This window comes from Coregonus lavaretus (assembly GCF_964263955.1).
Source record: "Coregonus lavaretus genome assembly, chromosome: 13".
Taxonomy (NCBI): domain Eukaryota; kingdom Metazoa; phylum Chordata; class Actinopteri; order Salmoniformes; family Salmonidae; genus Coregonus; species Coregonus lavaretus.
The window spans coordinates 2,092,178-2,156,890 of NC_140000.1; the positions used below are offsets into that span (position 1 = coordinate 2,092,178).

General features: G+C 45.4%; 3 protein-coding genes and 1 pseudogene across 4 annotated transcripts in view; 1 reads left to right on the forward strand and 3 right to left on the reverse strand.

Annotated features, from left to right (window-relative positions):
* LOC311139716 (kinesin-like protein KIFC3) overlaps nucleotides 1-19,849 on the reverse strand; it is a 23,926-nt gene extending 4,077 nt beyond the window's left edge. The window contains exons 1-14 of the mRNA XM_084174638.1: nucleotides 19,663-19,849; nucleotides 18,995-19,187; nucleotides 17,603-17,708; nucleotides 17,116-17,288; nucleotides 16,551-16,812; nucleotides 8,989-9,194; nucleotides 4,939-5,004; nucleotides 4,498-4,635; nucleotides 2,123-2,320; nucleotides 1,790-1,963; nucleotides 1,152-1,299; nucleotides 824-954; nucleotides 428-539; nucleotides 116-300 (exon numbers count right to left, since the gene is read on the reverse strand). Coding sequence (XP_084030764.1) covers nucleotides 116-300; nucleotides 428-539; nucleotides 824-954; nucleotides 1,152-1,299; nucleotides 1,790-1,963; nucleotides 2,123-2,320; nucleotides 4,498-4,635; nucleotides 4,939-5,004; nucleotides 8,989-9,194; nucleotides 16,551-16,812; nucleotides 17,116-17,288; nucleotides 17,603-17,708; nucleotides 18,995-19,093 — 1,998 coding nt within the window. The 5' untranslated portion in view covers nucleotides 19,094-19,187; nucleotides 19,663-19,849. The remainder of the gene's footprint in view (nucleotides 1-115; nucleotides 301-427; nucleotides 540-823; nucleotides 955-1,151; nucleotides 1,300-1,789; nucleotides 1,964-2,122; nucleotides 2,321-4,497; nucleotides 4,636-4,938; nucleotides 5,005-8,988; nucleotides 9,195-16,550; nucleotides 16,813-17,115; nucleotides 17,289-17,602; nucleotides 17,709-18,994; nucleotides 19,188-19,662) is intronic.
* Nucleotides 19,850-28,184: 8,335 nt separating this feature from the next.
* On the reverse strand, nucleotides 28,185-31,880 carry LOC311139719 (transmembrane protein 276-like). The gene is made up of 3 exons (XM_084174641.1): nucleotides 31,825-31,880; nucleotides 31,417-31,549; nucleotides 28,185-31,274 (listed from the first exon to the last, which is right to left on the reverse strand). The coding sequence occupies exons 2-3, from the start codon at nucleotides 31,504-31,506 to the stop codon at nucleotides 30,735-30,737; spliced, it is 630 nt and encodes a 209-aa protein (XP_084030767.1). The 5' UTR covers nucleotides 31,507-31,549; nucleotides 31,825-31,880; the 3' UTR covers nucleotides 28,185-30,734.
* LOC311139720 (centrosomal protein of 72 kDa-like) lies at nucleotides 31,868-39,685 on the forward strand (annotated as a pseudogene). The gene is made up of 12 exons (XR_014615485.1): nucleotides 31,868-32,014; nucleotides 32,299-32,426; nucleotides 33,063-33,255; nucleotides 33,380-33,494; nucleotides 33,831-34,015; nucleotides 34,897-35,106; nucleotides 35,380-35,561; nucleotides 36,167-36,260; nucleotides 36,347-36,525; nucleotides 36,645-36,771; nucleotides 38,202-38,313; nucleotides 39,086-39,685. The product of XR_014615485.1 is annotated as a centrosomal protein of 72 kDa-like (transcript).
* Nucleotides 39,686-44,172: 4,487 nt separating this feature from the next.
* LOC311140729 (tubulin polymerization-promoting protein-like) lies at nucleotides 44,173-58,369 on the reverse strand. The gene is made up of 4 exons (XM_084175936.1): nucleotides 58,257-58,369; nucleotides 54,294-54,638; nucleotides 45,749-45,902; nucleotides 44,173-45,364 (listed from the first exon to the last, which is right to left on the reverse strand). Exons 1-4 carry the CDS (start codon nucleotides 58,313-58,315, stop codon nucleotides 44,987-44,989), a joined length of 936 nt encoding a protein of 311 aa, XP_084032062.1. The 5' UTR covers nucleotides 58,316-58,369; the 3' UTR covers nucleotides 44,173-44,986.
* Nucleotides 58,370-64,713: the final 6,344 nt, after the last annotated feature.

Genomic DNA, 64,713 nt, shown 5'->3' on the forward strand with positions numbered 1-64,713 from the left:
AGTCACACCACAGAAACTGGAATACCACCCCTGAGCCATAATGGCGTCCACTCATTTAAATAGATAGAGAAGTGACAGCACTGTGTCTCGTAATGGAGGCTGAGTTTCTCAGTACCTCTTCCTGAGTGGCCTGAGGGTGGAAGACACGGTCCAGTTCAAAGTTGTGGCTGCGGCCCTGCCCTTTCAGCACGGAGAGAGCTGATTCGTTGTTGGGGTCCGTGGTTACCACCACCGATTGGCCCTCCTCATGCTGGTCCTCCTTCAGAACCGGCTTCACACGGCACAGCACACGGATGTTGCCTAGCAACAATGACAGTTTATTTAATAATGATACAACCTCATATATAATGTTTTTTTTCCCCCAATAGAATAAATAGGCTTCCTCCTCCAGTCTTCTTTCCTTCATCCGGACTTTGTTTCACCGTACCTTTGAGCTCGACCAGCTGCTCGTGGTACTTCCTCCGCAGTGCCACCTCCTTCCTGTACTTCTCCAGGAGGTCCTTGTTGGCCTCCGACATCTCACTCATAGCGGCTGATATCTACACAGACAGACCATAGAACGGTAAATACATACCACACCTTTTGAGCTTGGCCTTTAATCAGTGTTCTGTCTTTACTGTTACTTTAAACATCATTTTTTCTTCCATGTTCTTTTCTTTTATTTATCTCTTTTATTCATCTCTTTTATTGCCTTCTGTTTTTTATATCTCCTTCGTTTTATTAAATTTACTGTTTTGTGGTTTTAAATGCACTTTAAATAAAGTTTGATTTGATTTGACTTGAAACAATGCTTGTTATTCCAGCAGCGGTGTTTTTGTGGGACCTGTTTCTTGGCGTCTGTGATGGCTGCTCCGTAGAAGTCTGAGAAGTTGCGGACCTGGCTCCTCAGGCTGGCGTAGTCTGTCTTCATGGTGCGCAGGGTCGGAGGGAGCGCTGTCAGGCGCTTCTGCAGGTCTGCCATAGGACACACACACAGACAGAGAGAGGGACTGTCACAGCTTGCTCAATGGTGATGTGATGACCACGAAACACAATATTATTCTCCTATATTCTACGAATCATCAGCACCCAGATTCGACAAGCCCCATCACAGCATACATGTGTAGCACAACCTGTAGAAGCTTCTGAAGGTTGTATTAGATGGGACTCACTAAAGAACTGGTCCTGCAGGCTCTGGAAGTGTTCTACGGAGCAGGTCGCTGCTGCCTTCACAGCCTCCTCCTTCTTCTCCTCCAGGTGACCTATCTCCTTCAGCAGCTCCTCCTGCAGCACGCTGATCTCGCGCTCGTACGCTGCAATCTGGGAGAGGCAGTCACATTCACATTCAGCATATGATGATGATGATGAGGTTCATGAATTGGATGCGTCCCAAATGGCACCCTATTCCCCTATATAGTGTACTACTATAGACCAGGACCCATTGGGGCTAAAGTAGTACGTGATATATGGAATAGGGTGCCATATGGAATGCAGACAATAGCTTGGTAGGAATGGAAGTTAGTATAATACACTTTTTAGTTTCTTCATTTTGTTAATAATTTCACTGTTAAATCTCATCATCGTGAACTTTGAAGTAGAATACAGTTTTCTCAGAAATGTAATAATTCTTCATGAATATTTCACACAACATATTCACCTTTTTCTGAGGACATTCAAACCAATACAGTGACTTTTCATCGGTTCTCACCTGGTGTCGCAGGTGACCTTTCATTGGTTCTCACCTTGTGTTGCAGGTGACTTTTCATTGGTTCTCACCTTGTGTTGCAGGTTACTTTTAATTGGTTCTCACCTTGTGTTGCAGGTTACAGCTGAATTCATCTGACTTCCTGATGTGCTCCTCAAGTTGTCTGCACTTCTCATTCTGATTGGTCAGTTTCTCTGACAGCTGCTCGTTCCTCTCTGTGGCCTCAGCCAATTGCCTCAGCGTCGCCGGTGACTCCACCTCCACAGTTTGAGTAACAATCTGGCAGGGAAAATACCAATGAAACTTCATTTAATATTAATCAATTTATTCAACAAGACCGGTTTCTGATTCCAAACAATCAAGAAACCTGTTATCAGCTTCATTTGAATGAAAACGTATTGTATAGACAGTAAGGTGTCTCTTACAGACTATCCCTACCTTGACCTGTGGCTCTTTGGCCCTCTCTTTATCCAGCTCTAGTTGCAGCGCCCTCACTCTCTCCTCTCTTCTCCTCTGCTCCTCTCCTCTCCTCCACTCGCTTTGTTCGCTCTGTCTCTCCAGGCAAGACAGCTGATCAGCCCGCTGCTGCAGGGAACTCTCCAGCTGCTGCACCCGGCTGCGCAGGTTCTCATTCTCCTACAGGGGGAGATACAGAGCACCATTAGAGAGAACATTCTCCTACAGGGGGAGACACAGAGCACCATTAGAGAGAACATTCTCCTACAGGGGGAGACACACAGCACCATTAGAGTGAACATTCTCCTACAGGGGGAGACACAGAGCACCATTAGAGAGAACATTCTCCTACAGGGGGAGATACAGAGCACCATTAGAGAGAACATTCTACTACAGGGGGAGACACAGCACCATTAGAGAGAACATTCTCCTACAGGGGGAGACACAGAGCACCGTTAGAGAGAACATTCTCCTACAGGGGGAGACACAGAGCACCATTAGAGAGAACATTCTCCTACAGGGGGAGACACAGAGCACCGTTAGAGAGAACATTCTCCTACAGGGGGAGACACAGAGCACCATTAGAGAGAACATTCTCCTACAGGGGGAGACACAGAGCACCATTAGAGAGAACATTCTCCTACAGGAGGAGACACAGAGCACCCTATGGGTCCTGGTGAAAAGTATATACAGTGAGGGGAAAAAAGAATTTTATCCGCTGCTGATTTTGTACGTTTGCCCACTGACAAAGACATGATCAGTCTATAATTTTAATGGTAGGTTTATTTGAACAGTGAGAGACAGAATAACAACAAAAAAATCCATGAAAATGCATGTAAAAAATGTTATAAAATGATTTGCATTTTAATGAGGGAAATAATTATTTGACCCCCTCTCAATAAGAAAGATTTCTGGCTCCCAGGTGTCTTTTATACAGGTAACGAGCTGCGATTAGGAGCACACTCTTAAACGGAGTGCTCCTAATCTCAGCTTGTTACCTGTATAAAAGACACCTGTCCACAGAAGCAATCAATCAATCAGATTCCAAACTCTCCACCATGGCCAAGACCAAAGAGCTCTCCAAGGATGTCAGGGACAAGATTGTAGACCTACACAAGGCTGGAATGGGCTACAAGACCATCGCCAAGCAGCTTGGTGAGAAGGTGACAACTGTTGGTGCGATAATTCGCAAATGGAAGAAACACAAAATAACTGTCAATCTCCCTTGGCCTGGGGCTCCATGCAAGATCTCACCTCGTGGAGTTGCAATGATCATGAGAACGGTGAGGAATCAGCCCAGAACTACACGGGAGGATCTTGTCAATGATCTCAAGGCTGCTGGGACCATAGTCACCAAGAAAACAATTGGTAACACACTACGCCGTGAAGGACTGAAATCCTGCAGCACCCGCAAGGTCCCCCTGCTCAAGAAAGCACATATACAGGGCCATCTGAAGTTTGCCAATGAACATCTGAATAATTCAGAGGAGAACTGGGTGAAAGTGTTGTGGTCAGATGAGACCAAAATCGAGCTCTTTGCCATCAACTCAACTCGCCGTGTTTGGAGGAGGAGGAATGCTGCCTATGACCCCAAGAACACCATCCCCACCGTCAAACATGGAGGTGGAAACATTATGCTTTGGGGGTGTTTTTCTGCTAAGGGGACAGGACAACTTAACCGCATCAAAGGGACGATGGACGGGGCCATGTACCGTCAAATCTTGGGTGAGAACCTCCATCCCTCAGCCAGGGCATTGAAAATGGATCGTGGATGGGTATTCCAGCATGACAATGACCCAAAACACACGGCCAAGGCAACAAAGGAGTGGCTCAAGAAGAAGCACATTAAGGTCCTGGAGTGGCCTAGCCAGTCTCCAGACCTTAATCCCATAGAAAATCTGTGGAGGGAGCTGAAGGTTTGAGTTGCCAAACGTCAGCCTCGAAACCTTAATGACTTGGAGAAGATCTGCAAAGACGAGTGGGACAAAATCCCTCCTGAGATGTGTGCAAACCTGGTGGCCAACTACAAGAAACGTCTGACCTCTGTGATTTCCAACAAGGGTTTTGCTACCAAGTACTAAGTCATGTTTTGCAGAGGGATCAAATACTTATTTCCCTCATTAAAATGCAAATCATTTTATAACATTTTTTACATGCATTTTTCTGGATTTTGTTGTTGTTATTCTGTCTCTCACTGTTCAAATAAACCTACCATTAAAATTATAGACTGATCATGTCTTTGTCAGTGGGCAAACGTACAAAATCAGCAGGGGATCAAATACTTTTTTCCCTCACTGTATATATATATATACTGTATAGGGAATAGGGTGTGGTTTGGGACTCAGCCTGACTCTCACCTTGATGAGTACAGAGCTGGACTGGGAGGGGATGACAGAGAGTTGCTGCAGGAGGCCCTGGGTGACAGTCAGACTCTGTTTCAGACTCTCGTTCTCTGCTGACAGACACACAACCCGCTTCTCCGAGTCTGTGGCTCCCTGAAGAGGAACAAAATGGATTACAGTAAGCACTAAAGCATGATGAAAAAGTTACATCATACTTAAAGCATGATGGATATGTTCTACCTGTCAACACTGGTTCCACAATATTGCCTGCTTGTTGCCTTACCAGTATGATTTCCCTATAGGTTTAAAACCAAGCCATTGAAAGATACCACAATGCTGACACACCATAACGATTTTCACACTACACCATTTCGTCTCAGACTACAGCAGCAGTGTTAAAATGCCTTGTGGCAGCTTTACTGATAACAAATGGAGCAGATTCTCTTGAATGCTTACAGAGTCAGTTCTTAATCTGGACAGCTCCTCCTCCCGCTCCTCGATGCAGCTCTTCAGCTCGTCAATCTGGGGAGGAAACAGGGAAAGTCTGTAGTCTGTAGTCTTGTACAAGAAGCTTAAAGGGAAGAAGACGGGGAGAAAAAGGACTGAAAAAGTGACCACAATAACAGGAGAGTAGGTTTCTGTTCATCGATTGCAAATGTGTGCATTTGACAGTGTGCAGGTATTGTCATGATATTTTAAAAAGAATATTACTTATAAGTTACTCATGGCACGCTAACTTCAATAATCTCCAAACTGCACGCAGAAACATAAAAATGGTATTCATGAGTTCATCTGACTGGAGGAGTAGAAAAATGACCTAATTCTCTAAATCTCTCAGCGTCCCTTTAAACATGAATACCCCATAACAGGGTTGGGGCCAATTTCAATTCAATTAATTAAAGATGTTAAAGGGATAGTTAACTTGTTTACACCTTATAGTCAGATGGCTAGCAAAAAAACTATGGGGGTGATGGGGGCAATTAGACAAAGTTCAGTGTTTATGGTCGAATCCCCTCAAGTTAATAGTGGCTATTTAAACCACTCTGAACCATGGAATACAGTTTATATTGGCCCATAGACTACTTTCAGGGTAAGAAACCATCTGAATGATTATAAGGTGTAAAAAAGTTAACTATCCCTTAAATTAATTTACAAATCAATCATTGCAAATAGGGCATTAATGGTCAAGGATTTCTTATTAAACTGAATCTGATTGTATTTATGAGCCAAACTCAACCCCTAACTGTTCAATGTGTTCGTTATCTTCTAGTCGTTGCTCTCCCTCCAAAGACACTGTCATGAAGCGCTTCCCAAGGTGCAACAAAGACACTGTCATGAAGCGCTTCCCAAGGTGCAACAAAGACACTGTCATGAAGCGCTTCCCAAGGTGCAACAAAGAGACTGTCATGAAGCGCTTCCCAAGGTGCAACAAAGACACTGTCATGAAGCGCTTCCCAAGGTGCAACAAAGACACTGTCATGAAGCGCTTCCCAAGGTGCAACAAAGACACTGTCATGAAGCGCTTCCCAAGGTGCAACAAAGACACTGTCATGAAGCGCCTCCCAAGGTGCAACAAAGACACTGTCATGAAGCGCTTCCCAAGGTGCAACAAAGACACTGTCATGAAGCGCTTCCCAAGGTGCAACAAAGACACTGTCATGAAGCGCTTCCCAAGGTGCAACAAAGACACTGTCATGAAGCGCCTCCCAAGGTGCAACAAAGACACTGTCATGAAGCGCTTCCCAAGGTGCAACAAAGACACTGTCATGAAGCGCTTCCCAAGGTGCAACAAATACACTGTCAAAAGCGCTTCCAAAGGTGCAACAAAGACACTGTCATGAAGCGCTTCCCAAGGTGCAACAAATACACTGTCATGAAGAGCTTCCCAAGGTGCAACAAATACACTGTCAAAAGCGCTTCCAAAGGTGCAACAAAGACATTGTCATGAAGCGCTTTCCAAGGTCCAACAAAGACACTGTCATGAAGCGCTTCCCAAGGTGCAACAAAGACACTGTCATGAAGCGCTTCCCAAGGTGCAGCAAAGACACTGTCATGAAGCACTTCCCAAGGTGCAACAAAGACACTGTCATGAAGTGCTTCCCAAGGTGCAACAAAGACACTGTCATGAAGCACTTCCCAAGGTGCAACAAAGACACTGTCATGAAGCACTTCCTAAGGTGCAACAAAGACACTGTCATGAAGCACTTCCCAGGGTGCAACAAAGACACTGTCATGAAGCGCTTCCCAGGGTGCAACAAAGGGACTGTCATGAAGCGCTTCCCAAGGTGCAACAAAGGGACCGTCTTAAAACAGTCAAATGGCTGAATTGAGAAGAAGAAAAAAGAACAGGAATTAAAATTACGTTTTTTTTGTGTGTTTTCTGCCATTTGTTTTATTACCATGACTACAAGTATCACTGAAATAATGCTCCCGTAACATATATACATTAACACATATTGTTAAGATGTATTGTTAAGATGTAGTCCTCTGTAGCTCAGCTGGTAGAGCACGGCGCTTGTAACGCCAAGGTAGTGGGTTCGATCCCCGGGACCACCCATACACAAAAAAAAAATGTATGCACGCATGACTGTAAGTCGCTTTGGATAAAAAGCGTCTGCTAAATGGCATATTATTATTATTATTATATTATTACATATAAAGGGACATATATGTAATAAACATTTGAATACTAAATGTGTCACACATGAGCACATACGGTACCAGTCAAAAGTTTGGATACACCTACTCATTCAAGGGTTTTTCTTTATTTGTACTATTTTCTAAATTGTTAAATAATAGTGAAGACATCAAAACTATGAAATAACTCATATGGAATCAGGTAGTAACCAAAAAAGTGTTAAACAAATCAAATATATTTTAGATTTTAGATTCTTCAATGTAGTCACCCTTTGCCTTGATGTAACCTGTGCACACTCTTGGCATTCTCTCAACCAGCTTCACCTGGAATGCTTTTTCAACAGTCTTGAAGGAGTTCCCACATATGCTGAGCACTTGTTGGCTGCTTTTCCTTCACTCTGCGGTCCAACTCATCCCAAAACATCTCAATTGGGTTGAGGTTGGGTGATTGTGGAGGCCAGGTTATCTGATGCAGCACTCCATCACTCTCCTTCTTGGTCAAATAGCCCTTACACAGCCTGGAGGTGTGTTGGGTCATTGTCCTGTTGAAAAACAAATGATAGTCCCACTAAGCCCAAACCAGATGGGATGGCGTATCGCTGCAGAATGCTGTGGTAGCCATGCTGGTTAAGTGTGCCGTGAATTCTAAATAATCACAGACAGTGTCACCAGCAAAGCACCATCACACCTCCTCCTCCATGCTTCCCGGTGGGAACCACACATGCAGAGATCATCCGTTCACCTACTCTGCGTCTCACAAAGACACGGCGGTTGGAACCGAAAATTTCAAATTTGGACTCATCAGACCAAAGGACAGATTTCCACCAGTCTAATGTCCATTGCTCGTGTTTCTTGGCCCAAGCAAGTCTCTTCTTCTTATTGGTGTCCTTTAGTAGTGGTTTCTTTTCAGCTATTCGACCATGAAGGCCTGATTCACACAGTCCCCTCTGAACAGTTGATGTTGAGATGTGTCTGTTACTTGAACTCTGTGAAGCATTTATTTCGGCTACAATTTCTGAGGTGCAGTTAACTCTAATGAACTTATCCTCTGCAGCAGAGGTAACTTTGGGTCTTCCTTTCCTGTGGCAGTCCTCATGAGAGCCAGTTTCATCATAGCGCTTGATGGTTTTTGCGACACACTTGAAGAAACTTTAAAAGTAATGATGGACTCTCGTTTCTCTTTGCTTATTTGAGCTGTTCTTGCCATAATATGGACTTGGTCTTTTACCAAATAGGGATATCTTCTGTATACTCCCCTACCTTGTCACAACACAACTGATTGGCTCAAAGGCATTTAGAAGGAAATAAATTCCACAAATTAACTTTTAACAAGGCACACCTGTCAATTCAAATACATTCCAGGTGACTACATCATGAAGCTGGTTGAGAGAATGCCAAGAGTGTGCAAAGCTGTCATCAAGACAAAGGGTGGCAAAATATATTTGGATTTGTTTGATTTTGTTTTTTGGTTACTACATGATGTGTTATTTCATAGTTTTGATGTCTTCACTATTATTCTACAAATGTAGAAAATAGTAAAAATAAAGAAAAACCCTTGAATAAGTAGGTGTGTCCAAACCTTTGACTAGTACTGTATATTGCCATATATTCGTTTTTTGTATGGGGTGCTGGGTGTTTGTCTGTAAGTATGCATCCATGTAGCTTTCTCTCTCTCTCTTTTTCTCTCTGTCTCGTTCTCTCTCCCTCTGTCTCTCTCTCGTGCTCTCTCTTTCTCTCTCTGTGTGATGTGTGTGCATGTGTACGTGCATGTGTGTGTGTGAGTCCGAGCTTGCATGCATATATGTGTGTGTGTGTGTGTGTGTGTGTGCTTACATTCGTGTGTGCGTATGCATGTGTGATGTACTGTACCTGCTGTTGGAAGACCTGTACTCGTGAGTGTCGGTCCTGTTCTCTCTGCTCCAGTTGGGAGTGCAGCAGCCGTAGTTCTCCCCTCAGCTGGCTCTTCTCTCCCTGTAGTCCATACAGAGACTCTACCAGCCTGTGGAGCCCTGCCCCAGCCCTGGCCCCAGCCCCGGCCCCAGCCCCGGCCCCAGGGACATCAGCACCACACTCACCTAAAGGCAGACAATACTCTAGGATTAGGATAGACATCTTCATCATTATACTCATTATCATCAGCAGCAGTATTATTATCATCATGATCATTATACTCATTATCATCAGCAGCAGTATTATTATCATCATGAAAATCTTCATCATTATACTCATTATCATCAGCAGCAGTATTATTATCATCATGATCATCTTCATCATTATACTCATTATCATCAGCAGCAGTATTATGATCATCTTCATCATCTTCATCATAATACTCATTATCATCAGCAGCAGTATTATTATCATCATGATCATCTTCATCATCTTCATCATTATACTCATTATCATCAGCAGCAGTATTATTACAGGCTGGCCTCCTGTAGCTCAGTTGGTAGAGAATGGCGCTTGCAACGTCAGGGTTGTGGGTTCGATTCCCACGGGGGGCCAGTATGAAAAATGTATGCACTCACTAACTGTAAGTCACTCTGGATAAGAGCGTCTGCTAAATGACTAAAATATAACATGTAAATGTATTATCATCATGATCATCTTCATCATCTTTATCACCAGCATCATCATCACCACCATCATCCTCATCAACATCACCATCATCATCATCATCATCACTATCACCACTAGCATCATCATCACTACTATCACCACTATCATCATCAACACAATCATCATCATCAACGTCACCACTATCATCATCACCACTATCATCATCACCACTATCACCACCATCACCACTACCACTATCACTGCTATCACTGCTATCACTGCTATCATCATCACCACTATCAGCACTATCATCATCACCACTATCACCACCTTCATCATCACCACTATCATCATCACCACTATCACCATCACCACTACCACTATCACCATCACCACTACCACTATCACCACTACCACTATCACCACTATCATCATCACCACTATCACCACTATCACTGCTATCATCATCACCACTATCATCATCAAGATCACCACTATCACCACTACCACTATCACCACTATCACTATCACCATCACCACTACCACTATCACCACTATCATCATCGCCACTATCACCACTATCATCATCACCACTATCATCACTGTCATCATCACCACTATCACTGCTATCATCATCACCACTATCATCATCAAGATCACCACTATCACCACTACCACTATCACCACTATCATCACCACCACTATCACTGCTATCATCATCACCACTATCATTACTATCACCACACTTCACTATCACCACCACTATCACCACTATCATCATCACCACTATCATCATCACCACTATCACCACTATCATCATCAAGTAGAAATTAAATATATCAACATTACTATTACCTGACCTCTTTCTAAATATATCCAGGAAAGATTGGATACATACTCTCTACCACGGTATGTGTAAGTGTTGCAATATTAATGAAACTCATTGTGTATAGTAATCACACACACGATGTACACATACATGGTAGTCACACAGTAGTTTACACAGTAGTCATAGTAGTCTAGTAGTACTCATACAGTAGTCATACCATACAGTAGTCACATAGCAGTCACATAGCAGTCACACAGGAGTCACACAGCAGTCACATAGTGGTCACATAGCAGTCACATAGTGGTCACATAGCAGTCACATAGTAGTCACACAGTAGTCACATAGCAGTCACATAGTGGTCACATAGCAGTCAAATAGTAGTCACACAGGAGTCACATATCAGTCACACAGTAGTAGACTTACAGTCATGTGTGCATACATTTTTATGTATGGGTGGTCCCGGGGATCGAACCCACTACCCTGGCGTTACAAGCGCCATGCTCTACCAATTGAGCTACAGTCTCACAGTAGTCATATGGTAGCCGCACGGTAGTCTCACAGTAGTCACACAGTGGTCACATGGCAGTCACACAGTAGTCACATGATCTCAAGCCATAATGTCAGTCCCCAGAGACTAGTGTAGTCACCCACATCCTGTTTCCATCCCAATTAGTACCCTATTACCTACATAGAGCCCATCGGGCTCTGGTCAAAAGTAGTGCACTATAGAGGGAATAGGGTGCCATTTGGGACGCAAGCCTCTCAGAACATCGTGCCCAGTAGCTTTTTAATCAGTTTCCTCCTGCTGCATGATTTATGGTGTTCTGTCTCTGCCAGGACTGTTTCTGTTTCTCTTTCCCGAGCTCTACACTAATCAACCAGGCAGCCTCTGTCAGCTCTGCTGTGCTGTGTCACTGTTTTAGGAGATGGGGAGAGGTGGTGATTGTACACTAGCTAGATGATGAACAGGGTGCATACCACTAATGATATGAGAAATGTGGAAGGTGTTTCAGCTTTGCACAACATGCACACTTACAACATTATAGAGAGTGTTTGGGTATGAATGACTGGTGATTTAGGAGAATCCCCAACTCACACACTTTGTAGATCATCGTCAAAACACATCAGGTTAGAAGTGGTAGAACACCGTCTTCAAAAACCAACACCAAAGCAGGAGAACAGCACAACACACTACAGTAGCTGATGTTGACTTCACCTCAGAGAGGCAGAGCGCTTTTCTGCATTGGTGGAAAAAGTACCCAATTATCATACTTGAGTAAAAGTAAAGATACCTTCATAGAAAATGACTCAAGTAAAAGTGAAAGTCACCCAGTAAAATACTGCTTGAGTAAAAGTCTAAAAGTGTTTGGTTTTAAATATACTTAAGTATCAAAAGTAAAAGTAAACGTATAAATCGTTTCAAATTCCTTATATTAAGCAAACCAGACGACACACTTTTCTTGTTTTTTTATTGTACGGATAGCCAGTTGCACACTCCAACACTCAGATATCATTTACAAATGAAGCATTTGGGTTTAGTGAGTCTGCCAGGTGTCACGCCCTGGTTCTGGGGACTCTTAAATGTTGAGCCAGGGTGTGGATTTGCTTTGTTTAGTTTTTCTATGTTTTCGTTCTAGATCGTTTAGATCTATGTTGGCCAGGGTGGTTCCCAATCAGAGGCAGCTGTAGCTCGTTGTCTCTGATTGGGGACCATACTTAGGCAGCCTGTGTTGCACTAGTATTTGTGGGATCTTGTTCCGTAAGGTTTGTTTTGTATTAACCTAGGACTTCACGTATCGTTTGGTTTGTTGTTTTGTTCGTGTTGTGTACGAAATAAAATGTACGCTTATCACGCTGCGCCTTGGTCCGTGTCTTCAGTCGACGATCGTGACAGAAGATCCCACCTTAAGAGGACCAAGCAGCGTGCCCAGGAGGAGAAGATGGCGATGTCCCAGGTGGGCAAATGGTGGTCTTGGGAGGAGATCTTCGCGGGCCATGGGCAAAGGTGGGCATGCAGCCAGGACGGGGTGTGCCGGCTCAACGCTCGTGGCCTCCAGTACCCCTCCTCGGTCCCGGATATCCTGCGCCAGTGCCACGTGCTGTAGCGCCAGTACGAGTGCACAGACCTGTACGTCCTGTGCTGATGCCTCACACATATTGTGCGGAAATAGGCATTCAGCCAGGACGGGTTGTGTCAGCTCTCCGCTCCAGATCTCCAGTCCGCCTCCACAGTCCGGCCCGGCCCGTTCCAGCTCCCCGCACCAAGCCAATGGTGCGTGTTCCCAGGCCAGCCCGGCCTGTTCCTGCTCCCCGCACCAAGCTAGTGGTGCGCGTCGCCAGCCCGGTCCGGCCTGTTCCTGCCCCTCGCACCAAGCCAGTGGTGCGCGTCGCCAGCCCTGTCCAGGCTGTTCCTGCCCCTCGCACCAAGCCAGTGGTGCGCGTCGCCAGCCCGGTCCGGCCTGTTCCTGTCCCTCGCACCAAGCCTGTGGTGCGCGTCGCCAGCCCGGTCCGGCCCGTTCCTGTCCCTCGCACCAAGCCTGTGGTGCGCGTCGCCAGCCCGGTCCGGCCCGTTCCTGCTCCCCGCACCAAGCCAGTGGTGCGCGTCGCCAGCCCGGTCCGGCCCGTTCCTGTTCCCCGCACCAAGCCAGTGGTGCGCGTCGTCAGCCCGGTCCGGCCTGTTCCTGCTCCCCGCACCAAGCCAGTGGTGCGCGTCGCCAGCCCGGTCCGGCCCGTTCCTGCTCCCCGCACCAAGCCAGTGGTGCGCGTCGTCAGCCCGGTCCAGCCTGTTCCTGCTCCCCGCACCAAGCCAGTGGTGCGCGTCGTCAGTCCGGTCCGGCCCGTTCCTGCTCCCTCGCACCAAGCCAGTGGTGCGCGTCGTCAGCCCGGTCCGGCCCGTTCCTGCTCCCCGCACCAAGCCAGTGGTGCGCGTCGTCAGCCCGGTCCGGCCCGTTCCTGCTCCCCGCACCAAGCCAGTGGTGCGCGTCGCCAGCCCGGTCCGGCCCGTTCCTGTTCCCCGCACCAAGCCAGTGGTGCGCGTCGTCAGCCCGGTCCGGCCTGTTCCTGCTCCCCGCACCAAGCCAGTGGTGCGCGTCGCCAGCCCGGTCCGGCCCGTTCCTGCTCCCCGCACCAAGCCAGTGGTGCGCGTCGTCAGCCCGGTCCAGCCTGTTCCTGCTCCCCGCACCAAGCCAGTGGTGCGCGTCGTCAGTCCGGTCCGGCCCATTCCTGCTCCCTCGCACCAAGCCAGTGGTGCGCGTCGTCAGCCCGGTCCGGCCCGTTCCTGCTCCCCGCACCAAGCCAGTGGTGCGCGTCGTCAGCCCGGTCCGGCCCGTTCCTGCTCCCCGCACCAAGCCAGTGGTGCGAGTCGTCAGCCCAGTCCGGCCCGTTCCTGCTGCCCGCACCAAGCCAGTGGTGCGCGTCGTCAGCCCGGTCCGGCCCATTCCTGCTCCCCGCACCAAGCCAGTGGTGCGTGGGTCCAGTCCGGCATGGCCCGTGCCTGTTCCACCGGTGCCTGGTCCGGCACCGGTCAGCTGCTCCACTCCGGAGCCAGAGCAATCCGCTCCACCGGTGTCCAGTCCAGCTCCGGCCAGCGGGGCCAGACCAGATCAGGGGCGCAACGGGAGGGTGGAGAGAGAGTGGTGGTCACGCCCAGAGCCGGATCCGCCTCCGGTTCTGGGGACTCTTAAATGTTGAGCCAGGGTGTGGATTTGCTTTGTTTAGTTTTTCTATGTTTTCGTTCTAGATCGTTTAGATCTATGTTGGCCAGGGTGGTTCCCAATCAGAGGCAGCTGTAGCTCGTTGTCTCTGATTGGGGACCATACTTAGGCAGCCTGTGTTGCACTAGTATTTGTGGGATCTTGTTCCGTAAGATTTGTTTTGTATTAACCTAGGACTTCACGTATCGTTTGGTTTGTTGTTTTGTTCGTGTTGTGTACGAAATAAAATGTACGCTTATCACGCTGCGCCTTGGTCCGTGTCTTCAGTCGACGATCGTGACAAATGCCTGAGCATTTAAAATGTAGCGAGTACTTTTAGGTGTCAGGGAAAATGTATGGAGTAAAAAGTACATTATTTTCTTTAGGAATGTAGTGGAGTAAAAGTAAATAGTAAAGTACAGATACCCCAAAAACTACTTAAGTAAGTACTTAAATAAAAATACTTTAAAGTATTTACACCACTGCTTTTCTGCTCAAAACAGATCACAGAAACAACCAAAAAGCTTTATCTTTCCTCCACCACCATAACACACAGTCTGCATCCCAGTCTGCTTTCCTTTCCTCCACCAGGATCATAACACTGGGAACTGTGGGAAGTGCCCCCCTCCCATCCCTGTCCCAGGGTTATTAATATCTGACACGGTACACGTGGAGGTCTAGCATCTAGCATGTGCCGGAGGCTGGTAAGTAAGTGCTCTACTCACAGTGGAGGGGAGAGAAAGCAGCACTCACAGGGATAGTTTATTCATGATATAACAACTGATTCACTGGCCAAGTACCATAGAACCATAGTACCTCCATCCATCCATCCATCCATCCATCCATCCATCCATCCATCCATCCATCCATCCATCCATCCATCCATCCATCAACATCCATCCATCCATCCATCCATCCATCCATCCATCCAAACATCCATCCATCCATCCATCCATCCATCCATCCATCCATCCATCCATCCATCCATCCATCCATCCATCCATCCATCCAAACATCCATCCATCCATCCATCCATCCATCCATCCATCCATCCATCCATCCATCCATCCATCTCTTTATCTAACGCTGTCTAACGCGTAATGAGAAGCAGTAATGCCTGAGGTCTCCCACTTAGGAAAGCCCCACATTCTGCTGCAGAGCAGAGAGATCCTCCTTTGGGTCATCTAGTGGCATGTTTCTCCAGGGTTATATGGTGCTAGTCAGAGAGGAGTATACTGCATTAGGAGAGAGGAGGGATCACTTACTTAGCAGAGCTCACTGTCACTGTCACACCAGTCTTTCGTGACATCCTAAACATTCAAATGAGTAGCTGATTTGGTTTTGAGTGCCGAGATTACTGTCACACATAAGAGCCCAACACACACGTTACAGTACATTCATGATATTATACACATACAGCAACGCACACAAGTATGCGCGTATATGCTGCTCACACACACACACACACACACACACACACACACACACACACACACACACACACACACACACTGATAGGGTGAGGGAGGGCTGTCCTTCTGTTCCATGTCCAGAACAGAACATTGGTCAAATCTAAAGGAGAGCAGATCCCTCAAAACCATCCATTGCTTTTAGATCAGTTAGTTTGCATCCCAAATGGCAACCTATTCTCTACGTAGTGCACTACTTTTGACCAGCCAAAGGCCACTGTATAGGGAATAGGGTGCCATTTGGGACATAGCCACAGTCTGATGTCATTCCTCGTCCCTAATTCCAACTTGATTTACACAAACAGCCCTCTTCTGAGAAGCCTGCTACACATGAAAATATCTCTACTGTGTATTCAGACAGACAAACAGTGAAATTATTTAACATAGAAACTATAGTTACTTTGTAGAGGGGTATATCTGAAAATGGTGGAATAGATTGTCTTTCTCCTAAACTCTCTGCCCTATACTTTGTCCCAAATGGCACCCTATTATAGTGGACTACTTTTGACCAGGGCCCTATGGGGATATTACCCACCTCTGCTCTCTATGAGTCTAACACTGTCTTGTCCCTAGTCTCTCTACAGTAACAGCAAATACCTGAGTTTCCATAGCCACTCTCACCAAGTGGTGCAAGACATTATAACCATCCACTGGGTTTTTTCATACAAGCACTAAATAAATAGTTAATATCTCAGTCAAGTGTAGCCTGTCTTCTTTACTCTGTAGTATAAACTAGAATCCACGCTCCCTCCCTCCCTCCCTCCCTCCCTCCCTCCCTCCCTCCCATATCATCCCATTTATGACCTTTTACCATAAATCTTCTTAAAATGACTCCTTTCATTTTCTCTCCCCACCTAACACTGCCCCCCCCCCCCCTCTCACCGTCGCTCCCCGGGGTGCTCGGCGTGTATTGCTGGGTGGTGATGGCCTCCTCCAGGCTGTCGATGACGCTGTTCTTATCTCTCAGCCTCTGGCGGTACGATGTCCTCAGGGCCTTCATCTGGTGGCGGTGCTGGGCCCGGTGCCTCTTCAGCTGGACCCGGTACTGATCAGCCTGCTGCTGCAGCTGCTGGAGGTGGGAGTACTGCTCCAGAAAACTCAGCAAGTGGGACATCACCGCCACCAAGGGAGACTCAGACATCAACTGGACCAAGAGGAAATGTGGGTTTAGATGTATTTCAGGCCAAGGCTAGAAGCAACTGGACTATTTACTGCGTGAACTACTGTCTGTGTGTACTAAAACAAGGGAGACTCCCACAACTAGACCAGGAGGGAAATGTGGCTTTAGAAAGTTTAGATAATGCATCAGTTCTAAGAAGGTCATGGCTAGAACTAGAAGCAAACAGTACTATTGTGTAAACGGGACCCTATATTGTACACTACTTTTGACCAGTGGCCTGTGGACCTATAGGGAATAGGGCGCCAAGGTGTTTGTGGTGAAGCCTACCTTTCCTGCCGTCTCCAGCTGTACCTGGGCCTCCCTCCTCTTCTCGTCCTCCTGCTTAAAGGACAGGAAGGCACCCAGAGGAGTGCATGCTGGGATATCGGGCACTTCAACGCCTCCACCACCATCGTCACCTTCGTCACTCAGGGACAGGCCGTCACTATCACTGCTACTGCCTTGAAGAAAATACATCAGCATTTTAATGAAGGGCATGAATTCATACGATCAATCACCATGATAAATCACCATGAGAGCTATACCATATCAAAACAGTAGCTATTATCATTCCTGATATTCCTATTCTACAGTAGCTATTATCATTAGGCCTGGTATTTAAGTATTTATCGATCACCATGAGAAATATCTATCTATACCATAATAACAGCAATTATCACTGATATCTGTCAGTAGCAAGTACTGTAGTTAAGAATTAACCGGTGTTATAGATGCTTCTATTTATAGACATTGTTGTCGTAAAGCATCCACTCACTGGAGTCACTCAACCTGCTGCCACGCCCCCTTTTCTTCCTCTCCATCCTGGGGGTGTGGCCTTTCTTCCTCCTGCTCCTTGTTTCCATGGAAACCCGTCCTGGCTCCTGATCACAGCAACAGACAGACAGGGTGATGGCAGAGAGCAGAAACAGACGTTAGTGTTACTAAATACTGTATTTACCTCCAACACAGACACACTGCCAGCCTGCAATGTCAATGTTAGCCCAGCTGATGTTCCCCATATACAATCGACCTACAGAATATGTATGACCAGCATGAACATCTCTCTCTACCTACATAAAATAGCATTTCAGCTGTACATTTGTGAGACTACCAGTAACACATCCCCCAGACAGTAGACTTACATAAATTGCTCAGTATCTATAGCAGTTTCCCTGCTGTCATGGGATTGGTGGTCCTGGTGCTGGTTACCGGTTGGTTGTCATCCTCTGATGACAAGACAAAGGAACCCAGTGGGACTGTAGCTACACACTGTTTCTAGACTCTACCGAGGCCTGTAGCTACACACTGTTACTAGACTCTACTGAGGACTGTAGCTACACTGTTACTAGACTCTACTGAGGACTGTAGCTACACACTGTTACTAGACTCTACTGAGGACTGTAGCTACACTGTTACTAGACTCTACTGAGGACTGTAGCTACACTGTTACTAGACTCTACTGAGGACTGTAGCTACACTGTTACTAGACTCTACTGAGGACTGTAGCTACACTGTTACTAGACTCTACTGAGGACTGTAGCTACACTGTTACTAGACTCTACTGAGGACTGTAGCTACACTGTTACTAGACTCTACTGAGGACTGTAGCTACACACTGTTACTAGACTCTACTGAGGACTGTAGCTACACACTGTTACTAGACTCTACTGAGGACTGTAGCTACACTGTTACTAGACTCTACTGAGGACTGTAGCTACACACTGTTACTAGACTCTACTGAGGACTGTAGCTACACTGTTACTAGACTCTACTGAGGACTGTAGCTACACACTGTTTCTAGACTCTACTGAGGACTGTAGCTACACACTGTTACTAGACTCTACTGAGGACTGTAGCTACACACTGTTACTAGACTCTACTGAGGAATGTAGCTACACTGTTACTAGACTCTACTGAGGACTGTAGCTACACTGTTACTAGACTCTACTGAGGACTGTAGCTACACTGTTACTAGACTCTACTGAGGACTGTAGCTACACTGTTACTAGACTCTACTGAGGACTGTAGCTACACTGTTACTAGACTCTACTGAGGACTGTAGCTACACACTGTTACCAGACTCACTACTGAGGCATCTACATACTATACATTGTGAGCTTCAAAGTGCACTATAGTAGTGGGATGCAGACGCTGTGACTAGACTCACCGCTGAGGCTCCATACTGGGCAGCTTCCAGGGCTTCTTCCTCCTCCTTCTTGAAGACAGTGTAGAAAATGTAAACTAGCAGGGAGTAGAAGGCATACATCTCCCCTCCGTCTGGGAGTCACTGTTACAGTGACAGCCGCAGAACTAGATACCCAGGGAGACACTGTCACACTCCAACACTGCCTCGGCTCACTCTGCAGAAAGGAGAGAGAGAGAGAGAGAGAGAGAGAGAGAGAGAGAGAGAGAGAGAGAGAGAGAGAGAGACAGAGAGAGAGAGACAGAGAGAGAGAGACAGAGAGAGAGAGACAGAGAGAGAGAGACAGAGAGAGAGAGAGAGAGAGAGAGAGAGAGAGACAGAGAGAGAGAGAGGATGACAATGTCGTTCTATAGCCCGTTCATTTTCAAGACACCAAATCTATTCCCAAGGAGTGAAGCCCATTGACTGACAACAAAGGCTCTGGCAGCTAAAATATCAAATGCTGACGGATGAGGATACCACAGAGAAAGACCGATTAGCATAGATCTGTCAAAATAGATCTGGCTGGTTACGCTTGATCTTTCCCCAGAGGTTATCCTTGCATCCTCCTCTTTGTCCATTTTCTGATCTTAAAACGCTCCTCCTCTCCTCTCCTTCATCCCTCTGAAGCATTTTATCTTCTCCTTTCTTACCCATACTTGTCTTCATTTCATTAATGATGTCCATTCCAGACATTCCACCACAACATTCCGTGTCCTCCCTGTTTTGTCTGTTATTGTTAATGCTGGAGCCCCCCTTGCAGCCCCTCTCCTCTCTGCTGCAGCATCATCCCTGCACTGAACAGCAGCTCCTGTGTGATTCTCTCTCTCTCTCCTTCTCTTCTCCCCTCTCTCTCTCTCCTTCTCTTCTCCCCTCTCTCTCTCTCATTCTCTTCTCCCCTCTCTCTCTCTCTCCTCCTCCTCTCCCCTCTCTCTCTCCTTCTCTTCTCCCCTCTCTCTCTCTCCTCCTCTTCTCCCCTCTCTCTCTCTCCTTCTCTTCTCCCCTCTCTCTCTCTCTCTCCACCTCCTCTCCACTCCATCCATCCACGGGCTGCAGATGCAGCGGGCATGCTCAGTGCAGCTCTCTGCAGTGGTGAAGCAAGCAGCTGAGATGGAGATTGATTGTGTTGGGGGGTTGTAGGGCATGCTGGAGGAGAGGAGAGACAAGCCAGTCACTGATACTATCTGATGGGCACTCACATGGAAAGGATCAGTAGCCATTGGTTATGTGCACAGACACGAGTCACAACAACCCATTGGTTATGTGTACAGACACGAGTCACAACAACCCATTGGTTATGTGTACAGACACCAGTCACAACAACCCATTGGTTATGTGTACAGACACCAGTCACAACAACTAATTGTTTATGTACAGTACCAGTCAGAGGTTTTGACACACCTACTCATTCCAGGGTTTTTCTTTATTTTTACTATTTTCTACATTGTAGAATAATAGTGAAGACATCAAAACTTTGAAATAACACATATGGAATCAGGTAGTAACCAAAAAAGTGTTAAACAAATCAAAATATATTTTATATTTGAGGTTCTTCAAATAGCATTCGCTCAACCAGCTTCACCTGGAATGCTTTTCCAACAGTCTTGAAGGAGTTCCCACATATGCTGAGCACTTGTTGGCTGCTTTTCCTTCACTCTGCGGTCCGACTCATCCCAAAGCATCTCAATTGGGTTGAGGTCGGGGGATTGTGGAGGCCAGGTCATCTGTGTCACGATCGTCTAACAGAGTGGACCAAGGCGCAGCGTTGAAAGTGAACATATCCTTTTATTTTACTGATCACACGATCAAAAACAATAAACGATAACGTGACGTCTACGGTTTAACACGAACCGAAATGAACAAGAAACCACAACACAAAGTGAAAAGACAGATAGTTAAATATGGCTCCCAATCAGAGACAACCAGCTGTCACTCGTTGCCTCTGATTGGGAGTCACTCAGCCCAACATAGAAAATCAAACATAGAATACACACCCTGGCTCAACATAACATTGTCCCCAGAGCCAGGGCGTGACAGTACCCCCCCCTAAAGGCGCGGACTCCGACCGCGCCAACTAAATCCCACAGGGGAGGGACCGGGTGGGCACTCCGCCTTGGCGGCAGATCCGGCTCCGGGCCTGATCCCCACTCCCTCTCCAACCCCCCAAAGTACCCCTGGTCCGGTCTGGCCGGAGCCGGACTGACGATACGCACCCCTGGCTTGGTGCGTGGAGCAGGAATGGACCGGACTGGGCTGGCGACGCGCACCACAGACTTGGTGCGGAGAGCAGGAACGGGCCGGACAGGGCTGACGAAACGCACCACAGACTTGGTGCGGAGAGCAGGCACGGGCCGTGCCGGACTGATGACGCACACCACTGGCTTGGTGCGGGGAGCTTGGATGGGCCGGACTGGGCTGGCGACGCACCCCGTAGGCTTGGTGCGTGGAGCAGGGACTGGCCGGGCTGGGCTGGCGACGCACACCGTAGGCTTGGTGCGGAGAGCAGGAACGGGCCGGACAGGGCTGACGAAACGCACCACAGACTTGGTGCGGAGAGCAGGCACGGGCCGTGCCGGACTGATGACGCACACCACTGGCTTGGTGCGGGGAGCTTGGATGGGCCGGACTGGGCTGGCGACGCACCCCGTAGGCTTGGTGCGTGGAGCAGGGACAGGCCGGGCTGGGCTGGCGACGCGCACCGTACACTTGGTGCGAGGGGCTGGAACAGGCCGGACCGTACTGGGGACACACACCACTGGCTCTACCTCGGGATCTGGAACGGGCCGGACCGGACTGGTAACACACCCCAGTACCTCTCGCCGTGCCTCTACATCCTCCATCCCCTCTTCGACCAGTGGCCCCCGTAACCTGGCGGCCTCCTCTGGCAACCCGCTGGGCCGCTCTATCGCGGCCTCCTGCTGGTCCGACGTCGTGAGCCCCCCCCTAAAAATTTTCTGGGGGTCTCTCCTCCCCGTGGGCCAGGCCTCCATCGTTCTCGCCAGACTCTCACCCCACTGCTCCAAAGTCCAACCTCTCTCCTCTTCTCTTGGCTTGGCCCAGTCGAGACTCCTACTCAACTGATCCCAGGTCCATCCACTCTCCTCTTCACGCTGCTTGGTCCTGTCTTGGTGGTTTCTTCTGTCACGATCGTCTAACAGAGTGGACCAAGGCGCAGCGTTGAAAGTGAACATATCCTTTTATTTTACTGATCACACGATCAAAAACAATAAACGATAACGTGACGTCTACGGTTTAACACGAACCGAAATGAACAAGAAACCACAACACAAAGTGAAAAGACAGATAGTTAAATATGGCTCCCAATCAGAGACAACCAGCTGTCACTCGTTGCCTCTGATTGGGAGTCACTCAGCCCAACATAGAAAATCAAACATAGAATACACACCCTGGCTCAACATAACATTGTCCCCAGAGCCAGGGCGTGACAATCTGATGCAGCACTCCATCACTCTCCTTCTTGGTCAAATAGCTCTTACACAGCCTGGAGGTGTGTTGGGTTATTGTCCTGTTGAAAAACAAATGATAGTCCCACTAAGCCCAAACCAGATGGGATGGTGTATCGCTGCAGAATGCTGTGGTAGCCATGCTGGTTAAGTGTGCCTTAAATTCTAAATAAATCACAGACAGTGTCACAAGCAAAGCACCCCCACACCATAACACCTCCTCCTCCATGCTTTACGGTGGGAAATACACATGCGGAGATCATCCGTTCACCCACACCGCGTCTCACAAAGCCAAGGCAGTTGGAACCAAAAATCTCAAATTTGGACTCCAGACCAAAGGACAAACCTCCACCGCTCTAATGTCCATTGCTCGTGTTTCTTGGTCCAAGCAGGTCTCTTCTTCATATTGGTGTCCTTTAGTAGTAGTTTCTTTGCAGTAATTCGACCATGAAGGCCTGATTCACACAGTCTCGTCTAAACAGTTGATGTTGAGATGTGTCTGTTAATTGAACTCTGTGAAGCATTTATTTGGGCTGCAATTTCTGAGGCTGGTAACTCTAATGAACTTATCCTCTGCAGCAGAGGTAACTCTGGGTCTTCCATTCCTGTGGCGGTCCTCATGAGAGCCAGTTTCATCATAGTGCTTGATGGTTTTTGCGACTGCACTTGAAAAAACTTTCAAAGATCTTGAAATGTTCTGTGTTGACCTTCATGTCTTAAAGTAATGATGGACTGTTGTTTCTCTTTGCATATTTGAGCTGTTCTTGCCATAATATGGACTTGGTCTTTTACCAAATAGGGCTATCGTCTGTATACCCCCCCCCCCTCCACCCACCCACCTTGTCACAACAAAACTGATTGGCTCAAACGCATTAAGAAGGAAATAAATTCCACAAATTAACTTTTAAGAAGGCACACCTGTTAATTGAATGCATTCCAGGTGACTACCTCATGAAGCTGGTTGAGAGAATGCCAAGAGTGTGCAAAGATGTCATCAAGGCAAAGGGTGGCTATTTGAAGAATGTCAAATATAAAATATATTTTGATTTGTTTAACTCTATTTTGGTTACTACATGATTGTGATGTGTTATTTCATAGATTTGATGTCTTCACTATTATTCTACAATGTAAAAAATAGCAAAAATAAAGAAAAACCCTTGAATGAGTAAGTGTGTCCAAACCTTTGACTGGTAGTGTATGTACAGACACGAGTTACCACAACCCCATTGTTTATATATGTACAGACACGCATCACCACAACCCCATTGTTTATGTATGTACAGACACGCGTCACCACTACCCCATTGTTTATGTACAGACAAGAGTCACCACAACCCCATTGTTTATGTATGTACAGACACGAGTCACCACAACCCCATTGTTTATGTATGTACAGACACGCGTCACCACTACCCCATTGTTTATGTACAGACACGAGTCACCACAACCCCATTGTTTATGTATGTACAGACACGAGTCACCACAACCCCATTGTTTATGTATGTACAGACACGAGTCACCACTACCCCATTGTTTATGTATGTACAGACACGAGTCACCACAACCCCATTGTTTATGTATGTACAGACACGAGTCACCACAACCCCATTGTTTATGTATGTACAGACACGAGTCACCACAACCCCATTGTTTATGTATGTACAGACACGAGTCACCTTAACCCCATTGTTTATGTATGTACAGACACGAGTCACCTTAACCCCATTGTTTATGTATGTACAGACACGAGTCACCACAACCCCATTGTTTATGTATGTACAGACACGAGTCACCACAACCCCATTGTTTATGTATGTACAGACACGAGTCACCACTACCCCATTGTTTATGTATGTACAGACACGAGTCACCACTACCCCATTGTTTATGTATGTACAGACACAAGTCACCACTACCCCATTGTTTATGTATGTACAGACACGAGTCACCACTACCCCATTGTTTTGACCTAAGTAGAGGCACAACAGTAGGGTGGAAAGCTAAGGATCAAATTACATAATTGGTTCGATGTTTCAGACAATTACTGTTTCTGTGTGTTTACACAACAACACATTGTCATTTTAGTGAACAAATGATATACCAGTACACAAATGACTTCAATCACAAACAATGCCAATATGCATCATTAATTTTATACTACATTGGTCACTCATCAATGGTGGCATGTAAAAGGTTAATTCAAACGTCTATTGACTATATGTATTGCTCATCCACTAAAGACACTAAAGCTGAAGCCACACAATGTAAATAAGGACATTAATTAACAGGTAGATATCCTTAGTTAAATCTGGCGCTATTTATGTCTGGCTGAGCTGGGCTTAGAGCTTTGGAAGGAAGTCTGCAGAAAACAGCAAGTCTTGTAAAGTGCTGATGGAGGCTGGCGCTGTGCTATCCTGGAGCCCTGGGAATTACAGCAGTTCCGTTCTGCAGTGTCCACTCAGCGTCTCTATCCAATACAGAAATACATTCTTCCTTGGCTGTGCTGTGAGGAGAAGGAAATCTTAATGCATCCAAAAATGCATCAAACTGAGCATCTATCAGACAATCAAATATTCATTTATTCACAAGTTAATCAAAGTGCGTCACAAATACAACATACCATACACAAAGGGTTAGTCAATTTGCATCCCGAAATCAATGCACAATCCTCCAACCAGTATCAAATAAAATGTTATTGGTTGCATACACATATTTAGCAGATGTTATTGTGGGTGTAGTGAAATGCTTGAGTTCCTAGCTCCAACAGTGCAGTAATATCTAACAATACACAACAATACACACAAATCTAAAAGTAAAAGAATGGAATTAAGAAATATAGACATATTAGGACGAGCAATGTCGGAGTCCAGAGTATCAATATATGTTTATATGATGGGATGTATAGACATTATGGACAGTATGTGGATGTAATATGTAGTATATCTGAAGATTCAATTAATATAGATCAATAGTGATAGTGGTCTAAACACTACAGGTGCTGTATCTAGTTAGATCTCACTGTACACGGTAGCTATCTGCTGAGGCTGCAGAATGAACAGGACCCTGAATCTGAGGGGACTGAGGGATATGTCCCAAATGGCACCCTATTCTCTTTATAGTGCACTACTTTTGACCAGGGCCCATATAGAGCTCTGGTCAAAAGTAGTGCACTATATCGGGGATAGGGTGCCATTTGGGACGCGATCCATGTTCAGGCACTAAAGCTATTGGTTCTCAGACGTGTCCTGTGTGTCAATGAAATTGGCTTCACAGTGAGCATAGTCCAGTACAAGCTGTTTGGTGCTCATCGCAGGACAAGACACTGAAGTCAAGCCAGCCCAGGTTCACCCAGAGTGTGCCCCAAATGCCACCCTATTCCCGAAATGGGCTCTGATTAAAAGTAGTGCACTACATAGGAAATAGGGTGTGATTTGGGAGGCATCCTCATAGACAAAGACTGTAATACATGTCTGGAAGGCACTTCCATCCTCCTCATTGAGCCACTGTTGGAGGCTATTTTCACAGAGTAAGAAGATATAATATTTTATAGCCAATTGGTAATTACACTGTCCTGTAAATCAACATCCATAGATTAATTAGACTTTCTAATATGCGGTGTAAAATAGGTTAGGAGTGTTAGAATGCTGCAAATCCGTTTCTCAAGGAAGATTAACACAGCACTGTGACCCATGACAATAATCAATACATACAGTGGGGGAAAAAAGTATTTAGTCAGCCACCAATTGTGCAAGTTCTCCCACTTAAAAAGATGAGAGAGGCCTGTAATTTTCATCATAGGTACACGTCAACTATGACAGACAAAATGAGAAAAAAAAATCCAGAAAATCACATTGTAGGATTTTTTATGAATTTATTTACAAATTATGGTGGAAAATAAGTATTTGGTCAATAACAAAAGTTTCTCAATACTTTGTTATATACCCTTTGTTGGCAATGACACAGGTCAAACATTTTCTGTAAGTCTTCACAAGGTTTTCACACACTGTTGCTGGTATTTTGGCCCATTCCTCCATGCAGATCTCCTCTAGAGCAGTGATGTTTTGGGGCTGTCGCTGGGCAACACGGACTTTCAACTCCCTCCAAAGATTTTCTATGGGGTTGAGATCTGGAGACTGGCTAGGCCACTCCAGGACCTTGAAATGCTTCTTACGAAGCCACTCCTTCGTTGCCCGGGTGGTGTGTTTGGGATCATTGTCATGCTGAAAGACCCAGCCACGTTTCATCTTCAATGCCCTTGCTGATGGAAGGAGGTTTTCACTCAAAATCTCACGATACATGGCCCCATTCATTCTTTCCTTTACACGGATCAGTCGACCTGGTCCCTTTGCAGAAAAACAGCCCAAAGCATGATGTTTCCACCCCCATGCTTCACAGTAGGTATGGTGTTCTTTGTCCTCCAAACACGACGAGTTGAGTTTTTACCAAAAAGTTCTATTTTGGTTTCATCTGACCATATGACATTCTCCCAATCCTCTTCTGGATCATCCAAATGCACTCTAGCAAACTTCAGACGGGCCTGGACATGTACTGGCTTAAGCAGGGGGACACGTCTGGCACTGCAGGACTTGAGTCCCTGGCGGCGTAGTGTGTTACTGATGGTATGCTTTGTTACTTTGGTCCCAGCTCTCTGCAGGTCAATCACTAGGTCCCCCCGTGTGGTTCTGGGATTTTTGCTCACCGTTCTTGTGATCATTTTGACCCCACGGGGTGAGATCTTGCGTGGAGCCCCAGATCGAGGGAGATTATCAGTGGTCTTGTATGTCTTCCATTTCCTAATAATTGCTCCCACAGTTGATTTCTTCAAACCAAGCTGCTTACCTATTGCAGATTCAGTCTTCCCAGCCTGGTGCAGGTCTACAATTTTGTTTCTGGTGTCCTTTGACAGCTCTTTGGTCTTGGCCATAGTGGAGTTTGGAGTGTGACTGTTTGAGGTTGTGGACAGGTGTCTTTTATACTGATAACAAGTTCAAACAGGTGCCATTAATACAGGTAACGAGTGGAGGACAGAGGAGCCTCTTAAAGAAGAAGTTACAGGTCTGTGAGAGCCAGAAATCTTGCTTGTTTGTAGGTGACCAAATACTTATTTTCCACCATAATTTGCAAATAAATTCATTAAAAATCCTACAATGTGATTTTCTGGATTTTTTTTTCTGAATTTGTCTGTCATCGTTGACGTGTACCTATGATGAAAATTACAGGCCTCTCTCATCTTTTTAAGTGGGAGAACTTGCACAATTGGTGGCTGACTAAATACTTTTTTTCCCCACTGTACAAGCATTAGATTTTGTATTTTATTAGGATCCCCAGTTGCTGTTGCAAAAGCAGCAGCTACTCTTCCTGGGGTCCACACAAAACATGAAACATGACATAATACAGAACATTAATAGACAAGAAGAGCTCAAGGACAGAACTACATACACAAGATTAGACAAAACTAGAGCCTGCAGAACTTGCTTTTTGGAGAGTGGTTTCAAAAAAGCAGAGCATCTCTTTATTACGGACAGACCTCTCCCCAGCTTTACAACCATTGAATCTATATGTTTTGACCATGATAGTTTACAATCTAAGGTAACACCAAGTAATTTAGTCTCCTCAACTTGTTCAACAGCCACACCATTCATTACCAGATTCAGCCGAGGTCTAGAACTTAGGGAATGATTTGTACAAAATACAATGCTCTTAGTTGTAGAGATGTTCAGTACCAGTTTATTAGTGGCCACCCATTCCAAAACAGACTGCAACTCTTTGTTAAGGGTTTCAGTGACTTCATTAGCTGTGGTAGCTGATGCGTATATGGTTGAATCATCAGCATACATGGACACACATGCTAAGTTTAATGCCAGTGGCAGGTCATTGGTAAAAATAGAAAAGAGTAGAGGGCCTAGAGCGCTGCCCTGTGGTACACCACACTTTACTTGTTTGACATTAGAGAAGCTTCCGTTAAAAAACACCCTTTGAGTTTTATTAGATAGATAGCTCTGAATCCACGATATGGCAGAGGTTGAAAAGCCATAACACATACGTTTTTTCAACAACAGGTTATGGTCAATAATATCAAAGGCTGCACTGAAATCTAACAGTACAGCTCCCACAATCTTATTATCAATTTCTTTCAACCAATCATCAGTCATTTGTGTCAGTGCAGTGCATGTTGAGTGCCCTTCTCTATAAGCCTGCCGAAAGTCTCTTGTTAATTTGTTTACAGAGAAATAGCATTGTATTTGGTCAAACACAATTTTTTCCAACAGTTTGCAAAGAGCTGGCAGCAAGCTTATAGGTCTGCTGTTAGAACCAGTAAAGGCCGCTTTACCATTCTTGGGTAGCGGAATTACTTTGGCTTCCCTCCAGGCCTGAGGACAAATACTTTCCTCTATGCTCAGATTAAAGATATGACAGATAGGAGTGGCTATAGAGTCAGCTACCATCCTCAGTAGCTTTCCATCTATGTTGTCAATGCCAGGTTTGTCATTATTGATCGATAACAATAATTTTTCCACCTCTCCCACACTAACTTTACAAAATTCAAACTTGCAATGCTTTTCTTTCATTATTTGTTTTTTTATGCATGAATACGATGTCTCACTGTTCATTGTTGGCATTTCCTGCCTAAGTTTTCCCACTTTGCCAATGAAATAATCATTAAAATAATTGGGAACATCAAATGGTTTTGTGATGAATCAGCCATCTGTTTCGATGAAAGATGGAGTTGAATTTGTCTTTCTGCCCATAATTTCATTTAAAGTACTCCAAAGTTTTTTTTTTCCATCATTCTTTATATCATTGATCTTGGCTTCATAATAGCGAGTTTCTTCTTCTTTTTGTTGAGTTTAGTCACATAATTTCTCAATTTACAGTAAGTCAACCAGTCAGACTGTCACGTCTACTCCTGCTCCTCCCCTCCGGCGTGCGACGTCGCCGGAATACTAACCACCGGTCCTGGGATTCATCATTACGCACACCTGCAGATCATTATGATTCACACCTGGACTCCATTATCTTCCTCATTACCTCCCCTTTATATGTCCCTCCCTTACGTTTAGTCCTCAGTCGGTATTGTTCCTGTGTTTATGCTGTATCGCCACTGTTACGCTGTCTCGTTTTATTAAACGTTTCACCTGCACCTGCTTCTCGACTCACAGTGTCATTGTTACACAGACTTATTAGCCACTCCTTTTGCCCCATCTCTTTCAACCATACAGTTTTTCTATTCCTCATCAATCCATGGAGCCTTAGCAGTTCTAATAGTCTGTTTCCTAACAGGTACATGTTTATCAATAATTGGAAGAAGCAATTTCATAAATTCATCAAGTGCAGCGTCTGGATGCTCCTTATAGATCCAAGCACTACTCCTTTTGTTGATAATTTAGCTTATCAAATCAATATTTTGGCACATAAAATGTTATTAACCCCTGTTCCTAATATCATCAATAATGTTTATAGTTTTAGAATTAGACAGCAGATGAACGTACTTGGATAACAGAGCAGAGCGCTCTGGCCATGACAATAAGCTGAACAACAAATAGAACAACGCCCTTGACAGTGCTGGCAAGAGCCACTTGCTGGATCACGTGAACTCCAAGTTGGCAAACTGACATCATCATATGGATAATCTCTTGGAATGGTCATTGGCCAGTAGGAATTGTAAAGGTGTTTGGCCAGTGATTGACTTTACTAGTCAAATCGCCAGAGGTTCCAAGACCGTTCTATTCATTCTATTTCTACGAGGCAAGGCCCTGTAGGACAAAATAAATAGACCATCCATCTCGTTCTCTTCTGTCAGTAGCTCTATGTGCACATCATGAGACCACATCAACTTAACTATCAGTCACTATCATGTGTGAGAGACCATTGATCTGTTCAGACAGTGAGTAGCTGTTCCAGTGATGTTACAGCAGCGTTTCCCAATGCTCGGGACTCCAAGGGGTGCACGTTTTGGTTTTTGCCCTAACACTACAAAACTGATTCAAATTATCAAAGCTTGATGATTAGTTGATTATTTGAATCAGCTGTGTAGTGCTAGGGAAAAATGTTTAACCCTGGGTTCCCGAGGACCGAATTTGGGAAAACCCTGTGTTACAGTGGTAACTCCACTGTAGCTCAGTTGGTAGAGCATGGCGCTTGCAACGCCAGGGTTGTGGGTTCGTTTCCCACGGGGGGGCCAGTATGAAAATGTATGCACTAACTGTAAGTCGCTCTGGATAAGAGCGTCTGCTAAATGACTAAAATGTAAATGTAACAAGTTAAAATGGTGAGTCCAATTCCTTCAGTTCCAACAGGTACTTGCTAAGCGCCTTCTCAGAGGCCCAGCACCCTACAGCCATGGAGCCCTTCAGGAGCCACTTAAGCAGTCCCACAGTCGCCCCTGGAGAGACAAGGGGAGCCAGAGTCTTGACCCCCACCCTGGGGGCCACCATTTGGGGCAGGCTGAGGGCCACACAACCCAGTGCCCCGACAGCGTTTCCCGCAAACAGACACACGGTGAGCGAGCAGGAGAGGGCTGACAACGCCAGGCAGCGTGACATCAGCATCAACTCGTCCGCTGACAGCCAATCGCAGAGCACCGGGAGGAGAGCTGAGCCAATAAGGAGGATGTTGGCTGTGGTGCGGTCTTCGCTGAGCCACAGGAAGCCGAAGGAGACCAGCGGTGGAGCCAGGACCTCGCCGACCCACTCCAGGTCCCCCTGTATAGAGGTCATGTATGGGCTGATGGAGAAAGGCAGAGTGCAGAGGCCTGAGGAGAGACCAAGCAGGAAGAAACCCACCGCTGGAGCTCTGTGGTCCTACAAGAGAAAGAGGGAGATGAGGGAACAGTCAGATTGAGGAGAAATAAGGAGTCATGAGGGGTGGAGAATGGTTTAATGGTACACAAGAGTTACACTCAAGTGCCTCACTCAAGTGAACACCAATATATCCTAAAATTACCTTGAAGAGCTGATATGCTGTGTACAGAGCAGAGACCGACAGCGTGACGTTGGAACATGCTGTGATCAACTCTGTCAGAGAGCCTGCCATTGGTCTTGACGACTGGTAAGAGAGGACTCAAATCCGAATCACCCTGTTCATTTGATGTGAAGAGATTGAATGGGATTTGTGAAAGAGAAGTTGTAAGATATCTGCAATGAAACTGTCGAATCCCATACCAAAGTTGAGAAAACACTGTTGAAAGTTAGCTAGGATACTTGTCTTACACCGTAGCAATGTGTACAGTGTTAACATTGTAAACAGCTATGTTTCAGGTTACTAGCCACGTTTATACTCTTGATGTAACCAAAGTCAAGATTGAAACTTTAAAATGTGAGCTGAAAAATATCAGTTTTCACTCAATCTTACCTCTGTCTCTGTTCCGCTTGTTTGACCACGTGAGGCAAGCAGTACCAGGATGTGGGCGTTCCCAGACGTTAAAGAACTGCGCATGCTCGGCTCGATCTTCCACCAAATTCGAACAATATGGCGGCGTTGTTGACAACAATAACAGAGGAGTGGATACGAGAGAAGCTACATCTGAATCACCACTGCCTTGGTAATATCTTTGACACTTAACTTGTAGCTTGTAAATTGGTAGCCTAGATATATGATGAGTTTGATTTTAAAAAAGTTTTATACTGCCATTAATAGCGAACTAACGCACAGAGACTATGCTCAATGCTAACGTTAGCTCGCCAGCTAAACAGTACTTTGCATTTACCTGGCAACAGGTAGCTAACTAGCTATCTAGCGAAAGATGGACAACGTTACCATGGGTCTACAACTACCCAACAACTCTACTCTGCTTGCTGGCTACTAACATTCATGACCACTTTACAGCGGATGTGAGATCACTGAGCCTCCCAGGCTCGTACAAGGAGAAAATCAGACATCTGGGAATCTCACTAAAGAACTTTGTCCGTTTGAAAACCCTGAACCTCTCCTGTAATGCACTCATCTCTGTCGAGGTGAGATGTCTCTCCACAGACAAATGTATACAGTACATGGTGAAATGGTGACTGAAGACTGAATGTGTAGATCTTCTTGTGTCCAAAATTGTACTCTAGTCCATATTATATTTACATTTACGTCATTTAGCAGACATCCACAGCGACTTACAGTTAGTGAGTGCATACATTATATATATATATATATATATATATATATATATATATATATATATATATATATATTATTTTATTTATTATATATATATTTTTTCTTCATACTGGCCCCCCATGGGAAATGAACCCACAACCCTGGCATTGCAAACGCCATGCTCTACCAACTGAGCTACATCCCTGCCGGCCATTCCCTCCCCTACCCTGGACGACGCTGGGCCAATTGTGCGCCGCCCCATGGGTCTCCCGGTCGCGGCCGGCTACGACAGAGCCTGGATTCGAACCAGGATCTCTAGTGGCACAGCCTTAGACCACTGCGCCACTCGGGAGACAATATAATAATATATTCCCCATATAGTGTGCATTATTTTGACCAGGGCTCTGGGCAAAAGTAGTTCACTCTGTAGGGAATAGGGTGACATTTGGGACACACGCTGAATGTGTAAGTCACATTTGTTTCTTTCTATGTTTGTTCATCTATAGGGGGTCCAACACTTGAAGATGCTGGAGAGGCTGAACTTGTACTACAACAGCATTCCCTCCCTTCAGGAGGTCAAAGTGCTCTGCAAGCTGACTGCTCTGAGAGAGCTGGACCTGAGGCTCAACCCTCTGGCTAAAACAGATCCACACTACCGCCTGTACTTGGTGCACGCACTGTTCAACCTTCGCAAGCTTGGTACCTATAGCTACAATATTTTCATCTTGAGTCCGATTGGCTGTCCAATGATATTGCTGTTAGATAGTTCTTCTTACCAATCTGAAATTTGACATTTGTTTTCTTATTGTGTTTTTTCCTGCAGATGACTGTCCAGTCAGGGACAGTGAGAGAAGAGTTTCAATCATGCATTTCTCCTCAGACTCTGCGCTCGGACCCCAACAGATGAGCTCCTCGGAGACAGACATCACTGACCAGAGGTACTGTACACTACAGGGTTAGACAGACATCACTGACCAGAGGTACTGTACTCTACACAGTGTTAATACATCAGCTTGCTAATGTAAGGAGGTCTTGTTTGCACACCAAGGTCTCTTGTCTTCATTAGATATTGATTTGTATTATAAAACATCAGGAAAGACAAACTTCAGATGTCATTTTTTTTAAACAAGTAAACTGTTCTTTATAAGGCATTGTTTCCAATAGTCTGTACAGTGTAACAACTGTCATATTACAGTGTTATAGATTGTATTATACAATATTCTTCTAATACTGCTATGTTGTGATGTAATAAGTGTTGGATTGGTGTCTTCCAGGAGCAGTAAGCCGAGGTTGGCCTCAGTAAATCGCCTGTCCAAGAAGCTCTCTGTCCTGGATGACAACGATGACATAGTGTTGAACCTTGTTGCTAAGAGCAACTGAGACCAAAGTGAACCTCTGTTCCTTACTGGCTCTTTCCACAATGAACCAGAGTCCCAGCTCTATCATCAGATAGACCAGAGTCCCAGCTCTATCATCAGATAGACCAGAGTCCCAGCTCTATCATCAGATAGACCAGAGTCCCAGCTCTATCATCAGATAGACCAGAGTCCCAGCTCTATCATCAGACAGATCAGAGTCCCAGCTCTATCATCAGATAGACCAGAGTCCCAGCTCTATCATCAGACAGACCAGAGTCCCAGCTCTATCATCAGATAGACCAGAGTCCCAGCTCTATCATCAGATAGACCAGAGTCCCAGCTCTATCATCAGATAGACCAGAGTCCCAGCTCTATCATCAGATAGACCAGAGTCCCAGCTCTATCATCAGATAGACCAGAGTCCCAGCTCTATCATCAGATAGACCAGAGTCCCAGCTCTATCATCAGATAGACCAGAGTCCCAGCTCTATCATCAGATAGACCAGAGTCCCAGCTCTATCATCAGATAGACCAGAGTCCCAGCTCTATCATCAGATAGACCAGAGTCCCAGCTCTATCATCAGATAGACCAGAGTCCCAGCTCTATCATCAGATAGACCAGAGTCCCAGCTCTATCATCAGATAGACCAGAGTCCCAGCTCTATCATCAGATCAAAGATGAGTGTGAGTTTGTTGTTGTTTCATCACAGAATAGTACATACTTTTTTACATTGACAAATGACAGTATGAATTGGTATTGGAGCTTGATGTACACCATGACTGTTAGTGTAAGGAAAGTCCACCAGGGGGAGACAAGTGTTTAGATGTTCTTTAGTTTTGCCTACGAACATGGGGGATTTTGCTCATTTATGGCAATATTTCAGAGATTTACCATTAATAGATTTCATTCAGCACTTGATGAATTGCATGTTTAACTAGTTACATTCATTATGGTCTACCTCTAAAATGTGCATATGATCAGCTTGTCATTCCCAGTCCAATGGGCTACGTTTAAGAGAAGGATCTCGAAGGAAAGGTTCTTCCTCCTCCTCGTTGAAAACGTCAGAGGGCCGAGGGTAACCTTTGACCCCTGTGTAGAGAAACACAGCGGGGCTAGCTCTGGACGGGAGGGGAGGAGCGAGAGAAACTCCCCAAACACTTGAGAGTCACAGCCACTTCACCCCTCACCCTGGTGAGATCACACTGAATATCCTCTCTGAGAAATTTGGTGTCACAGCTGTCACACAAACCAGGTGGCATGAATGTCCTACAGTGGAGGCTGGAATGGAGGAAATAGAATGGCATCAAACTTGTGGAAACCATATGTTTGTATTTGATACCATTCCACTTCTTCTGCTCCAGCCATTACCACGAGTCTGTCCTCCCCAATTAAGGTGCCACCAACCTCCTGTGATATCCTAATACAATATTCAGAGTATTTTGCACTGGCTTCATCCTCCGTTAGATCAAGCAGACCAGCCTAAGTCTTCCTTAGTGAAGATCCGCCCCCCCAGTCCACGAAGTCTCTGTCCAAATAGCTCTGATGCCTCCAACCCCATCCTGCACCCTCCCAGACTGTCCTTCCATAACACCCAGCAGACAGCAGGGGGCTCCACCTCACCACAGAAACATGCCAAGCAACAGAAGGTGAGACATTTCAGAGAGAAAACCCACCTATCCCTACCGTACCATTCATTCATCCTAGAGAAAACCCACCTATCCCTACCGTACCATTCATTCATCCTAGAGAAAACCCACCTATCCCTACCGTACCATTCATTAATCCTAGAGAAAACCCACCTATCACTGCCGTACCATTCATTCATCCTAGAGAAAACCCACATATCACTACCGTACCATTCATCCTAGAGAAAACCCACCTATCCCTACCGTACCATTCATCCATCCTAGAGAAAACCCACCTATCACTACCGTACCATTCATCCTAGAGAAAACCCACCTATCCCTACCGTACCATTCATCCATCCTAGAGAAAACCCACCTATCCCTACCGTACCATTCATCCTAGAGAAAACCCACCTATCCCTACCGTACCATTCATTAATCCTAGAGAAAACCCACCTATCCCTACCGTACCATTCATTAATCCTAGAGAAAACCCACCTATCCCTACCGTACCATTCATTCATCCTAGAGAAAACCCACCTATCCCTACCGTACCATTCATCCATCCTAGATCTTACTGTTCATTATAACCAGTCATTTGTAATTGTATCAAATCTGTCTCCTAGGGAAGCTATAGGAAACCAATGGAGATGCTGCTGAGCCTAGTGGACAAGCACTGGACAGGGGAGAGGCCACTGAACCATGACCACAACTTCCTCTGTGAGTATGAACCCCCCATGTACTGTATAGCTTACCTGCTTAATGGAGAATCTGGGTCTACTAGTATTTATCTGACCTACCTCCAGCTCAGGCAGTCCAGATCCTCTCCATGATGAAACAAGACATCTCCAGTGGAGAAGACGAGGTCAGGACGTTGAGAGGGAACGTTGAAGAGCTGAAGGAGCAGGCAGAGATACGAGACCAAGATCACAGGACAGAGACCTATAGACTAACTACACAGCTGAAGGAAGCACACATGTCTGTTGTAAGCTTCAGACTGTTCAAAGCAGCATCTTCAATTATATTACCTCATGTTTGAAAATTGCATGAGACCCTGACTCCACAAAGAGTTGAGAATGGATGGATGGAATTATGTTCAATGTCTTTTGCTTGAATGAGCAGCTGAGGATGCTATTGGACGATAACGTCTCTCTACAGAAACAGATGATCAAATTAGAACAACAATATCTCAACTCTATGATGAAAAGTTCACCTAACACTGAGATATGTGGTGAGTGAAATAAAAGCAGCTTTTTGATATACCTGGTCACTATACCGGGCAGAGTCTGACCGTGACGTAGAGCACATGTAACCGTGACATAGAGCACATGTAACCGTGACGTAGAGCACATGTAACCGTGACATAGAGCACATGTAACCGTGACGTAGAGCACATGTAACCGTGACATAGAGCACATGTAACCGTGACATAGAGCACATGTAACCGTGACATAGACCACATGTAACCGTGACGTAGAGCACATGTAACCGTGACATAGATCACATGTAACCGTGATGTAGAGCACATGTAACCGTGACGTAGACCACATGTAACCGTGACGTAGACCACATGTAACCGTGACGTAGACCACATGTAACCGTGACATAGAGCACATGTAACCGTGACGTAGAGCACATGTAACCGTGACGTAGACCACATGTAACCGTGACGTAGACCACATGTAACCGTGACGTAGACCACATGTAACCGTGACGTAGAGCACATGTAACCGTGACGTAGAGCACATGTAACCGTGACGTAGAGCACATGTAACCGTGACGTAGAGCACATGTAACCGTGACGTAGACCACATGTAACCGTGACGTAGAACACATGTAACCGTGACGTAGAGCACATGTAACCGTGACGTAGAGCACATGTAACCGTGACGTAGAGCACATGTAACCGTGACGTAGACCACATGTAACCGTGACGTAGAGCACATGTAACCGTGACGTAGAGCACATGTAACCGTGACGTAGAGCACATGTAACCGTGACGTAGAGCACATGTAACCGTGACGTAGAGCACATGTAACCGTGACGTAGAGCACATGTAACCGTGACGTAGAGCACATGTAACCGTGACGTAGAGCACATGTAACCGTGACGTAGAGCACATGTAACCGTGACGTAGAGCACATGTAACCGTGACGTAGAGCACATGTAACCGTGACGTAGAGCACATGTAACCGTGACGTAGAGCACATGTAACCGTGACGTAGACCACATGTAACCGTGACGTAGAGCACATGTAACCGTGACGTAGAGCACATGTAACCGTGACTTAGAGCACATGTAACCGTGACGTAGATCACATGTAACCGTGACGTAGAGCACATGTAACCGTGACGTAGAGCACATGTAACCGTGACGTAGATCACATGTAACCGTGACGTAGATCACATGTAACCGTGACGTAGACCACATGTAACCGTGACGTAGATCACATGTAACCGTGACGTAGATCACATGTAACCGTGACGTAGAGCACATGTAACCGTGACGTAGAGCAAGAGTGTAAGAGTAATGCAAGATGTTCCACAAATCTGATTTGATTTCAGTCTGTTATATACGTTGATGTTGCGTGTCAGTGTGCATTTGTGTTGCTGCAGCTTTAGCATCATGTGCTAACTGTGGTCCATGTGTCTTTCTCTCCAGAGAGGCAGGCAGAGGTGGATGAGCTGAGGAGGAAGGTATCAGAGCTGAGGGAGAAGGTCCAGGAGGGGGAGAGAGTCAAGGAGCTGGCAGATATGCTGCAGGATAACCATAGGTGAGCACACACTACACTACACTATGTCCAGTACCACCAGGAGCTAAGATACTACACTACACTATGTCCAGTACCACCAGGAGCTAAGATACTACACTACACTATGTCCAGTACCACCAGGAGCTAAGATACTACACTACACTATGTCCAGTACCACCAGGAGCTAAGATACTACACTACACTATGTCCAGTACCACCAGGAGCTAAGATACTACACTATGTCCAGTACCACCAAGAGCTAAGATACTACACTATGTCCAGTACCACCAGGAGCTAAGATACTACACTATGTCCAGTACCACCAGGAGCTAAGATACTACACTATGTCCAGTACCACCAGGAGCTAAGACACTACGTCCAGTACCACCTGGAGCTAAGACACTACACTACGTCCAGTACCACCTGGAGCTAAGACACTACACTACGTCCAGTACCACCTGGAGCTAAGACACTACACTATGTCCAGTACCACCTGGAGCTAAGACACTACACTATGTCCAGTACCACCTGGAGCTAAGACACGACACTATGTCCAGTACCACCTGGAGCTAAGAAAAGCATTCAATCACTCTAGGGACAATAAAAGTCCTTGACACTTGGGATAATACAAATCTTAACACGGTCTGACTAAAAGCAACCTAATGAGATATTCATTATAAGAGATGCCAGATTGTTTATTCTAATATAAAGTTTAAAGACTATACCCCAATGGGTGAATAAAGTGCTTGTTAGTGTTTGTGACTAAATAAATGGTGTTGTGTTTGTGCTGCAGGTCACTGGTTGCAACTAATGAGCGTTTGCTGAGAGAACTGGAGGGGACTGGGAGACGGCTCTGAGCAGGAGAGGGAGGGGCAGCTTCACGTCAGAACTACAACAACCAGCAGGCCCACAACTACAACCCCAGGGCCATGTTCAGTAGCTAAATGTTATGGAACATTGCAGGTAGAAATGTCATGAGTAGAGCCGATTCCTTATTCTACATGATGTCAGAGAGGAGTGTTAGTTCTACATTCCTATCTGAACGTTCCACGACATTGTCCTGCTGAACGAGCACCAGCACCAGATTCCTTCATCTTAGCTCCATATATACTGGTGCCAGCATTTACACTGTTCTTCTGACGCTTTGGGATTCATGTTGAGCACGTAAACTTGTCTTAAAAAACGTCTGTATATCATCATGCTGTATCCACTATCCACACCTTTACACTGTTCCTTACTGACTGTATCCACACCTTTACACTGTTCCTTACTGACTGTATCCACACCTTTACACTGTTCCTTACTGACTGTATCCACACCTTTACACTGTTCCTTACTGACTGGATCCACACCTTTACACTTTACACACCCTTTACAATCTCAATATCTATGACTCTAGACATGTTTAAATGATAAAGTATTTATTGTGTTAAAGGTGTTTCTGCCTTTGTGTTGTTTACGGAAACTGAAGTGGGGAAAAGAGCTTCTTCACTAAACACAATGCTGCTTGGGGTCAGTTCTAGCATGTAAGGCCTGTCTCGGGGATAATATATTATTATAACATATGAGGAGAGAACAGGCATGGTGTACCTGTTCCTGAGTCAGTGGCTAGATGAGGCCTCCCCCAGCCAGATGTGTAGCCTGGTTCTGAGGTCAGTTCTCTTCTCTCCATCTGCTGATCACGGCCGTGGTGGAATGGATGTGTCTAGATTACAGCTGCACCGTGGCCTTATTTCTGCCTCAGGGTTCAAGAGATGCCTACACACACACACACTCTTACACTTAAACCAGATCAGTATGAATGCAGCTTGTCAGTCACACTGGCATGGGGATCTGAATTGTGGTTAGTGTGCCCTTTATGGTCCTGAACTTCTGGCAAGGAAAAAACTAATAATAATATGAAAATGTAAGGAAGGATTCCGTCCAGACGGGAGGTAATAACATACAACTGATCCTCTCAATAAGTAATCAGATCAGTAGAGGAGACAACTGATCCTCTCAATAAGTAATCAGATCAGTAGAGGAGACAACTGATCCTCTCAATAAGTAATCTGATCAGTAGAGGAGACAACTGATCCTCTCAATAAGTAATCAGATCAGTAGAGGAGACAACTGATCCTCTCAATAAGTAATCAGATCAGTAGAGGAGACAACTGATCCTCTCAATAAGTAATCAGATCAGTAGAGGAGACAACTGATCCTCTCAATAAGTAATCTGATCAGTAGAGGAGACAACTGATCCTCTCAATAAGTAATCAGATCAGTAGAGGAGACAACTGATCCTCTCAATAAGTAATCAGATCAGTAGAGGAGACAACTGATCCTCTCAATAAGTAATCAGATCAGTAGAGGAGGCAACTGATCCTCTCAATAAGTAATCAGATCAGTAGAGGAGACAACTGATCCTCTCAATAAGTAATCAGATCAGTAGAGGAGACAACTGATCCTCTCAATAAGTAATCAGATCAGTAGAGGAGACAACTGATCCTCTCAATAAGTAATCAGATCAGTAGAGGAGACAACTGATCCTCTCAATAAGTAATCAGATCAGTAGAGGAGACAACTGATCCTCTCAATAAGTAATCAGATCAGTAGAGGAAATTAGAAACACACCTATGGTTCTCTGGGATGGGGAGTTTTTATTTTCAATAATGCTACAAATCATGAACACACAGGTCTCGAGAACAAGAACCAAAACACAAAGCATGCACCAGGAACCAATAATAGTACATTAACAAGTTATTTTAGGAAAAATAAGACGGTATTGCTCCTCTACACGAAAGGTGCAAAGTATTTGGCATTAAGCACACAACACAAATCATACTAAAGTGACTACGATTCCACTAGTTAACGGGTGTTGGTTTGATCTCAATCAATGCGTGAGTCTTATTGGTCAGCAGAGGCTACATACAGTAAGGTAGGGTGACCAGTATGAAAGGGAGAGGACGTCATCATTATGCTGGAAAAATAAATGTCCTACAAAAGCCTTCTTCTTTGCCCATCCCCTTTACCCCCATACAGTAATTCCATCAAATATTACAGTACTATATTACCCTGCTTTTGTATTCTGTTGAACGTGTGCCATAGAAATGGTCAGAATAACAGTGTTTCAACTAAAAGGTTTTCTAAAACTTCTTCAAAGACAAGAGTTCAAGGGTCACAAGCAATACTGATGGAGTCACTAGTCATATGTACCTAACTGTAGTAGCTATGGGCATGTCAGTCTTTTTCATTTAGAATGTAAACGTTCTAGTTTGATACGCATCGATTTGACACAATTCAAATTGCTGGCATTGCTTTTGTAGCCTATCATCTATGGTTAATAATACTGTTGGAAGTTTTGTTCAATGATAATATCACCTGATAATGTCACCCAACTCCTTGGCCACAAATGTCCCTTTTGATATTCTTGAAATGTTAAGTCAACACCATAGTCATTCATTGGATCTCTGTGGTCTCTGTACACTCACAATTTAACCACAACTTGGTCCTCTCAAAATTAAAGTTGTTTTGTTTTAATTTCATTGGTCCGACTACTCTACCAGAACATAGGAGCAGAGCAAGTCACTAAAACTGAGTCACTAACACGGCAGTTCAAATGAGACATCTGAAACATGTTGTCTATGTTTCCTATTGTTAACGGTAACTTCCGAATCAAACGTAGTAGCATTCCACTACATCATGCATAAGATACAGCAATAGACAGAAAAACATAAATGTAGTCAGTGTCTTAAATTAAGCCATGCGGCCACACTCTTACCACCAATATATTAGAACTATATAAATCTGACGGCATAGCAATATCATATCAGTTAAATATTGAACAATACAAACCTGAACACCCCAGCTCACCTCTTAGTTGCAGAGGTCAAGCTAATACAACCAACGTAGTGTGAACGAACTGTGGAGCGTTAGCAAAACGGTGTGTGTGATTTAGATTAATGATTAGAGATAATAATTTCAGGGTCATGGACCTATTATCTTATTTAATATGTTGGGTGTAAATAATTGATGAGGGTTTCAGAATGAACAAGATAAGACGTTGCCTTAGGATATCAAATAATTCCGAGCATCATTCTTCTCCTTGTGTTGTAAATACATAAAGGTACAGTACCGATATAACTTCACAGAACATTAATAAAAGCAAGATGCACGAGAAAGGGAAGTTGACTCATAGATAACAAACGTAATATCTGACAGTAGAATGAACTAAAATAAAATGTTATTATCATTCATATGATATACACTACTGGTCAAAAATGTGGACACGCCTACTCATTCAAGGGTTTTTCATTATTTTTACTATTTTTTTACATTGTAGAATAATAGTGAAGACATCAAAACTATTAAATAACACTTATGGAATCATGCAGTAACCACAAAAGTGTTAAACAAATCAAAATATATTTTATATTTGAGATTCTTCAAATAGCCATCCTTTGCCTTGATGACAGCTTTGCACACTCTTGGCATTCTCTCAACCAGCTTCATGAGGTAGTCACCTGGAATGCATTTCAATTAACAGGTGTGCCTTGTTAAAAGTTAATTTGTGGAATTTCTTTCCTTCTTAATGCGTTTGAGCCAATCAGTTGTGTTGTGACAAAGTAGGGTGGGTATACAGAAGATAGCCCTATTTGGTAAAAGACCAAGTCCATATTATGGCAGGAACAACTCAAATAAGCAAAGAGAAATGACAGTCCATCATTACTTTAAGACATGAAGGTCAGTCAATCTGGAAAATTTAAAGAACTTTGAACGTTTCTTCAAGTGCAGTCGCAAAAACCATCAAGCGCTATGATGAAACTGGCTCTCGTGAGGACCGCCACAGGAATGGAAGACCCAGAGTTACCTCTGCTGCAGAGGATAAGTTCATTAGAGTTACCAGCCTCAGAAATTGCAGCCCAAATAAATGCTTCACGGAGTTCAAGTAACAGACACATCTCAACATCAACTGTTCAGAGGGGACTGTGTGAATCAGGCCTTCATGGTCGAATTGCTGCAAAGAAACCACTACTAAAGGACACCAATAAGAAGAAGAGACCTGCTTGGGCCAAGAAATACAAGCAATGGACATTAGACCAGTGGAAATTTGTCCTTTGGTCTGGAGTCCAAATTGGAGATTTTTGGTTCCAACCGCCGTGTCTTTGTGAGACGCGGTGTGGGTGAACGGACGATCTCCACATGTGTATTTCCCACCGTAAAGCATGGAGGAGGAGGTGTTATTGTGTGGGGGTGCTTTGCTGGTGACACTGTCTGTGATTTATTTAGAATTCAAGGCACACTTAACCAGCATAGCTACCACAGCATTCTGCAGCGATATGCCAATCCCATCTGGTTTGGGCTTAGTGGGACTATCATTTGTTTTTCAACAGGACAATGACCCAACACACTTCCAAGCTGTGTAAGGGCTATTTTACCAAGAAGGAGAGTGATGGAGTGCTGCATCAGATGACCTGGCCTCCACAATCCCCCGACGTCAACCCAATTGAGATGGTTTGGGATGAGTCGGACTGCAGAGTGAAGGAAAAGCAGCCAACAAGTGCTCAGAATATGTGGGAACTCCTTCAAGACTGTTGGAAAAGCATTCCAGGTGAAGCTGGTTAAGAGAATGCCAAGAGTGTGCAAAAGTGTTATCAAGGCAAAGGGTGGCTATTTGAAGAATCTCAAATATAAAATATATTTTGATTTGTTTAACACTTTTTTGGTTACTACATTTACATTTAAATTTTAGTCATTTAGCAGACGCTCTTATCCAGAGCTACATGATTCCATACGTGTTATTTCATAGTTTTGATGTCTTCACTATTATTCTACAATGTAAAAAATAGTAAAAATAAAGAAAAACCTTTGAATGAGTAGGTGTGTCCAAACTTTTGACTGGTACTGTATGTATCTAAAGACAAGAAGACACATAACTTCTACATATCCTGTTGAAGGTTTTGTTATTTTAAGAACAATTGAACGGCAAACTATGTAGTCATCAATATGTGTAAACTATGATGAACTATAAAGGAGAACAGACAGACAGCCAGACAGTAAATGAAGACTCATACAGCAGACTTCATTGACCAGAGGAAAGGCAGATTGTTGATATTGAAGATGGTATGATCAATCTAACAAACTACCAGTATATCTACTTCACCAATTTACACCAATAAACATTAAATCTAACTATAAAAAAGTATGAAATGAAGGATGCATTTCTTCAACTAAATATAGCAGAAGAAGCTATAGCCTTTCCATAGCAAAGTGCAATCTTGTTAAACTATTTGGCGAACCCTTTCTTCCCTCTTCTCTTAGTTTTTCTTGGCATCGTGTTATTCATAGTGCTTATAATAAATATGTTAAGGCCCTATCATAGTAAATAGGTTTCAAAAATACAGAGCAAAGCAGTTGGTTTCCCTTGTTGGTTGGTGGGTTCATTTTAACGTTTGGCAGTAACTTGCTATCTGTTTGGAATGTACCAGATGCTGATAGCTATGTAAAAAATAGATGTAAACAGTTTTCCAGTTCTCACACATCACAGAAAGAGAGGAACTCAAAACATCCCACGCGCAAAATGAAAACACAAGATGGCTGGGAAAATATGAAATCCTATATTTTTGTTGTGCTTTCATGGAGTTCTTTCTTTAGAAAAGTATTATCCTAGTAGTTGGTCTTAGGTTTCTGTTTGTTTGTTTCTTTCCTACTGTCCTCACACTTGTTTGGCTCCAGGGGGGCCTCCTCCAGGGGGCCCGGCTCCAGGGGGCCCGGCTCCAGGGGGCCCTCCTCCAGGGGGCTCTCCTCCAGGGGGCCTGGCTCCAGGGGGCCCTCCAGGGTTTCCGGCTCCAGGGGGCCCTCCAGGGTTTCCGGCTCCAGGGGGCCCGGCTCCAGGGGGCCCGGCGGGCTTGGTGACTTTCTTCTCATATGACCCATGGTGTTTGTATCCTGCGACGTACCCGGATGTGTCCACCATGTCCACGCGACCTGCCTTCCCCTTCCCACGGCCACTCCCGTCAAAGCGCTCCCTGTGTGACCCAGTGAACTTGGTGGTGTCCGTCAGACGAGACACGGTCGGAGAAGCCACCGCTCTCTGTGGACAGAAAGAAAGTCACATTAAAAAAGGTCATGCATGATGATGATTTGAGTTTGTTCTGAGAATGCGTCCCAAATGGCATCCTGTGGGCCCTGGTCAAAAGTAGTGCACTATGAAGGGATTAGAGTGCAATTTGGGATGCATCCCTGAGTGATACCCAGCAGTTGTTTCTATATACACATCACAGTGGTCACTAGCATCCTATCCAGGGGATGTCCTGCTACTGGTGCCTCAAGCTGCCTCAAGCTACAGAATGGGCCCTATGGACCGTTCTGGCTCGGACAAACTCACATTGGTCCGTAGCATATCTATATACGTGTATTAATTCCTATCTAACGTCAGTACTATTGGGTGTCATTTCCTGCTGCTTTGGGACCTTACCGTGACTCCTTTAATGACAGGTTTTTTCCCCTCAATCATCCTGAAGACCTCCCCCTCCGCCTCCTCTCCCGTTTTCTCCTTGAATCTCTTTCTGGCCAGCTCTCCCACCGCTGCCTTGAATTCGTCAAACGTGATGGTGCGACAGGATTTCTTCCTGAAATGTAAAAACAACCAACCAGCCACTTAGAAATGCCAAACTACAGATGTCACAGAGTGAAGAGTCTGTTGAACTCAGTGAGAGAATTCTGCTGCTGTTGACATTGACCTCTGTCTCCGTGTCACATCATAAATATATATATTTTTATTTTTATTTTTTTTGTCATTTAGCAGACGCTCTTATCCAGAGCGACTTACATGAGCAATTAGGGTTAAGTGCCTTGCTCAAGGGCACGTCGACAGATTTTTCACCTAGTCGGCTTGGGGATTAGAACCAGCGACCTTTCGGTTACTGGCACAACGCTCTTAACCACTAAGCTACCTGCCGCCCTATGGGTGTATGTCCCAAATGACACCCTTTTCCCTATATAGTACCCAGATCAAAAGTAGTGCACTATAAAGGGTATAGGGTGCCATTCGAGACATGATTTGGCTTGTCATTTAAATGCCCCTCATCACAGTTTGAGAGCTTCAAAGGAGAATAGACCACACTGTATACAAAGCCGTGTGATAGCATCAACGTGTCAGCTATCTGATGGCCATGCCGTGTAATGGTGTTTTCTACAGATAAACACAGGGAGAAGCGTCTTCGGCACTACCTGGACAGAGACAGATGATGTGTTTGTGTGTGAAAGTGAACTTCTCGGCGACAAGAGTTTTTAGATTTTCTGGTGTTCCATGTTCTGCTTTCTACTAGGGGCTACGTCCCAAATGGCATCCTATTCCCTATATGGTGCACTACTTTCGAACCAGGGTCCATTTGGGATAGAGCCTAGTAGTCATCAACATGATGTCAGGTGTTATTATAGTTCAACCAATCACATCCACCCCACCGAGGGGCCATGCGTACGGCTGTTTAATCGGACTATACACCATTCTGCTTCTCCGTTCAGACGTCGTCGTGCATAGTAACACAAACACAAACAACCATTGCTGTGGTGATAAATCTGCTAAACAAAAGCCTATAAAGCCAAACAGTCTCCCGGTAACCTGCTGTCATAGCAACAAGCTACAGTAAACAGGCCTGTTTGAGGTTTATTATTAATTTGACAGATTTTTGTTTGGGCCATCCGTCAGTGTTGAACAGTTCAGAGCTACATTCCTCCATGCCTGTTCCATGCTGTCTAATGTCAGATGGGACATAGGACTTCCAGCTGGCACGTCTGAGGAGAGGAGGAGGACAGCTCTGTGTCTTCTGGAAACCCATTAAATGACCCTTTCAGGAGCGTGTGACGGGATCACAAATATATAACAGTTTGTACCAAGCGTAGGAGTGCTGATTTAAGGATCGGTTTAGCCTTTTAGATCACGATAAATAAGGACAGGGGGGACCTGATCCTAGATCAGCACTCCTACACTGAGAAGCTTGACACATACAGCCCTGGATCTGTTTTATTGGAATGGATCATCACTGGAATGAAATGGCATGACAATAGAGCCTCATTACATAGTCTATATCATGGCACAGAAACCCAGTGGTACAGTAGACAATCTCCACCCTGAATAAATGTGGATTTACTGAGCCATATAGTCATCAGACAGTGGCCATAAAGCCATTGAATTGTTTATGTGAGCTCTGACTCTCTGATTAAAAGAAAGGCTCCATCTGCATCATCTCTGCACGATGGCACGTCCTCCCCAGCTCAGCTCTGCTCATGCCTCAAGTCAGAAACAGCTTAAAACACATCCCCTCCCCCATAAATCTCTCTCTCTCTCTCTCTCTCTCTCTCTCTCTCTCTCTCTCTCTCTCTCTCTCTCTCTCTCTCTCTCTCTCTCTCTCTCTCTCTCTCTCTCTCTCTCTCTCTCTCTCTCTCTCTCTCTCTCTCTCTCTCTCTCTCTCTCTCTCTCTCTCTCTCTCTCTCTCTCTCTCTCTCTCTCTCTCTCTCTCTCTCTCTCTCTCTCTCTCTCTCTCTCTCTCTATATATATATATATATATATATATATATATATATATATACCCCCCCATGCCTTTCAAAGCATCTTTACCATTCAATACCCAACAAAGAACATACGAACACAGAACCCCACAACAAACACTGTTCAGTCAGTGTGTGTTGGGTTCTTATTGAGGTCATTGCATACTATTATCAATGACCTCGACCCTGTGGCAGTAGAGGATGATGACTACATCAGGCATCTGGGGAAACAGCAGAGTGAACAATCCTGCCCCCGGACTGTTACTGAGGGCCACAACCCCCCACAACATTACTGTTACTGAGGGTAACAACCCACCACAACATGACTGTTACTGAGGGCAACAACCCCCCACAACATGACTGTTACTGAGGGCAACAACCCTCCACAACATGACTGTTACTGAGGGCAACAACCCTCCACAACATGACTGTTACTGAGGGCAACAACCCTCCACAACATGACTGTTACTGAGGGCAACAACCCTCCACAACATGACTGTTACTGAGGGCAATAACCCCCCACAACATGACTGTTACTGAGGGCCACAACCCCCCACAACATGACTGTTACTGAGGGCAACAACCCCCCACAACATGACTGTTACTGAGGGCAACAACCCTCCACAACATGACTGTTACTGAGGGCAACACCCCACAACATGATTTACTGAGGGCAACAACCCCCCACAACATGACTGTTACTGATGGTAACAACCCCCCACAACATGACTGATACTGAGGGCAACAACCCACCACAACATGACTGTTACTGAGGGTAACAACCCCCCACAACATGACTGTTACTGAGGGTAACAACCCCCCACAACATGACTGTTACTGAGGGCAACAACACCCCACAACATGACTGTTACTGAGGGTAACAACCCCCCACAACATGACTGTTACTAAGGGGCAACAACCCCCCACAACATGACTGTTACTGAGGGTAACAACCCCCACAACATGACTGTTACTGAGGGCAACAACACCCCACAACATGACTGTTACTGAGGGCAACAACCCACCACAACATGACTGTTACTGAGGGCAACAACCCCCCACAACATGACTGTAACTGAGGGTAACAACCCCCCACAACATGACTGTTACTTAGGGCAGCAACCCTCCACAACATGACTGTTACTGAGGGCAACAACCCCCCACAACATGACTGTTACTGAGGGTAACAACCACCCACAACATGACTGTTACTGATGGTAACAACCCACTACAACATGACTGTTACTGAGGGCAACAACCCCCCACAACATGACTGTTACTGAGGGTAACAACCCCCCACAACATGACTGTTACTGAGGGCAACAACCCACCACAACATGACTGTTACTGAGGGCAACAACCCCCCACAACATGACTGTTACTGAGGGTATCAACCCCCCACAACATGACTGTTACTGAGGGGCAACAACCCCCCACAACATGACTGTTACTGAGGGCAACAACCCCCCACAACATGACTGTGTTACTGAGGGCAACAACCCCCCACAACATGACTGTTACTGAGGGCACAACCCCCCACAACATGACTGTTACTGAGGGCAACAACCCCCCACAACATGACTGTTACTGAGGGCAACAACCCCCCACAACATGACTGTTACTGAGGGCAACAACCCCTCACAACGTGACTGTTACTGAGGGCAGCAATCCTCCACTACATGACTGTTACTGAGGGCAACAACCCACCACAACATGACTGTTACTGAGGGTAACAACCCCCCATAACATGACTGTTACTGAGGGGCAACAACCCCCCACAACATGACTGTTACTGAGGGGCAACAACCCCCCACAACATGACTGTTACTGAGGGCAACAACCCCCCACAACATGACTGTTACTGAGGGTAACAACCCCCCACAACATGACTGTTACTGAGGGCAACAACCCCCCATAACATGACTGTTACTGAGGGCAACAACCCCCCACAACATGACTGTTACTGAGGGCAACAACCCCCCACAACATGACTGTTACTGAGGGCAACAACCCCCCATAACATGACTGTTACTGAGGGCAACAACCCCCCACAACATGACTGTTACTGAGGGCAACAACCCCCCACAACATGACTGTTACTGATGGTAACAACCCCCCACAACATGACTGTTACTGAGGGCAACAACCCCCCACAACAAGACTGTTACTGAGGGTAACAACCCCTCACAACATGACTGTTACTGAGGGCAACAACCCACCACAACATTACTGTTACTGAGGGCAACAACCCCCCACAACATGACTGTAACTGAGGGTAACAACCCCCCACAACATGACTGTTATTTAGGGCAGCAACCCTCCACAACATGACTGTTACTGAGGGCAACAACCCCCCACAACATGACTGTTACTGAGGGTAACAACCCCCCCACAACATGACTGTTACTTAGGGTAACAACCCCCCACAACATGACTGTTACTGAGGGCAACAACCCACCACAACATGACTGTTACTGAGGGCAACAACACCCCACAACATGACTGTTACTGAGGGAAACAACCCACCACAACATGACTGTTACTGAGGGAAACAACCCACCACAACATGACTGTTACTGAGGGCAACAACACCCCACAACATGACTGTTACTGAGGGTAACAACCCACCACAACATGACTGTAACTGAGGGCACAACCCCCCCACAACATGACTGTTACTGAGGGTAACAACCCCCCACAACATGACTGTTACTGAGGGCAACAACCCCCCACAACATGACTGTTACTGAGGGCAACAACACCCCACAACATGACTGTTACTGAGGGCAACAACCCTCCACAACATGACTGTTACTGAGGGCAACAACCCTCCACAACATGACTGTTACTGAGGGCAACAACCCTCCACAACATGACTGTTACTGAGGGCAACAACCCCCCACAACATGACTGTTACTGAGTGCCACAACCCCCCACAACATGACTGTTACTGAGGGCCACAACCCCCCACAACATGACTGTTACTGAGGGCAACAACCCTCCACAACATGACTGTTACTGAGGGCAACACCCCACAACATGACTTACTGAGGGCAACAACCCCCCACAACATGACTGTTACTGATGGTAACAACCCCCCACAACATGACTGATACTGAGGGCAATAACCCCCCACAACATGACTGTTACTGATGGTAACAACCCCCCACAATATGACTGATACTGAGGGCAATAACCCCCCACAACATGACTGTTAGTGAGGGCAACAACCCTCCACATCATGACTGTTAGTGAGGGCAACAACCCTCCACAACATGACTGTTACTGAGGGGCAACAACCCACCACAACATGACTGTTACTGAGGGCAACAACCCACCACAACATGACTGTTACTGAGGGTAACAACCCCCCACAACATGACTGTTACTGAGGGCAACAACCCCCCACAACATGACTGTTAATGAGGGTAACAACCCCCACAACATGACTGTTACTGAGGGCAACAACACCCCACAACATGACTGTTACTGAGGGCAACAACCCACCACAACATGACTGTTACTGAGGGCAACAACCCCCCACAACATGACTGTAACTGAGGGTAACAACCCCCCACAACATGACTGTTACTTAGGGCAGCAACCCTCCACAACATGACTGTTACTGAGGGCAACAACCCCCCACAACATGACTGTTACTGAGGGTAACAACCACCCACAACATGACTGTTACTGATGGTAACAACCCACTACAACATGACTGTTACTGAGGGCAACAACCCCCCACAACATGACTGTTACTGAGGGTAACAACCCCCCACAACATGACTGTTACTGAGGGCAACAACCCACCACAACATTACTGTTACTGAGGGCAACAACCCCCCACAACATGACTGTTACTGAGGGTATCAACCCCCCACAACATGACTGTTACTGAGGGGCAACAACCCCCCACAACATGACTGTTACTGAGGGCAACAACCCCCCACAACATGACTGTGTTACTGAGGGCAACAACCCCCCACAACATGACTGTTACTAAGGGCAACACCCCCCACAACATGACTGTTACTGAGGGCAACAACCCCCCACAACATGACTGTTACTGATGGTAAAAACCCCCCACAACATGACTGTTACTGAGGGCAACAACACCCCACAACATGACTGTTACTGAGGGCAACAACCCCCCACAACATGACTGTTACTGATGGTAACAACCCCCCACAACATGACTGTTACTGAGGGCAACAACCCCCCACAACAAGACTGTTACTGAGGGTAACAACCCCTCACAACATGACTGTTACTGAGGGCAACAACCCACCACAACATTACTGTTACTGAGGGCAACAACCCCCCACAACATGACTGTAACTGAGGGTAACAACCCCCCACAACATGACTGTTATTTAGGGCAGCAACCCTCCACAACATGACTGTTACTGAGGGCAACAATCCCCCACAACATGACTGTTACTGAGGGTAACAACCCCCCCACAACATGACTGTTACTTAGGGTAACAACCCCCCACAACATGACTGTTACTGAGGGCAACAACCCACCACAACATGACTGTTACTGAGGGCAACAACACCCCACAACATGACTGTTACTGAGGGAAACAACCCACCACAACATGACTGTTACTGAGGGCAACAACACCCCACAACATGACTGTTACTGAGGGTAACAACCCACCACAACATGACTGTAACTGAGGGCAACAACCCCCCCACAACATGACTGTTACTGAGGGTAACAACCCCCCACAACATGACTGTTACTGAGGGCAACAACCCACCACAACATGACTGTTACTGAGGGCAACAACACCCCACAACATGACTGTTACTGAGGGTAACAACCCACCACAACATGACTGTAACTGAGGGTAACAACCCACCACAACATGACTGTAACTGAGGGCAACAACCCCCCCACAACATGACTGTTACTGAGGGTAACAACCCCCCACAACATGACTGTTACTGAGGGCAACAACCCACCACAACCCCCCACAGGATGAAATGGGGAGAACTGATGGAATATTACCATAGTAACAGAATGAGTAGAACGGATTGAAACCGCTGACCTGAATGGGAGTTCCTGTTCTATTCATTCTTATTCTATGAATGTTACTGCATGTGGATCTGGATTCTAGAATAGATCTTTCAGATAGAATGTCAGTATATTCTTAGGACCCTGTGTTGCTGAAAGTTTAATGTTGCTTGTTAGGTTTTCCCATTCAACTGTTGGGAGCCTATATAGAGTGAGACTTTCTTTCCTTTTATACAGCATATTCATAGAAAACAGTATTTCATATGGCATTCCATTCCAAATTATGGAATACCATATGAAATACTGTTTTCTATGAATATGCTGTATAAAAGGAAAGAAAGTCCCATGAGAATAATATAGAAATGTAGGATAGTATCCTATGGATACAGAACCTACCTATGAATGTCATATCTATATCTGTCCCAATGCTGCTAATTTTATAGCAATAAACACTGACATGTCATATTGGCGGGAAGCAGTAGTTAGTATGTGTAGTTCAAATTCCAAGTCCATCTATCAGCAAATTGTAATTGAGCTTGATCTAGATACTGGCACCCTTTTTCCCATTTGAAAACAGTCCCAGGTCAAACCATCCATGCTACTAGCTCTCTGTATCTGTCTGCTTTACATAACTATTATATAACAGGAGGATCCTACTACTGGATCTCTACCAGCCATCCCTTTATACTGAGACAACAGTTGATTCAACGAAATGCAGTTCACCATTACAAGGAGGATGAAACAAACCGAAAGGATGATAACGCCCTCTACCCTCTCCTCCTCTCTCCTCCTCTCTCCTCCTCTCTCCTCCTCTACCCTCTCCTCTCTCCTCCTCTCTCCTCCTCTACCCTCTCATCCTCTCCCCTCTCCTCCTCTACCCTCTCCTCTCTCCTCCTCTCCCCTCTCCTCCTCTACCCTCTCCTCTCTCCTCCTCTCTCCCTCTCCTCCTCTCTCCTCCTCTCCTCTACCCTCTCCTCATCTCCTCTACCCTCTCCTCCTTTCCTCTCCTCTCTCCTCCTCTCTCCTCCTCTACCCTCTCCTCCTCCTCTCTCCTCTCCTCTCTCCTCCCCTCTCCTCCTCTCCTCCTCTCTCCTCCTCTCCCCTCCTCTACCCTCTCCTCTCTCCTCCTCTCCTCTCCTCTCCTTTCTCTTCCTCTCCTCCTCTCCTCTCTCCTCTGCTCCTCTCTCCTCCCCTCTCCTCCCCTCCTCTCCTTTCTCTTCCTCTCCTCCTCTCCTCTCTCCTCTGCTCCTCTCTCCTCCCCTCTCCTCCCCTCTCCTCCCCTCCTCTCCTCTCCTCTCTCCTCCTCTCCTCTCCTCTCTCCTCCTCTCCTCTCCTCTCCTCTCCTCCTCTAAAGTAGTGCACTATTTAGGGAATGGAGTGCCATTTGGCCTGCAAGATTTCTACTACGCCATTTGGGACAGAACCTACTAGAAAAGCTTTCCTTACTTGACTTTAGTGAAGACGATATCCACGTCCGTGAGAGTGACAGTTTTTCCGTCGATGACACCGCAGTCCTTGCACAGCTTGGACCAGTTCTTGCCATGCATGTCCTTTCCTGTTGCGCGTGTGTCACCGTGGATGGCGAACCGCCGGAACGACTCCTCCAGCGCGGTTATCTCCACGGGCGTCCGCGACCCTGCCCCACCCTCGCTGGTGCCGTTGGACTCGGAGGAAAGCCTCTTGGAGGCCCGGTCCTTGGACTGCTGTTCGCTGGGCGGCCGCAGGGGAGTGGAGGAGATTGGAGGGTTGGGGTGCTTGGCCGTCTGCACTTTAAAATCTGCCATACTGTCTCTGAGGAGGGGGAAAGAGAAATACATTATTAGCTGAAGAGACAGGATGGTTGGTCTTCCTGTCTATGTCAAACAGATTGACATACTGTACATGAGTTAAGTATGTGGGACATAATAACAGCTCTGTGTCTCCTGTTTTAAACCACTGTGTTAGTACAGGTGGAGTGGGACATAATAACAGCTCTGTGTCTCCTGTTTTAAACCACTGTGTTAGTACAGGTGGAGTGGGACCTAATAACAGCTCTGTGTCTCCTGTTTTAAACCACTGTGTTAGTACAGGTGGAGTGGGACCTAATAACAGCTCTGTGTCTCCTGTTTTAAACCACTGTGTTAGTACAGGTGGAGTGGGACCTAATAACAGCTCTGTGTCTCCTGTTTTAAACCACTGTGTTAGTACAGGTGGAGTGGGACCTAATAACAGCTCTGTGTCTCCTGTTTTAAACCACTGTGTTAGTACAGGTGGAGTGGGACCTAATAACAGCTCTGTGTCTCCTGTTTTAAACCACTGTGTTAGTACAGGTGGAGTGGGACCTAATAACAGCTCTGTGTCTCCTGTTTTAAACCACTGTGTTAGTACAGGTGGAGTGGGACCTAATAACAGCTCTGTGTCTCCTGTTTTAAACCACTGTGTTAGTACAGGTGGAGTGGGACCTAATAACAGCTCTGTGTCTCCTGTTTTAAACCACTGTGTTAGTACAGGTGAGTGGGACATAATAACAGCTCTGTGTCTCCTGTTTTAAACCACTGTGTTAGTACAGGTGAGTGGGACATAATAACAGCTCTGTGTCTCCTGTTTTAAACCACTGTGTTAGTACAGGTGGAGTGGGACCTAATAACAGCTCTGTGTCTCCTGTTTTAAACCACTGTGTTAGTACAGGTGGAGTGGGACATAATAACAGCTCTGTGTCTCCTGTTTTAAACCACTGTGTTAGTACAGGTGGAGTGGGACATAATAACAGCTCTGTGTCTCCTGTTTTAAACCACTGTGTTAGTACAGGTGGAGTGGGACCTAATAACAGCTCTGTGTCTCCTGTTTTAAACCACTGTGTTAGTACAGGTGGAGTGGGACCTAATAACAGCTCTGTGTCTCCTGTTTTAAACCACTGTGTTAGTACAGGTGGAGTGGGACCTAATAACAGCTCTGTGTCTCCTGTTTTAAACCACTGTGTTAGTACAGGTGGAGTGGGACCTAATAACAGCTCTGTGTCTCCTGTTTTAAACCACTGTGTTAGTACAGGTGGAGGGGGACATAATAACAGCTCTGTGTCTCCTGTTTTAAACCACTGTGTTAGTACAGGTGGAGTGGGACCTAATAACAGCTCTGTGTCTCCTGTTTTAAACCACTGTGTTAGTACAGGTGGAGTGGGACATAATAACAGCTCTGTGTCTCCTGTTTTAAACCACTGTGTTAGTACAGGTGGAGTGGGACCTAATAACAGCTCTGTGTCTCCTGTTTTAAACCACTGTGTTAGTACAGGTGGAGTGGGACATAATAACAGCTCTGTGTCTCCTGTTTTAAACCACTGTGTTAGTACAGGTGGAGTGGGACATAATAACAGCTCTGTGTCTCCTGTTTTAAACCACTGTGTTAGTACAGGTGGAGTGGGACATAATAACAGCTCTGTGTCTCCTGTTTTAAACCACTGTGTTAGTACAGGTGGAGTGGGACCTAATAACAGCTCTGTGTCTCCTGTTTTAAACCACTGTGTTAGTACAGGTGGAGTGGGACATAATAACAGCTCTGTGTCTCCTGTTTTAAACCACTGTGTTAGTACAGGTGGAGTGGGACCTAATAACAGCTGTGTCTCCTGTTTTAAACCACTGTGTTAGTACAGGTGGAGTGGGACCTAATAACAGCTCTGTGTCTCCTGTTTTAAACCACTGTGTTAGTACAGGTGGAGTGGGACCTAATAACAGCTCTGTGTCTCCTGTTTTAAACCACTGTGTTAGTACAGGTGGAGTGGGACCTAATAACAGCTCTGTGTCTCCTGTTTTAAACCACTGTGTTAGTACAGGTGGAGTGGGACCTAATAACAGCTCTGTGTCTCCTGTTTTAAACCACTGTGTTAGTACAGGTGGAGTGGGACCTAATAACAGCTCTGTGTCTCCTGTTTTAAACCACTGTGTTAGTACAGGTGGAGTGGGACCTAATAACAGCTCTGTGTCTCCTGTTTTAAACCACTGTGTTAGTACAGGTGGAGTGGGACCTAATAACAGCTCTGTGTCTCCTGTTTTAAACCACTGTGTTAGTACAGGTGGAGTGGGACCTAATAACAGCTCTGTGTCTCCTGTTTTAAACCACTGTGTTAGTACAGGTAGAGTGGGACCTAATAACAGCTCTGTGTCTCCTGTTTTAAACCACTGTGTTAGTACAGGTGGAGTGGGACATAATAACAGCTCTGTGTCTCCTGTTTTAAACCACTGTGTTAGTACAGGTGGAGTGGGACCTAATAACAGCTCTGTGTCTCCTGTTTTAAACCACTGTGTTAGTACAGGTGGAGTGGGACCTAATAACAGCTCTGTGTCTCCTGTTTTAAACCACTGTGTTAGTACAGGTGGAGTGGGACCTAATATTAGCTCTGTGTCTCCTGTTTTAAACCACTGTGTTAGTACAGGTGGAGTGGGACATAATAACAGCTCTGTGTCTCCTGTTTTAAACCACTGTGTTAGTACAGGTGGAGTGGGACCTAATAACAGCTCTGTGTCTCCTGTTTTAAACCACTGTGTTAGTACAGGTGGAGTGGGACATAATAACAGCTCTGTGTCTCCTGTTTTAAACCACTGTGTTAGTACAGGTGGAGTGGGACATAATAACAGCTCTGGGGCAGAAAAGGGGAATTCTCATCTCTGCTGCATCATGTTGTGATCCTGACTGTAGGTTAAGGAGATGACTGAAGGTTAAGGAGATGACTGTAGGTTAAGGAGATGACTGTAGGTTAAGGAGATGACTGTAGGTTAAGGAGATGACTGTAGGTTAAGGAGATGACTGTAGGAGCAGCTGTAATCTTGTTCATCAGACCCTGGTAAATGCACTATGTAGGGAACAGGGTCCCATTTTGGACACAGGCTTAGCCTGGGGATGATGTTAGGGCAGCTGTGTAGACAGCTGTAGTGGATGACTTGGATCCTCTTGTTCCCCTGTGAAAAAGCACTGTCTCTAACCCAAGGATCAGCTTGTTGCTTTGGCTCTGGTTCTCTCTCTCACCGCAAGTTAGCTTAGTGTGCTAGTTGGAGGCTGGAGCCAGAGCTTTAGCTTAGCTAGTTGTCAGTGGTGTGTTGCCTGGCCCAGGTTGACTGTGAATGGGCAGATGTCCTAAGTGTTCTGGCACAGAGGTGACGTTATTACTAGATCTCTGGAATTCAAGAGCAGAGCCACGGTAGTGCCAGGAGGGCAGACGCACAGTCAGGCAGGCCGGCAGACACACACACGCACACGCACGCACACACACACGCTTTCACGTGCACACACACTGGCAGTATTTCTACTGTTTCAAACCGCTGTGTTTTACTTTGCGCGTGAGGTCATAGAACAGTTTAGAGAGAGGCAGACTAATTTAAGAAATGTTGAGCATTGATGTTGATACAACAGCATATTCAGAGACATCCGTGACTGCTTTACCTTAGTTCAGCCAGCTTTGGGTCAGCCAGCTTTGGGTCAGCCAGCTTTGGGTCAGCCATGGCGCTGCAGTAGTTGGTTTCCCCCTCTACACTGCTTGGAGTAGGTGATTCTCTTAGTTTCTTTGTGCTGTGGAAAAGATTCAATAAACATTGTGACTGTGATGTTCAGTTTCACTCTTTCTCTTTCTCTCTCTGTGTGTGTGTGTGTGTGTGTGTGTGTGTGTGTGTGTGTGTGTGTGTGTGTGTGTATGTATGTATGTGTGTGTGTGTGTGTGTGTGTGTGTGTGTGTGTGTGTGTATGTATGTATGTGTGTGTGTGTGTGTGTGTATGTACAGTGGGGAGAACAAGTATTTGATACACTGCTGATTTTGCAGGTTTTCCTACTTACAAAGCATGTGGAGGTCTGTAATTTTTATCATAGGTACACTTCAACTGTGAGAGACGGAATCTAAAACAAAAATCCAGAAAATCACATTTGTATGATTTTTAAGTAATTAATTTGCATTTTATTGCATGACATAAGTATTTGATCAGAAAAGCAGAACTTAATATTTGGTACAGAAACCTTTGTTTGCAATTACAGAGATCATACGTTTCCTGTAGGTCTTGACCAGGTTTGCACACACTGCAGCAGGGATTTTGGCCCACTCCTCCATACAGACCTTCTCCAGATCCTTCAGGTTTCGGGGCTGTCGCTGGGCAATATGGACTTTCAGCTCCCTCCAAAGATTTTCTATTGGGTTCAGGTCTGGAGACTGGCTAGGCCACTCCAGGACCTTGAGATGCTTCATACGGAGCCACTCCTTAGTTGCCCTGGCTGTGTGTTTCGGGTCGTTGTCATGCTGGAAGACCCAGCCACGACCCATCTTCAATGCTCTTACTGAGGGAAGGAGGTTGTTGGCCAAGAACTTGCGATACATGGCCCCATCCATCCTCCCCTCAATACGGTGCAGTCGTCCTGTCCCCTTTGCAGAAAAGCATCCCAGAAGAATGATGTTTCCACCTCCATGCTTCACGGTTGGGATGGTGTTCTTGGGGTTGTACTCATCCTTCTTCTTCCTCCAAACACGGCGAGTGGAGTTTAGACCAAAAAGCTATATTTTTGTCTCATCAGACCACATGACCTTCTCCCATTCCTCCTCTGGATCATCCAGATGGTCATTGGCAAACTTCAGACGGGCCTGGACATGCGCTGGCTTGAGCAGGGGGACCTTGCGTGCGCTGCAGGATTTTAATCCATGACGGCGTGGCATGTAACTAATTGTTTTCTTTGAGACTGTGGTCCCAGCTCTCTTCAGGTCATTGACCAGGTCCTGCCGTGTAGTTCTGGGCTGATCCCTCATGATCATTGATGCCCCACGAGGTGAGATCTTGCATGGAGCCCCAGACCGAGGGTGATTGACCGTCATCTTGAACTTCTTCCATTTTCTAATAATTGCGCCAACAGTTGTTGCCTTCTCACCAAGCTGCTTGCCTATTGTCCTGTTGCCCATCCCAGCCTTGTGCAGGTCTACAATTTTATCCCTGATGTCCTTACACAGCTCTCTGGTCTTGGCCATTGTGGAGAGGTTGGAGTCTGTTTGATTGAGTGTGTGGACAGGTGTCTTTTATACAGGTAACGAGTTCAAACAGGTGCAGTTAATACAGGTAATGAGTGAAGAACAGGAGGGCTTCTTAAAGAAAAACTAACAGGTCTGTGAGAGCTGGAATTCTTACTGGTTGGTAGTTGATCAAATACTTATGTCATGCAATAAAATGCAAATTAATTACTTAAAAATCATTCAATGTGATTTTCTGGATTTTTGTTTTAGATTCCGTCTCTCACAGTTGAAGTGTACCTATGATAAAAATTACAGATCTCTACATGCTTTGTAAGTAGGAAAAACTGCAAAATCGGCAGTGTATCAAATACTTGTTCTCCCCACTGTATGTATGTATGTATGTATGTATGTATGTATGTATGTATGTATGTATGTGTGTGTGTATGTATGTATGTATGTGTGTATGTATGTATGTATGTATGTGTGTATGTATGTATGTATGTATGTATGTGTGTGTGTGTGTGTATGTATGTATGTATGTATGTATGTATGTATGTATGTATGTGTGTGTGTGTGTATGTATGTATGTATGTATGTGTGTGTGTGTGGACAAGAACGAAAGTGGAAAAAGTGACAGCCCATTGTTCTTCAAAGTCTGAAAGCAACGAGCAAAGTACGGAACTATGGGTGCTCCCACTTTCACCGTGTGAGGCCTTCAGGCTTATTAAATCACCCTCCTTCTACTGTCAAGATATTTATGACTCATCCAGTGATAACAACTGCGTCCCAAATGACACCCTATTCCCTATATACGGCACTACTTACTCATAGGACTCTGGTCAAAAGTAGTGCACTACATAGGGAATAGGGTGCCATTTGGAACGTAAGACAACATGTTTCATTATGTACTTGGCACCAAATCCAAAGCACTAAACTAGTAATAGCATGGCAATACGAATAACACCTTATAGTATAACCGAAATACTTATAGTTTAAGATTTAAAACAAATACATACAGTTTTGTTCAGAGACAACATCATATGTTCTAGTTAAGACCCTAATAGATAACAACCTTATGTCCTGCCACAGCTCCTACCTCACGTTTGTCATTTCTTCAATCCAACTGATAAAACCTTCCTAGCTGTAGCCAAGCCCCTCTCCTGTTAAGGGCTTGTTTTACAACAATCATTCTCTGCTTCTATCCCAAATGGCACTCTGTTCCCTATCTAGTGTACTACTTTTGACCAGAGCTCTGGTCTAAAGTAATGCACTGTATAGAACAGGGTGCCATTTGGGACCATTTGGGACACAGCCTCTCTCTCCAGATGCTTTCAGTCAGTCTGAGGAGCAGGATTCCTCTTTAAACACATCATTGGCATCATCACAGCAAGACAAGCGGGCATTTAGCTAACCACGTCACAAAGATATTTCCTTTGATTCCTGGATCACAGATCACATCTGCATTAATACATTTACTAAGACACACACAGGTATTTTACTAAAACGATTCCATGTTACAAGTCTCATTGAAATACCTCAGGTAGATTTGAAAGAGTAACCAATGACAGATATCAGATTTTCAACAAAGCCTTGTTATTGGAAGATACTGATGACTTCCTGATAATGTTGTACCACTGAAGTAAATAAGAACTGTGCTCACCAAGTCGTTCCCATGGTGAACTACAGTAACCACTCAGCAGCCTCGCAGGACCAGTGTTGCCATGGCAAAGTACACCCCAACAAAGTCCCCCCCCCCCACACACACAGCTTGTCAGTTCTGACTGCTCCCAGAGAACAGTATCTAGACGTCCGGAATACAGACAGAGAACTATTTCATAACATTTAAATGTTCAACTTCTTCTGATTTCAACTGATTTCAACTGTCACTCAAATATAGAGCGTGAAGAGTGGATAGTTGCTGTCATTCAATGCACCCCCAGCCCCCTTCAGCACTACATGGGTGACACGGCACCATGGGTGGCAAAGCAGGGGTTTTGTTTACAAGACAGCTACAATCAACCACATAAATTAACTCTAAATACTGAAACACCCTAGATGGACCCTGTGTAAGGGCATTATGTTTTGCAGGGTCCATTCTTACAGGGAAAACAAGCAATTATTAATGTCTATCAATAATGTCATTGAGAACGGGGGACACTGGGTAGCCATTGTGACAGCACTGTGACAGCTCTGTCTGGCTCTGAGTCCCATGGCCGTCTCTTCACACATCCACACATGGTGGATGACGTCGCTGAGTGCTACCATTGGTGTTAGGGGGGTTGGGGCGGTGGCATGGGTCATCCAGGACTCTGGCCAATACAAACATGGCCTACGTCCCAAATGCCACCCTATTCCCTATATAGTTAATTACTTAGTTTTGACCAGGGTCCATAGGGCTCTGGTCAAAAGTAGTGTACTACATAGGGAATAGGGTGCCATTTGGGACGCAAACAGGGTTGTTTAGTTAACTGTTATAGCTCTAACTTGGTAAGTATTTAAACAGTTACCCTTGAAGCCTAAACAGATCTAATGGCCGACCATTCAACTACTGCACTCCTAACTTCAGGAATAAACAAAGAACTGTATTATAGAGTACACATAAATACTTTTACAGCTTCCCTCTTCCACAAATGAATAAAAACAGTGATATGATCAATGTCACAACACTTACAGCAGCTATTGGTACAGGAGCTTGGATGATCCGTGTGAAACTTTCACACAATCTTGTTTCAGCTTGCATCCTGCCACACAAGATTTTCCCAGCAAATTCACTCCACTTTCTCTCGAACCATCTACATGTACAGACAGACTTGGCTTCCCTCTGTGTACATAGTTGTGTTTGGGGAAGGCTGTTTATTTACTGTGACACCCTCGTCCCTACGATAGAGTGCTCTGTGGCGCTCTTTGTGCCCTGACGAGTAAAATCCATCTGGAACAAAAGACTCTTTTCACTCTCTTGTTTTATAGTCAGTGAAGTCTCAAGTGTTCAAGTGTCACAGTCTCCTATACAGCCACAGGCTCCTATACAGCCACAGTCTCCTATATAGCCACAGGCTCCTATACAGCCACAGGCTCATATACAGCCACAGGCTCCTATACAGCCACAGGCTCCTATACAGCCACAGTCTCCTATACAGCCACAGTCTCCTATACAGCCACAGTCTCCTATACAGCCACAGTCTCCTATACAGCCACAGGCTCCTATACAGCCACAGGCTCCTATACAGCCACAGGTTCCTATACAGCCACAGGCTCCTATACAGCCACAGTCTCCTATACAGCCACAGTCTCCTATACAGCCACAGGCTCCTATACAGCCACAGTCTCCTATACAGTCACAGTCTCCTATACAGCCACAGGCTCCTATACAGCCACAGGCTCCTATACAGCCACAGGCTCCTATACAGCCACAGGCTCCTATACAGTCACAGTCTCCTATACAGCCACAGTCTCCTATACAGCCACAGTCTCCTATACAGCCACAGGCTCCTATACAGCCACAGGCTCCTATACAGCCACAGGCTCCTATACAGTCACAGTCTCCTATACAGCCACAGTCTCCTATACAGCCACAGTCTCCTATACAGCCACAGGCTCCTATACAGTCACAGTCTCCTATACAGCCACAGTCTCCTATACAGCCACAGTCTCCTGTCCAGCCACAGTCTCCTATACAGCCACAGTCTCCTATACAGCCACAGTCTCCTATACAGCCACAGTCTCCTATACAGCCACAGTCTCCTATACAGCCACAGGCTCCTATACAGCCGCCACAGTCTCCTATACAGCCACAGTCTCCTATACAGCCACAGTCTCCTATACAGCCACAGTCTCCTATACAGCCACAGTCTCCTATACAGCCACAGTCTCCTATACAGCCACAGTCTCCTAAAAAACCCATCACGTTTAAGACTCAGGCTAATCGAGGGCTAGTGAGAGGGGTTGCATCCTAATTGACACCCTATTCCCTATATAGTGCACTACTTATACGGCTCTGGTCTAAAGTAGTGCACTGTATAGGGACTATGGTGTCATTTGGGAAACACCCAAAGAGTTAATTTAGTCTACAAAACCCTCATGTTAACAATTAAGACTGGATGGTGTGGAAAATATAAGCAGAGAAAGTATTTTGTTACTTTTACGTGGGTCATTTTTCCCTGCATTGTGTCTATTTTGAAGGTGTAATATGCAGAAATCGCTCCGCCATTTCCTGGTTGCTAAAATTCTAATAGCTCACCTAATTTCAAAACAAGCAATGTACAGTGTAGAGAATCATTGTACCATCTAAACCGCTGTGAAATATATTTTCAATGACCAAAAATATTGTATTTTCAGCTGTTTGAAGCTGGTGTACAAAACCGAAAGTAAAAGACGCAAAAATGAAAGTTTAGAACGGGAAGCATAGAAATAGCTCACATAGAACAGATCTACTGCTTCTTAGACTTGCTTTCAATGCGCACGACAGATCTTTAACACACATTTCTACGTGAATATGGTCGGGTCACACAAAATGTTACATATTGCAGCTTTAAGTCTCATTTAGTCCATGGCTGTGAATACAGAATATATTATTAAAGATATTAGTATTTTACGTTTAATTTTAGTAAACATGTTATAATCGGATGATCATATTATCGATGATTGGATTACAGTGAAGAATATATTACATACATTAGAACTGTCAGAAATGAAATGTGGCTTGGATCTAATAGAGGATTTAATTACAGCATTTGAAAGGTTAATTACCGTGGCATTAACCAGACACTAGGCATAACAACCCCCAACAGTATGGAGTATAGTCCATACTGACACATTGGTCAGATAGTCTGTAGTATCGTTTGCTGTCCCATATTCATTGACAACTACAAAGGAAAAAAGCCATTTGGTTGAGTCCAGATCTCAAGAGACAAATCTGT

Coding starts and splice junctions, on each gene's coding strand:
- LOC311139719 (XM_084174641.1), bottom strand. CDS start 31,506: ATGGCAGGCTCTCTGACAGAGTTGATCACAGCATGTTCCAACGTCACG. Junction 31,275..31,416: donor CAGCATATCAGCTCTTCAAG/GTAATTTTAGGA, acceptor TTTCTCTTGTAG/GACCACAGAGCTCCAGCGGT.
- LOC311140729 (XM_084175936.1), bottom strand. CDS start 58,315: ATGGCTGACCCAAAGCTGGCTGACCCAAAGCTGGCTGACCCAAAGCTG. Junction 45,903..54,293: donor ATCGTCTTCACTAAAGTCAA/GTAAGGAAAGCT, acceptor TTTACATTTCAG/GAAGAAATCCTGTCGCACCA. Junction 45,365..45,748: donor CTGTCATTAAAGGAGTCACG/GTAAGGTCCCAA, acceptor TTCTGTCCACAG/AGAGCGGTGGCTTCTCCGAC.